The 72089-nt window shown below is 33.8% G+C and overlaps 6 protein-coding genes and 1 pseudogene across 14 annotated transcripts; 4 read left to right on the top strand and 3 right to left on the bottom strand.

Annotated features, from left to right (window-relative positions):
• Positions 1-9359: 9359 nt before the first annotated feature.
• Positions 9360-10896, top strand: LOC107938073 (protein JINGUBANG). Its single transcript, XM_016871122.2, has one exon. The coding sequence runs from the start codon at positions 9423-9425 to the stop codon at positions 10647-10649; it is 1227 nt and encodes a 408-aa protein (XP_016726611.2). The 5' UTR covers positions 9360-9422; the 3' UTR covers positions 10650-10896.
• A 4994-nt stretch (positions 10897-15890) lies between these two features.
• Positions 15891-22375, bottom strand: LOC107938066 (ribosomal RNA small subunit methyltransferase G). Of its 5 annotated transcripts, none has more exons than XM_041091552.1 (8): positions 21967-22344; positions 21692-21881; positions 21458-21567; positions 21141-21219; positions 20966-21033; positions 20474-20540; positions 18500-18586; positions 15891-16322 (listed from the first exon to the last, which is right to left on the bottom strand). In XM_041091552.1, the coding sequence occupies exons 1-8, from the start codon at positions 22207-22209 to the stop codon at positions 16312-16314; spliced, it is 855 nt and encodes a 284-aa protein (XP_040947486.1). In that variant the 5' UTR covers positions 22210-22344; the 3' UTR covers positions 15891-16311. The 5 variants fall into 5 exon arrangements, with proteins under 5 accessions (XP_040947486.1, XP_016726596.1, XP_016726595.1 ...); XM_016871107.2 differs by having other exon boundaries at positions 15895-16322; positions 21692-21884; positions 21967-22290; XM_016871106.2 differs by lacking the exon at positions 15891-16322 and having other exon boundaries at positions 18099-18586; positions 21967-22375.
• A 935-nt stretch (positions 22376-23310) lies between these two features.
• Positions 23311-26252, bottom strand: LOC107938072 (formin-like protein 4; annotated as a pseudogene).
• An 11311-nt stretch (positions 26253-37563) lies between these two features.
• LOC107938085 (L-type lectin-domain containing receptor kinase VIII.2) lies at positions 37564-40188 on the bottom strand. The gene has a single exon (XM_016871135.2). It carries the CDS (start codon positions 39839-39841, stop codon positions 37769-37771), a length of 2073 nt encoding a protein of 690 aa, XP_016726624.1. The 5' UTR covers positions 39842-40188; the 3' UTR covers positions 37564-37768.
• Positions 40189-48367: 8179 nt separating this feature from the next.
• Positions 48368-52542, top strand: LOC107938074 (WAT1-related protein At1g43650). The gene is made up of 7 exons (XM_016871123.2): positions 48368-49114; positions 49211-49273; positions 51247-51363; positions 51444-51678; positions 51773-51931; positions 52008-52159; positions 52255-52542. The coding sequence occupies exons 1-7, from the start codon at positions 48906-48908 to the stop codon at positions 52409-52411; spliced, it is 1092 nt and encodes a 363-aa protein (XP_016726612.1). The 5' UTR covers positions 48368-48905; the 3' UTR covers positions 52412-52542.
• A 5267-nt stretch (positions 52543-57809) lies between these two features.
• On the top strand, positions 57810-61710 carry LOC107938068 (uncharacterized calcium-binding protein At1g02270). 5 transcript variants are annotated; one of them, XM_016871113.2, is made up of 10 exons: positions 57810-58275; positions 58362-58466; positions 58570-58675; positions 59292-59512; positions 59612-59670; positions 59768-59876; positions 59999-60124; positions 60252-60362; positions 60446-60571; positions 60783-61710. In XM_016871113.2, the coding sequence occupies exons 1-10, from the start codon at positions 58144-58146 to the stop codon at positions 61032-61034; spliced, it is 1347 nt and encodes a 448-aa protein (XP_016726602.2). In that variant the 5' UTR covers positions 57810-58143; the 3' UTR covers positions 61035-61710. The 5 variants fall into 5 exon arrangements, 4 of the variants coding, with proteins under 4 accessions (XP_016726602.2, XP_016726599.2, XP_016726601.2 ...); XR_005912297.1 differs by having other exon boundaries at positions 57817-58275; positions 59594-59670; positions 60496-60571; positions 60783-60831; XM_016871110.2 differs by having other exon boundaries at positions 57817-58275; positions 59594-59670.
• A 2672-nt stretch (positions 61711-64382) lies between these two features.
• On the top strand, positions 64383-67522 carry LOC107938088 (IAA-amino acid hydrolase ILR1-like 3). Its single transcript, XM_016871142.2, is given in 6 exon segments — positions 64383-64938; positions 65040-65165; positions 65595-65625; positions 65628-65908; positions 66120-66248; positions 67047-67522. Coding segments are annotated over 6 exon segments (1284 nt in total). The 5' UTR covers positions 64383-64611; the 3' UTR covers positions 67437-67522.
• The last annotated feature ends 4567 nt before the right edge of the window (positions 67523-72089 follow it).

Genomic DNA, 72089 nt, shown 5'->3' with positions numbered 1-72089 from the left:
CAACAAAAATACCCACAAATTAAATAGATTTGTAAACTGAAAAGAGAGAAAACACATGAAGTGAATGAGAAGAAAAAATGAAGAGAGGGTTGATGGATAGAAAGAAAAGGCGGGCGATAGCTAGCACGAAAGCTAGCACCGGTGCTAGACAAAACAAAAAGACAAAGTATATCTAATAAGGGAGATTAGTTAAAAAATAATAATATCTAAAGACAAGTTTAAAATACATAATTAAAGCTTTTAAATTTATTTTAATTTGTTTGTAAGAATAGAATGGGTTTCCACATTAAACCGAATACATTCAGTCTCTCCTTACATATTGAAAGCCCATCGCATCCTACTGAAGCCAATGTTTTAATGTGTCAAATGGGACATCAAAATAACAAGTATCTAACTCATCGGGTGCAGAAGACTTGGCTAGGTAATCTGCTATGTAATTCACCTCTCTCAAAACATGCAACACTCACACTTGTCAATCCCTTCCACAAAGCTCCCAAATGTGTCGCACCATTGAAGCTGAGCAAGAGACAGCATCTAGCTATTTATCAGCTGTACTGCCTATTTATTCTCACTTTCCACCTCCACTTTCTTAAACCCTTTGCGCTATGCAAGTTCCAAGCCATGAAAACTGCCCAAAGCTCTGCATTAAGGATCCCTCCCATTCGTGTATCTTTCCGAAAGCCACTATCCATAGACCCTCTTCATCTCGTATTACCCCACCGATTAACGACCAGTCGTATTGCCCCATCAACGTTAACCTTTACCCATCCAGGTGGGGGAGCACACCAATGTACCAACAGAGGTGAGAGAGTAAAGCCCATTTGCGCCATAAGGCGGCTTGTTTAATACTAGATCCCCTGCTCAAACAACTAGCGATGATAGCCTCTGTGCTGAATTGGATTCCTGAAATAAACAAAGTTCATGTTCTTCAAATGTTGGAAGTCTGCTGTTTGGGGTACTTTTTTGGCAAATTTGGAAGAACAGGAACTTTGTTTTATTTCAGGAATACAATTTCAGCGTATCATCACCAGTTGCTTGCGTTGGGCATCTAGTACCAAACATGCTACCTTATGGTGCAACACGGGCTTTACAAGCTCACCTTTGATGGTACAATGGTGTTCTCCCTAACCTGGATGGGTAAAGGTTGACGTTGATGCATGGTGCATGCAATCCATGCAGGAAACGGCTAGTTGTCAATCGGTGGGTAATACGACTTGAAGAGCTTCAATGTATAGTAGGCTTTTGGTAAGCTAAGGTATTGATACGAGTATGGGGCCAATATTCAGCCCAACAACATGTTTGGTTTAACTTTCTATGAAACATATTTGACGAGTTCAAAAGATCTTGTGAATTGTGAACTATTTTTTTTTATGAGAATCAATTTTTTTTTGATTGAGATGTTTTTGATCAATGAAAGACTACGACGAATATTAATTTAAGTTTAAATTATGGTTGAGTATATTTTAAAGCTTAATTTTGATTATATATGAGTTTAATATTTTCAATTGTTTAAAAGTTTCTTATTTCTCAGTTAAATAGAAAGTTTAGCTCTAGGTATGATGTTTAATTATTTTATTATTCAATAAAGTGTCTCTTATTCAAGATCCGATTATCTCCCACTTCAAATCTCTTAAATATTTATTTATTGTTCTTGATTTTTTTTTTAGTTTTGCTTGCTATCGAAATACCCTTTCTCACTTGGCTTCTTCTTTTGTTCAAGGTTACTTTCTTGTCAATTAGGGTTCAACTTGCTTTGATTCGGTTTTTCCTAACCTCAAACAGCTTGAATCTCGATATTATCTGTTGCACCCCTGCTATTCTTATCAAGTATGGGAGGCATCCTTAAGTTAGAGCTTTGGGCAGTTTTCACTGGCTTGTAACTTGCATGGCGCAAAGGGTTTACGAAGTGGAGGTGGAGAGTGATTAATAGTAAGGATGCTGTTTCTTGCTCAGCTTCAGTGGTGCAACACATTTGGGAGCTTTGTGGAAGTGCAAGTGTCGCATGTTTTGAGAGGCGAATTACATGGCAGATTAGCTAGCCAAGTCTTGCGCATCCAATGAGTTAGATACTTGTTATTTTGTTGTCCCATTTGACAAATTAAGGGTGAGTTTGGATGGGCGGTGCGTTTACCTACGGTTAGCGTAAAAATAGCAGTGGCGGTGAGATTAGACACTGTAGCGATACTGTAGCGTGAGACAAAAAGTAAATTAAATGCATCGCACCGCACCCGATCGCCCATCCAAACCCACCCTAAAACATTGGCTTCGGTAGGATGCGGTGGACTTTCAATATGTAAGGAGAGATTGAATGTAGAAACCCACTCTTTTCTAATTAAAAATAAATAAATAAAAACTATTAACAAAATAGATTTTTCAAACAATAAAAACAATATAAAAAATTAACATTTTATAAAATTTAAACATATCAGCACGCTGAAACTCACATCCTCCTACATTGACAACAATACCAACCGAGTTAATACAATTCATAAAATTTACAACCCCTCTAATTAACTCTTAGTAAAACCCCCAACTACCGATCAAAATTATTAATGTTACTTTGGAAGATGTTATGAGTGAGAAGTGAGTCGGATATATATAATCTATTGCTTTCAAACTTTTATAATGTTGTACTAGAAAGGAACCCTTGATATTATATTCCAATACACCATTTCTTCCCCTTTTTAGCTTTTTCCCTCTTCTTTTCCTTATTGCTTTGATGGATAGAATTTGGTGTTTGTGAGAGCACTAACAAGGAAATGAGGAAAAAGTAATGATCATTGAGATTATTTATTTTATTTTGCTTAATATGTATATGTATGCATGCATGCCTCACAGAATTTTTATGTGACATGTACAAATCTTGTATACAGAATATTTGCATGAAATAAAAGCGTGTAAACAAATTAATGAGGATTTCTGTTGATGTCTGTAGTTTTTTTTTGTATGAATGCTGCAGAGACACGTGATTACATTTGTTTTGAGTGCAGTTTTTCAAGGAAAGTGCGACAGTCGATTTTGCAGAGGAAAGGCTGGGAGAACTTGGAGATAAGAGTTAGCTTGAGTGATATTGAAATTTAAAGGAAAGTGCTTGCTTGTTACTTACTTAAGTTTACTTAGAATGCATATCTGTATGTGATATAGAGACAAAATAACAAGAGGTTGTGTTTTACTTTGTACTTCTTGAGGTATCATTGGTTAATTTGTTGTATAACTTACTGTACAATATTTTTTTTGTTCTTTTGTAACAGTTTAACTACTTTTTTGGATTAATGGATTTCATAATTCGTAAAAAATAAAATGTAATCGATCTCTCAATGATAGTCCCACGTATAAAGCATGAGAATGCTCATAAAGCTACCAAAATGGGCGATGAGTCATATAGCATGCAAGTTGATGAAGAAATAAAAGATTCCAATATATTGCATTTTATCCATTGTTTTGGTGTAATAAGATGGAGGAAAATTTATTTAGTATATTAATAGTAATATAATTGTAACAACATCAATATTAAACTAGTTCACTGTTCAGTAGTAAAAGATTATTGAATAAGTAGAATTGAAGTATTACTCTATCAAATATCACTTGTCTTTAATGAAAGGAAAAACCTACTAGGGGCTGAAGTGTTCTGCAGAATTAGTAGCAAGCAAAGAGTGTGTTTGCTGCTGCCCAGTCGACCGCTGCTAGCTGTTCTCAAACAAAAATGGGGGTTGCTGGCTGTTCCCAAACAGAATGGATGCATGGTCGCCCCTCCTATGGGCTATTACAAATGTAATGTCGATGCCGCAGGTCTGGAACAATATGGGGCTGCTGGTTTTGTAGCGGTAATTCAAGATAGTAATGGCCATGTTGTGAAATGCTTTTCCGGTATTGAAGAAGCCTTGTTGAACCGTTGTATAGTGTCACGGGCTGCAAATAAAAACCCATGATTAATGCACAAAAAATATCCTATGAATATAACACCCCTATATCCGGTTCGATTTAAGGAACTTGATATAGGAATATTACATATTTTTTTTCTTACTACTTGGAACACACTTGATCTTCCTAAGTACATGCCTTTCTATTTAAAATTTTGAAACATATCCTCTTGGCACTTGGAGATGATGAGATGGATGCTCACAACCTCAGTTACAACTCTTCAAAATCACTGTACCTAATCTGCGCACGGAAAACAAAATCGTACTCTGAGTAAAACTCAGTGGTATTTTTATAATCCGAATAGTTAAAAGACACGATAATATAATAAGCACAATTAAATTATAAGGACATATTAATGTCTAGTATCATGACTATCATTTTTTTTATTAAACAATATCTTATTCGCACAATTGCTATATAAATGGTTATTCACATATCAAACTATATTTATTCGTACAATGGCATGCAATAGTCAATTCATGAATACATCATTATATACCATACTCAATTTTCATCACTTGCTATATAATAGCTTTCTATAATTTGTTCACATATCATTTAAACAATGACACTATCCATTCCACATTCAATTCATGAGTATTTAACTTATGTATGCCATGTATTTACAACATATGTCACATTCTATTTTCAATTCACTATATCAATTTCATTTCTCATACCATGCCATTTAAATATCAATTATAAAACTTATTATATGTTTACTCCTATTAACATGACTCGAACTCGGACGGATACATGGATCCAACCAAAACACACCAGTTTGGCACCCAGTGCCTCATCGGTTAATTTGAAGTAATAATTTGACACCCAGTGTCTCATCGGCTAAACCGAAGTAAATTGACACCCAGTGCCTCATCGAATTAATCCTAAGTAATAAATTGACACCCAGTGTCTCATTGACTCAAAGTCGAAAAAAGCCCTAAACTCTTCCAATCTTATGGCATGCCATCTATATCCGATTCAGCCCGATACAGTTAATAGGGTTCCAATTCACTTTTCAAATACAACCAATATTCATTTCAATTCAAATAATCAATATATTCAATATATATATACCAATTCAATCAATATAAATTCAATAAATTCATCACATATTAAATCAATCCATTTCAATTGCAAAACACAATAATTCTCACCTCAACACTTACCATATACATTAAATTAAAAATACAACAATTAATAACTAGTTTCGGATTATAGAAATACAAACCGAAAATTCTGAGCTATTCGACGTCGACTTTATCTTTTCCCTTTTTAGTCGATGATTCCGGTACGACGTTAGCTACGGAATTAAAACAATTAAAATTCATCAATACAACACAGCACAATTCAATTTCATATTTAATATTTCAATTTTTACTCAAATATTGCCTAAATTTCAATTTAGTCCCTAAACCGAGACTAACTTTTATTCTTCACATTTAGTTCTTTATTTTTATGCAAATTCTACTTTAGACTAAATTCAACTCCCTGTTTTCACATAAATCCCTAAATTTCAAAATTTTCACAATTTAGTCCCTATTACTCAAAACTTATAATTTATTCCACAATTTAATCCCTTTCTCAATTCTAACTTAAAAATCTATCAATTTAATCCCTAATACTCAAATTATTCAACATAGACAACATCTAAAGATCCAATAATTTCTAAAATTTCAGCATAGGTTAAGTAGTATTTAATACTAGCATTTCAAAAACATAAAAATTACAAGAAAATGGATTAAATTGACTAACCAATTGAGATTTGAACCCCTGAAACCCTAACTTTTCTCCTTCTTTCTTTCTCTTTTTCTTTCTTTTTTTCCCCTGTTTCGTTCTATTCTCTGTTTCTTTTTCAATTCCTTTTTCTTTTCTTTTATTTGTTTTGTTTTAATTATAATAATATACTAATATATATTTACTTAATTAATAAGCAATACATATTTTATTATTAAATACATATGTTTATTATTATTACACATGTATTTACCAACACCATCCACTTGTCAATTTATGGCTTAATTGCTTATTTGGTCCCTTCACTTTTCTTCTAATCTATAATTCAACTTTCTCCCTATATGCAATCTAGTCCTTACACCTAATTACTCTTAATTTAAACAAATTCACCTAATCAAAACCTAATTAACCACACAACTAACTTCGTAAATATTTTTAATAAATATTTACGAATTCGTTTTACGAAAACAGAGACCCAAAAGTACACTTTCCAATACTCGTGACTATCGAGTCGTTACAATGAAGGTCAATTGATTAAATGACGCTCATTTGATTCATTTAAACTGACCCGATTCATGGAACATGTGGAGAAGCTCAACTACTTGAAGTCCTGGTGTCCTAGTGAAGTAGTTATGGAAAATTAGGATTTCCATGGTAAATATGAAAACTTATATTAGAATATGTGTAATCTTAGAAGATTTGATTTTGTAATATTAGAGAATTGTGTAAATCCCCTAAGCATCTCAATTGTAGATTGACTTTAATCTCGACCGTCGATGTAAAGTAAACTGCACCGTTGGATCTGAGGGGAGCTTAATTGTAAATAGAGGTCTTCCTCCTCATTTGTATTCATCCTATTATATCACATTCAAAAAGCATTTATTCAAACAATTGGTGTGCTATTGCTTTCTTTTGGCTTTTCTGTTCTTCCGTTGCTTCTTTGTCTTTGAGTTGCTTTCGCTTTATTTTCAGTGTCTTAGAGAATTTCTATTGTGAATTTTTACTTTTTGAGAGCTAGGTTGACTTAGATAGATTTGAATAAAGAAATCGCTTAAGGTCACACGGATTGTGAGACTAAAGTTCTCTCTTGGTTAAAATCGCTACGACTTGATAATATTAGTTTAGAGTTAGATTGTTTGATGGTAGCTAATGTGCTTTTGCGAGGATCAAATGATGCTTCTGAGCTAGGAATAGTGATCTATGATTGTTTGTTATTGAAGGTGCAATTTTACAGCTTGTCCTTTTGTTGGACTTGTCAATCTGCCAACAAGGGTGCTTATTCATTAGCTAAAGTAGCTTTGTTACATGCAAACCACATGGAGTGGGATGTGTTTTCTTTCTCATCACTTTCAGATAGTTCACACAATGTTTGCATGATAAGGCATGAAGGGATATCAAACGGTAGGATTGGGTGCAAGGGGTAAGCCTATTGGCTCGGATTTAGTGATCTGTTTACCCCTCTTGCTTTATATGTTTTACATTTAGTTTTACCTTAATGGATGATTTCTTTCCTTAAAAAAACTTACCATCTCAACGAATGCAATAAATTTCCCCCAAGTTATGAAAAATCATATTAATTGGTGTAATGATAAGTGGATAGTTTATATGTTATTATGCCCATTTCACATATTACATTTAACTTGTTTTTATGAGAATTTCTTAGTGTTTTAGGATTTTTTACATTTTAGCATTACATTTATGTTTTTTTTTTGGTAGATTTGAAGACATTCAACATATCATTTGCTTTATCTCCTTCCAACAATTTACCATAAACAACAGGTAACTCAGAAGAAAAAATAAGCAATGGGCAAATTAGCAAAGATAAACATGTTCTTTTCATTTGATTTTTATTAATACTTAACTATCCAAGCTTAGCATGTCATGCCCATGTGATAGATTTCCTAATTGCTTAATTTATTTCATGTTGTCATTATTGAGATTTGATGAAATTGAAGCTTGATAGTAATGGATTTTTGAAGGATATGATTAGTATATGTTAGGACCATATTTGAAGCTAGTGGAAAGTGTTGGACTAAGGTAAAAATTGAGTTTAGACCTATAGTTAAATTTATGATATTAAGGACCAAATTGTATAAAATGAAATTTAGAAAATTATGCTATAGGTTGAAAGTACGAGGTCCTTATTGGATGAATTCAAAGTCGAATTTAGATTCGATTGGTAAGATCAAAAGGTACAAAGTTTTCAAATATTGGGGGTTTGAGGGACTAAAATGAATAAATTGTATTTCATGAACTATTGATGTGTTTCCATGGATTTTTTTTTTGTGAAATTAACACTATTTTCGTAATTGATCTTATCATACATGGCTAAAGACGACGCTGAGATGTTGAGGGTTAAAGGGAAGACAAAGACCGTAGTCGAGTAACCCTAATTCAGTATGTGCTAAATTAATATGTTCTTATCCTATGCTTAACTTTTTGTTTAGTTATTGACTCAAAGTTATCATAAGTGAAAGTATGATTTATCTCGTATGTTTGTTGGTGATCTTATAGTAGTATGAAAGCTAATGACAATTCAAGGTGTGATAAGTGAACAAGGTAAGTAACTATGTTGTTGCTATGTTAGAATTGAAATGGTTAAATAAATGATGTAAAGTTATGATAGGAACTACTGTGATGCTACTTAAGCTAGATGACTTGGAAAGTAATTGTTATCATGAAAGAATGGACGTTAAATAAGAATAACATCATGAAACATATCAAATTACTTGAAATATGAAATCGAGTAGTGGCCCGACCCATGGTTATACAATTAAAATTCTCCTATTTCTCACTATAAATATATGACACTGATAGAGTTATTAACTTAAACTTTTTATACAGAAATTTCATATATGATTATTTTTTAAGAATAAATTATATGTTAATAATTTTAGAAAATAATAAATTGTTTTTATTCAGTATTTAATGAAAAGGTCGTTGGGTTAGAAAAGGTAATTAACAAAATCCAGTAAACAAGGCTGTTTCAAGAAAATGATAGAAAGAAAATGAGTCAAAAGTGATAGTGCAAGACAGACTCAAAACGAACCAACAATCAGTTGTCTTCCATTAGCAGGAACAACCTAGAACATATGGTTCATGATTTTTATTATTTTATTATTGCTTTTTTCTTTTTTCTTGACTAAGCGCCAAACAAACCATGAGGTCAATAGGATGATGAAACAAACATTTTTACCTACCTACCTATTATCACTTCCTACCTCTAAAACTATTCTATCTATACCTTATCCATTAAACAAACAAGACTCTAATCATGTTTATTTTTTTTGGAATTTTTCGTGTTTATTTTATAGTTTATGTTCGAGGCTTGTGATTATTTTTCCTAACAATGTCGTCTCTAAAATTTAAATTTGAGTCCTCTCTTTGAGTAAGTTATTTCATATCTGGTAAAACAATAGTACCACCAACCAGACAGTATATTTAGCAGACATTTAATCTGTAGTATCAGTGTATGCAAGTGATTAAGACCTCAAACTAAACTTCAGTATTGATGACTGCAGATTAACGTGTAAGAAATCGGCTTTTGATGATCCATCTCTACACTAAAACAGAAAGCATCCGTCATGGCAATAGTGGTGGGTACAACTTGCGTGCCTCATAAATGTTTTGATAGCTTGGTTACCAAAGGTTCAAATTTCAGCTTGTTCTACCCAACAGAACTTTCTGAATAGTGAATACTATACAAATTTCCCTTCCATATATATATATATATATATATTAGTTACTTCAGTTTCTTCCACCATATGCTTTTTCTTCTTTTCTGTATATCTTATATAAGAAATATGTCAGACCATCAATTTTGTTGTTCAAGTTATGAATCTCAGCGAAGCCTCCCATCAGTTCCTTGCATCACTTCCCAACTTCACCTGCAACACTACTATCTTTCCAACATCCAACACCACTGCCTCACCACTCTAAAAGGCCACACCTCCTATGTCTCCTCTCTCGCCTTCGACGGAAAGTTCCTTTACACAGGCTCTTCTGATAAGGAAATTCGATTATGGAAGTGCAACGATCTCAACTCTGATTTTGAATTTGAAAATTTAACCAATAACATAGTGGTTATGGGAAAGGGTGCTGTGAAGTCCTTGGTAGTATTAGCTGATAAACTCTTCAGTGCTCACCAAGATCACAAGATACGGGTGTGGAAAATCAATAATGATGGCCCTGATAACCAAAACTACACTCGGCTGGCAACGTTGCCGACATTAAGTGACCGCGCCTCAAAGCTTCTCCAGCCCAAGAATCATGTTCAAATCCGAAGACACAAGACATGCACCTGGGTCCATCATGTAGATACAGTATCTGCACTGGCTTTATCCAGAGATGAGACCCTGCTTTATTCTGTTTCCTGGGACAGGACACTCAAAATCTGGAGAACCAGTGATTTCAAATGCTTGGAATCAGTAACAAATGCTCATGACGATGCAATAAACGCAGTGGCATTATCCGATGACGGTGATGTTTACACAGGATCAACTGACAAGAAAATCAAGGTGTGGAGGAAAATCCCAGGAGACAAGAACCATTCTCTTGTTACTACACTAGAAAAGCATAATTCGGGGATCAATGCTTTAGCTATAAGTCTTGATGGGTCTACTTTGTACTCCGGTGCCAGTGACAGGTCCATAGTTGTCTGGGAGAAGGACGATGGTGGCGATGGCATGGCAGTGGCTGGTGCCCTTAGGGGGCATACAAAGTCTATATTGTGTTTGGCTGTAGTGTCGGACTTAGTTTGCAGTGGTTCAGCAGATAAAACAATCAGAATCTGGAGGAGAGGGGTGGACGGAAATTACTCGTGTTTGGCAGTCTTGGAAGGGCATGAAGGCCCCGTTAAGTGCTTAGCTGGAGCGGTTGATCGTTCCAGCCGTTGCGATACATCCTATGTTATTTATAGCGGAAGCTTGGACTGTGACATCAAGGTGTGGCAGATTATTGCTCCCCTTCCCTATGGAGATCTTGAATCTTGATTTTTCTTTGTTATAATGTTCTTCTCCTGGCCATTTTTTTGTACCAGCAAGCTTAGTGTTTGCAATTTAGTTCTATGGCTAGTCTTGCAGTAGAATTCCATTAGTGAGCTAAAGATCAGTGAAGAGATTTCAACCTATGAGACGAGGTATTAAAAGCTGAAGCTGCATGCCGTAGCATTGAATCCAATTCATTGGTTCATATAACATCTTAAGAGATAGTATCAGTAATGAGATTTGAATCTTGACATACGTAGTCCCTTTCTCTATCCCCTGCCACCTCTTTAATACTGAAGAAAGAAGAAAAATAAAAACGTGGGAATTCTATATTTCCTAACAAAAAATTTACCTGCAACCATTGATTTCATATACAAAGGGCAAAACAAGCAGAAGGTACAATGAAACAAAATCTCCTGTTCTTCGGTTTAGTTGTCAAGAAGCTGCCTGTTGCATCCAAGTTGTTTCCTCATTTTCTCACCCCGAACAAATTTCTTGCAATAATTATTGTAAGTAATTAATAATAATATTCAAATCAATATAGTGGAAGTGCTGAGGGTGAAATGAGGAAGAATGAGGGAGGTAGCGGTTCATGGTGGTGATGCGTCGGTTCACGGTGGTGATGCGTTGATGGTTGCTTGAGAGTGAGGTGAAAGTAATAGCATAACGAGAGGAACTTGAAGAAGAAGAATTGTCCTTGAGGCCAAGGATACCTATAGCGGAGGTTGATTGCTCTCCTTGCACTTAGGCCTAAACACGTTTCATGTTGGTTTTGTCGAGGTCAACACTTTAGGGGACATGACAGTCTTCCTAACTAGGCGGTGACGGGATTGAAGGATTTAGCAATCTAGCTACGATTAGACTGAGTGGACTTGATGAAGTTCCACATGTACTTCATGCGATGGAGAGGCTCAACACTTGTCTTTGGTGAGGTAGGTTGGAGACATTCCACATATTTACCATGCATGTGTTGGTGAGAGTCAAAGTTGGCAAAGTGTTGCCCATATATGATAAGTACTTAATTGTTACACCTTTTGAACCCTTTTCACTTTAGTTATAAGCTATTTTTGTGTTTTTGTGTTTAGGATGAAATATAGTTGAAATAGCTATTTGACTTAGATTTATAGCATTTCGATTCTTTGTTATATAGGAATGTTTTGGATGTAGGGAAATCTTGGATTGGCTTTGGTGGAACAAAAAAAATTTGATGGAGCATGCTAGTGGTGACATCGAGACATTGTCCTCACAATGTTGAGATATGGTTGGCTTTTGGCAAGAATGGAGATAAAACTTTGAATGCAACATTAAAATGACAGGTCTCAACATTGAGACGTTATAAAAGGGGAGCAGCCATGTAGCCAAAATTTGAAGCCAACGTTGTCACATTAGGCCTTGGATGTCACGATGTCGACTATTATAACTATCACCATGGAAATGTTGGGCTCTAGTGTCCTTAGTGTAGTTTTTCATCGTAATGTACTTGTAACTTTTCGAACATATTGGTTTAATAACATTCCATCATTCACATTGGTATCGTTTGTATTTCTCCTCAATAGTTTTTACACACAAAGCAAAATGAACAAGCAAATATTGTTTCATAGATTATTTAATGTTTAACTAATATAAAGTTGTATTATGTGATTGGATCATAATGCGAGAAGACAACTTATATTCGTAGGTAATCTAAATGGCCCGTAGTCTAATGAATTGAAATTGAGAGACTCAATTCAGGGACTATTATGACATCTATCAAGTTCGAATGGGAGATACCTTATCTTTGGTATTGGAGTGGATGACTTCCAAAAGATAAAAACAGATGTGTGATTATCTTGACTAATAATACATTGGGTAAGACCCAAGTAGAATAAATCCTAGATCTTTTTATCGATTTATTCATTTGTAACGTTCACAGTATGCCTCAATCCTGAGTAAGTGGTAGACTCTGTGTGTGTGACTCGTATACTTCGGTGTATTGAAAACTTGATTTCAATTTATAATAAAGTTGAAAGCTAGTATATTGGATATACGACTTCTGCATGATAGATGGAAAAGGGTAATAACATCCTTTCATTGGATTACATGATAGATGGAAAAGTAATGATGCCACATGTCAATTGTTCAAGATGAATGATTTAATTATTACATGTTAGTGATTGACTTTTTCATAAACGATGTAATGATTACCATGAGATAACATAGGATCATATTAGGTGAATAGATTTAACATGAAGAATTAAGAATATCCTATGAGGGTAATACACATATGACAATATCATTCGACGAGGACTTGATAAGTAGCTTTTGTAGCATATAATGGGGAAATCTAAGTCATGGTACTTTAGTGGAATGACTCCATGGCTAAACAATGTTGTAATTAATAGACCAAAAGTTAAAACTTTATCCAAATTATTTGAGTCATAATTATAAATATCCAATCAATCCGTTTGCTAACTCCGTACAACCTTGATGGCTTGCATTTGAAACAATGGGATAAAAATATGAAAATAACAAATTAGAGAAATAGACCGCATTTATCACTATCGTAATGAATGTGTTTTCTCGCAATAAGCAAGAGATGACTTAGAGATTAAATTAATTTCTTTGAATTATTATTTAATTTATTGTAATTAAATAATTGAAATTCGAAGTAAAAATTAAATTAATTAGTCAACATAGTTTTGTTCAACAAGATAATTAAATTTGGTTAATGACTATTCTTGGCTTCGACACCACTCAATATCAAACTAATCTTCATCGGTGCTTTTTCTGGTTCATCATCCTCTTTGATGGCAGAAAACACGGATCATTTTGGATAGTCCCTGACCATATGCAGACATTCACAAAAGAAGAATTTCACTAGCCCTTCTTCTTCTCCCACGGCTTGTCGAGCTTAGCTTTGTGAACAGTTTGGGTCTTACCATTGTTATTCTTTGTCGGTTTGTCTTTGTCTCCCCCACCATTTCCCTTTGGTTTGAGTTTGGGCTTGGAAGACTCAGATTTTTCTGACTTCTTAGCACCTAGCTTAAGAAGTGACGATCATGGCTTTGGTAAGTTACTTGACCTCACAACGTTTTGATTCATACTTAACCAATAGCTTCAACCCATCCATGAAAAAGAAGAATGTCTCCTTCTCACTTATATCAGTGATTTGGAACATCAATTTAGTGAACTCCTTCACATACTCCCTAATTGTGCCTTGTTGTGAGAAATGACACAACTTAGCCTGAGCCTCCTTGTAAAACTACTCCTTGAACTCTTTCTAAAACTCCTCCCAAGTCCCAATTCTGGTCGCATTTCTTTTTTCATTTGTGTACCTATGACGCCACCATAAAAGAGCAACATCAGTAAAATACATATAAGCATTATTTACCTTAGCATTATTGTCCTTGATGCCTATGAGATGAAAGAATTGCTTCATTTTCCACAAGTTGTCCACATCTCTCGCGAACCTTACCCTTTTAAACTTTTCTAGTTTGGGGACATCAATCTTATGGCTCAATGTCGCACCTAACACCCCTTCACCTACAAGAAGTTGTTCGACAGAATTGTTATTCTAGAAAATAGATTTAGTACTTAGAGAACAAACTCTCCCTATTTTCGGGAAGAGTAACAATATCTTAGAGTTGTATATCTAGCCTTACCGGTGCCATCTATTTATAGGGCAATGAAGTAAAACCTTTGTTGAATTGTAGAAGTTTATTTCAAATATAAAAATGAATTCCTAGTCAAGCTAGAAGTATAGGGGGCAGGAACCCTAATTAATTATACTAGGATTTGTCATCCCTTTCTTAAACATGAGGGGCTTTTGGGTTTCTCCTATATTGAGTCCAATTATAATTACTTATTGGACTTTTAACCCAATACTTTATAATTCGATCCAACCTGATAATTGTTTTCTATTTCCCAAAATAAACATCTCAAATTAATCTCTCAATTAAATATTTTTCTCAACCCAATTCTAATTTCATTAAAATCATGGAGACTTTTCTGTAAAAGAATCTATGAGAAAATATATTTAATATTTCTACATTCAATAGGTCCACTATGACCAAATGATTTGTTCTCATTTTTTAACTTCATTTAATTCAAAAATCGAGAAAATCACATTCATTTCCAAATGTTTCTCATTTCTCTATTAATTCAGATTCATTTCCAAATGTTTCTCATTTCTCCATTTTCACCATTTTTATCCATTTCTGTTCATTTGATTCAACATGTAATTCATTTCTGGTTTCAACGAGCTAGCAGAGGGACTGTTTGGGCATATGTGATTAGGGCTCAAATGATTTATAATTAAGTTCCAACTTTTTGCCTATTAATTGTAAACTCATTTTGTACGAAGTCATTGCACTATAGTGTATCCAATGACATACCATTACTAAAGCAACTCAACCAGTGCTCGTCCAATGACCTTGTCATAAGTGTGTTACCCTCATAGGATATCCTTAATCTCTTTGGGATAAATTCATTCTCCCAATATGATCCTATTTTATCTCATGGTAACCATGACATCTTCTTTCATGAAAAGTCAATTACTATCAAATAGTAATCAAGTCATTCATCTCCAAGACGAACGACCTATGGTCACATTTACTTTTCATCAACCATGTAATGCCAATGAGAGGATATCATTTACCCATGTCTTAGGTTACGAATTCCACTGTTGTGAATGACGTTACATACTGCAGAAGTTGTATACCCAACGCACCAACTTTTGATTCCTTATCTATTTGAACACAGGCTTTTAATTACATCAATGTATATTTGTCACACACATACATAGTCCATCATCCACTCAGGATTTAGGTATGCCACACTATGAATGTGCATAGTCCATCATCCACTCAGGATTTAGGTATGCCACACTATGAATGTCACAAGTGAATAAATCCATAAATAGATTTAGGATCTATTGTTCTTGGGTCCTGTCCAATGTATTGTCAATCTAGTCAATCACATTTATGTCTCTATCTTCTGGAAGTCATTCATTCTGATGCTCAAGACAAGGCATCTCCCCAATTGGACTTGATAGATAACATATTAGTCTTTCAATTGGTTTGCTCATTTTTTATTAGACTAAGGGCATGTTTAGGTTCGTCTACTAATATAAGCTATTTTTTTCGTATTACGATTTGATCACGTAATACCGCTTAGTATTAGTTTAAACATTAGATAACCAGTGAGCTAATATTTGCTTCTATTTTACTTTGCATGCAAAAATCACATGAGGACAATTATACAAAGTATATTAACGTAATCCATGAATTGTTTTATTAACCAATCTATTAAAAAAATTACAAGTTTACAAACGAATAAACTACACTCAAGGTACCAAATCCAACATATCCAATTGTACAATTTTTTTTGAAACAACCAACTGTACAAATTGAGTTACATCAATGGTTGACATTAGTGTCTATCTACAATATGAGAGTCCTAAGGAATTTAAACTCTATACATTCTCATCCTTTAGGATTTAAAATAATTATCCTGGTAAAAATACAAGTTACTAGAGTGTTTACATTTTAATTAGGATCCAAATAGACGGGCCTTGAGTCTCTTCCCAGTAAATGGACGGTCCTGTCAGGTTGAATGACCCCCAATGAACAAGATAGATCATCAAAGTGTGCCTTGATTGTGAGCTCCTTTACACGGCTAGCACATGCCACTAGGAGCCACCTACACAAATACAAAAATCCATTACTATCGTAATCTCGCAATGGTGCGAGTCAGTGATCCTCAGGGTAAGCTAGGCTTCAAGATCAAAATAAACCTATGCGCAAGAAACAATAGCTCGTTAAGTATAAAGCTTAGTAAGCCTCATGGAATATTATCTAGCTACTCTTGTTAATGAAACATGAATTAAGATCAATTTTTATGATTAAGATATATTAAATCAACTTAATATTTTCAACGTTAAGTGATAAATACGTATTTTTATTAATAATTCTTTCTTGAAAATTTTAAATCAAATAAATATTTATGAATGAAAATTTTCAACTAATAATGCTAAAGAGTCAAAAAGGTCTTAGTAACAAATTTAAAAAAATTGATTAAAGCCCTTTGAAATTTGGAAATTATTAAAAATCATAAAATTTAAAAACAAATTTATTAAAAAAATGTTATAAAATTATAAAAATTTTATTTAAAAAAAATTACCAACCCAATAAAAGAGCAGGGGTCAAATTTATTTTTAAAATCTTATAACCATTAGATTTTAATAGGTCGGTATTGTTATTTTTTAATAAAAAATTTATAAATTTTAAAATAATTTTTAAATTTTAAAAGGGTTTAATAGATTCTTTTAACCTTATTAGTTTAAAAAATAATAATTTACTCCCAATAAATTAATAGAGGTCAAATTGAATAAATGTGTAAAAGGTTATTATTCTACCTTATATATAAACATACTTTATAATCACTCTCTCTTGCAATTTGGTTTATTTAACAATTAAGTAAGGCTCAATTTAATCAAATCATTTTTAGTTTTATTACAATTTATCTCTTTCCTATAAACCTTTCACTTTCTAATTGATTTATTACCATTTAAAAAATAATTTAGAGAATAAAAAATAATTTCAATCAAATATAAAAAATAAAACATTTTTCATATCAATCAAATCATCCTTTACTCTTTTTTTTTTTTGAAATATTGTTAAGTTATTAATTAACATAAAAAAGATCATAAAAAATATTATGTCAAAGTTTAAAAAATTGCTAAACCCTAACTTATAAATTATTATGCTTTAATTTCTTAATCATATTATTAATAAAATATTAAAAAATAAGAAATAAATTAAAATATACAACCAACTTTTGCATAGATAGATAAATCTATTTACACCATGTACAAATCAAAGGTTATTTGGATACAATAAAGGTATGTTTTGAGGATGATTGAATATTCTCACCATGTCTTATGTTCAAAAATCCTACTATACAAGTGGCTGAGAAATTAGGTAAATGTCACTATTCTCATCTCTCCATTATCTAACCTAATTTCTTCCCACCAATTGCTGTTTTCAAAACCCACCCTCTTTATTATATATAAATATATTACTATAAAAGCAGCTTTGGATCATCTATACAGGTAAATAGGTATACTATTTGTCTAATGCTTCCTTCAATAAAAAATATTTGTATTATATTCCACTATTATAGTCTATATTATCCAAACTATTCATTTCATTAATGACTTACGTATTCATCATATATATAAAAATTGAAAATACAAATAGAAATCTACAAATATTCATCACCAAATTCAACATAAACAATTCTTGAAGAATTTGTTTCATGATCTGATGATATCTATGAGCCATATCAAGTGCTTAACGGGACTGATTCTTTTGACATACATTAGATGGATGAAGATGAGAAACATTATTAGCTTGTAAATAGCAGCAAGCCATCAAGATTTCCTTTGCCAAATCAACTTCATATTGACATGATTAATTAACCAATAATCAACAACTTAGGGCCAATTCTGTATCATAAACATACACAGACACTGCATATGCAGCTATTAGATGCTATACTTGATAATGTTTGATACAATACGATCGCACGACACAAACATAACATAGAAAGAACAACTACAAAAGCAATACGAAACACGACACTGACACAAAAGCTAAATATATTGAGAGAAAAACTACACAAGTCATTAGTCTCTCCAGACTGCAGAGGATAAAGTCTTAAGCCTATTGTGAAGCCATGACCAAGTTGGTCACTAAAAGAAAGAATAATTTAAGAAAAGAAGTCATATACATTTGGAGGTGCAGGAAGCCTAACAAACTAAAGAAGACAGCAGAACTGACACCCTAATTATTAGAGTGGTTCTTTTGTTGGTGTACCTGGATCACGTGGATATTTTCTTGGTGTGGGGCGATTTTTTAAGCAAATGATAGCAGTTCTCTGTCCATGTGGGCTGTGTGATTCCACTACATGAAATTGGCCAAGAAACATAGAAAAGGTTAACATCACTTCATAAAGGCATGCTATAAATGCAAGGTTTGTTTTGAAAATTGAACTAAATAATTAAATGAATGAAAAGAGAAAATGATTATAAAGTTAAATAGATCTTATTATCTAAACAAAAATGAAAGATCTTATTAAAAGGACATCCAAAATGAGAAATGTCATTTTGGGAACCAGGAAAAAGGAATAGGAATTACAAAGATAACATTTCTGTCATGGGGAAATCCAAATTTTGCAAACAATGACCAAACCTTTCTACCCTTTCTTTATAAGAATAGCTTTTATACTTCACTTAACTTTCTAGAACTATGGAAAAGCCTGATCTTTGTGTCCAAGGCCAATCTGTAAAATTCAATTGGAAATTTAGCTGACCATTTGGTGCTTGCTATTACATTCACTAGGCATGTGCATGTGTAGACAGGCATGTAAGTCTGCCTATGCATATGTACAATTTGATCTCACCAGACAGTCCTTACAAAGCCCAAATCCCTTCACTCTTCCAGCACAGTAATCTGTATCATTTTCGTTTTAACATAAATAACCATCCTCACAGGTCCCTCAGATCCAATCTGCTTACTCCTCCGGAAACCTTTGATACGGATGCCTAAAATTTTGCATCTCCTAAAATTGAATTAACTTCATAGAAATATGAAGTTAGCCACCTATGTGCACATTAGATGATCACCCACAATAGTATCATTTTCTTCAAAGTCTCACCAAGGTTTCTTCATATTTTACAAAAGGAAAAGTAAACAACAAAAAGAAATGGGTTTTATTGCCTTTTTACTTGAATCACAATAGCGAGGTCCATTACTCTATTTATCAATCAGAGATAAAGATCTTGACCTGAATGTAAGGAATGACTTGGGTCCTGCAATAGATCTAGTAAAAGCGCAAAATGTACATGGATTTTGCATTGAAAGAGAGTAATGAAACCAGAAGTATTAACTTACTTTGCTTACTGACGAAAACAATGAGGCTCGATGGACTATGCAAAGCAATAATGCCATAGTTACAGGCAATTGAGCTGCTTATTTTCATCAAATATGCACTACATGCTACCTATGTTACTCAGACTCTTCATTTTCCTTAAGACAAATAATCATCCTCATAGGTCCCTCAGATCCCCTCTGCTTACTCCTTCAAAATCTTTCGATACAAATGCCCAAAATTTTACATCTCCTAAAAATGAATAAACTTCATTGAAGTATGAAGTTAACCACACATGTTCACATCCGATTACCACCGAAAACAGAATCATTTTCTTCAGTCTTGGCAAGGTTTCACCATATTTTATACAAGGAAAAGTAGACAACAAAAAGAAATGGGGTTTATTACTTTTTATTTGAATAACAATAACAATAGCAGGGCCCATCACTCTATTTATCCATCAGAGATAAAGATCTAGACCAGAACACAATGAATGACTTTGTCCTGCACTAATCTAGTAAAAGTGCATGATGTGCATGTATTTTAAATTGGAAGAGAGTAATGAACCCAGAAGTATTTAACTTACTTTACTTACTGGTGAAACCTATGGGGGTCAATGGAACCATGCAAGGCAATGATGCAATAGTTATAAGACAAACAACGACCTGCTTACTTTTATCTATTATGCATAACATGCCACCTGTTACTCAAACTCTTCATTTTCCTTAACATATTTGGATATGGCAGTTTACAAGTATGATCATCCAAGTATATGAAAAAACTTTAAAACATTAATTCTCTGTGGCGGACACATATCATATCCTACACGCTCACAAGCTGAAATAACATAGTATACCACTGACAAAGCTAAAACTGAAATGTGACATTTTTTTTGGGGTAGGATATATGATAAAAGATACCTGAGCAGAGTTGCAATACCGAAGCACCCATCAATTTGGTTGCTCTCTCTGCACTTTTAACTTCATCCTGTTACATTTCAGAAAATACAAAAGACAAATTAATAACCAGAGACATATAATTAAGAGAAATTCAATATACAAGACAACGACAGGTTCGTTAAAAATGAATTTCCTTCACAAAATTTTACTTCTAGTTGACTGGAGAAATGATCATGTACAAGGTTTTAGAGAAAGAATCACCAAGCCAACATGGGATAAGTATATAAGATAAAAGATAAACTGGTGCCTAAAAACAGCTCATAATGAAATGTTAGAACTTTAAAATTTGGGTCAAATCAGAAAATGGATGAAAATTGTTTGGGATTTCTATAAAAGCAATGCGTACCTATTTCTTATCCTAACAACCAAAATAGTATCTAAAGTAAGGGTTTAATGCTGAGAACAATTACTCCATCGTCTAAGTCATTTCCAAGGTGAAATCTAAATACATACTTGAGGATTATGACCTTTTGCAGCTACAAACAAGCCACCAACACGAACAAGAGGAAGGCAGTATTCAGCTGAAAAACAAAAGAAACCAAAAGAACCCGTATAAGCAGTACTAGAGCTTGCAGTCTAGGATAAACAAAAATAATTTCAATATAAGAAGTTAGCATATGATAATCACCCAAAACTTTCATCTCTGCAACTGCCCTGGCCACTGCAACATCAAATCTCTCCCTAAAGTTGGAATCCTGCCCCAATTTCTGTCCTATAACAATGGTTGAACTATGCATATTAGCCATGCTTAGTGCACTCAAATAATTACAAAACCCATATAAGGAGTGTTGAGCAATGCGCTGAAACAATTACGGCATGCATATTACCCATGCTTAGTGCCCCAAATGCATAAAGCTGAGTAATGCACTCAAATTCAAGCCCTTTTACAATGATCTTCAATCTCAAATCATTACTGAACCCATAGAAGGAATACAGAAACAATACCTCTGCTCTTTCTCTCACAACCTGAACATTGGACAAACCGATAAGATTCACTGCATGTTCCAAGAAAAGACATCGCTTGTTCATAGATTCAACCAATGTTACTTCCCAACCTACATATTTTAGCGTAATATTTATATACAAAAAAAATGGAATCAACATGCAAATTTACTAAATATTAGAAACGAATTCAAAGACTAAAATACGTGAACATGTAAAGTGAAGTAAGAAGTCAACCTGGACAAGCAACAGCTAAAACCAAGCCAGGAAGCCCCGCACCACTTCCAACATCAACAATCCTAAGGTTGTCAAATGAATTGTTACAGCTTGAGATATAAGAGTTTTGTATAGGAGGGATAATTGCTAGGGAATCTTCAATGTGCCTTTCCATTACTTCATTAACTTCATTGACAGCGGTGAGATTCATCTTCAGCAAAGAAATAACAAACACCCATCAAAGGAAAAAGAAACACACAAATTTCAAAGTTTCGACAGTTTTTTCATACTATTACCTGGTTCCATTGAAGTAAAGCGTCTACGTAGAGATGAATCTGGTCCTTTTGGCGGGAGTTTAAGGTTTCAAAATAGGAAGAGCTGCGTGTTACGCAGGTAGTGGTGGTGGTTAGAGATTTAAAGTTGAGTCTTTGAGGAGGAAGTGAGGTTTTAGGTTTGGAAAATGGAAGGTGTTTGACGAAAGTTCCCAGAGACATAGATGATGGGAAGTTAACGTTGAGGATTTTGCAACGATAAAACATCTTTTAGCGCTCGCTCGTCCCCTTCAGAACAGTCTACATTCACTATCTAGGACTCGCCTTTGGCTTTGTAAGCACTAAGCAAGAATTTATCCCACCTGGAAATGACTGGATTTTTTAATAAATTGATACTTTTTCTGGACAATTTTTTTTTTGGCTTAACTCAGATATTATTCTTTTTTCTTATTTTTTTACTTATGGTAATTAAATTATTTTTTTAAGCTGATACTTCTTTTAATTAATGCATTAATCAAACTATTAAATCTATTTAAAAAAATTTAGTCCACAAATTAATATTTAAATAATATTTTTTTCTCAAATGGGTATATAAACTTTCTTTTTATTACAAATGAGTAATCAAATTTTTTTATGACATTTCTCTTACAGGTAATTTTTATACACCTCACTTCACTAGAGACCTTGTTAAATGGTCATATCTCATTCACCACGTGTAAGACTCATCGACTTGTCACCAAGTAGACTATAAAAACTTGATAAGATGACAAATGACTTAAGAAATATCTATCAACATAAGCATCAAAATTTTTTTATGATTTATCTCTTGAACACTACGAAGAAAACACTTATTTGGGAGTATATATATATACATATGGCTCCCCTCGCTAGAAGAAGGGGATTCTCACTTCACCATTAGAGTCTAAGCACTTCCTTTTGTCCTTTTGTCCTTTTGTGAACCTTTCATCATTAACCAAATTTCATCTCTCCCCTCCTTTGCCCTACTCATTACATCAACAGCTTGGTTAATAACTCAACAATTAGTTTAGTAGTATGGGGTAGAACAGTTCTTGGTTACTTGTACTACGAGGATGTGGCAGTGGCATAAGCCCAAATTAGACCTGAAACAAGAAGCAGGAGACATAGATCCGAACTTGATTGCTTGGATTCAAGCCACCGCTGTTCTTACCAGCAATCTAGACGACCATTAGGGGGAAATAAATAAAAAAGACGTGTAGATTTTGACAAGGCATTAAAATAGTTTCTGGCATTGAATTAAAGCAATTGATTGAAAAAAAAACTATATTCAACCACCAATAAATAACCCCAGCTGCTTGTCGAGACATTATAATGGGTGTCTTAATAAAATTGATGCAAAATTGATGCCTGCATTCATTCATTGATTTAAATCGTCAATGTAGTTCAATTTCTTTAAAAGGTGTTGGAGTAAATAATGTGGTTGAGTGGTTGAAGGTATTGGCTCAGTGATAATTCACTGTGTAGTTGCAAAGATTGCATTTGTACCTTGAGAATTCACTGTTTCGAAGGTGAAGTATATCTCATGGTTTTGTACCTTGAGAAAGGGAACCTCAGGTTGTAGTCACAATTCAATCTTATTGTGCTTTTGCCCGTGGTTGGTGCTGTATGTTACCTCATCTTTACTAACAAGTCATAGCTTAATATAAACGGATGCATTTGGAATATATGAACTGGATTTGAAAATAAGTTCACTGAATCTCCAATTGAACTTTTTATTTGTCTTCACCTAATTCAGCCTAATGAAATGAAGGGCAGATTGTACAAGCTGATAAACTTCCAAAGATTACCTCACAATGAAAGCCTATTTCCAGACTTTTGACTTCTAATTTCACTTCCTTTTCATTAATCAAATTGAGAGAGCTGAAGCAAACTCTTTGTAGAAATCATCATCAGATTCACTAGAAGGTTGTTCTAGACATCTTCGATGATATGAATTGTGAACGAAAATTTATTAAGGGGGTTCCTCCTAGGGGGTGTTAGTGGTGGCAATGATCCTGGACTGTGTATCCCATTTGTATGCCGCAGTTTCTTGTAATGTCTGCACGTACTCGATCAACCATCTCGAGAAAAACTTTAACAATAACAAAGAGTTGAAGCGGATTCGCTCCTCTCACTTTGGAAGATCCCGCTTGGTAATATTCTGTTGTCTTCTTCACGAGTTCCATGACCCTTACTTGTTCCTCTTGGACTACCTTCAGGTCATCCTCACATTTCTCTAAGAACCCTTCCATTTCCATTACAAAATCAGTTTCTTCACTGTTACCACAGAATGCTAGAAGTTGCTTGCTTTCTGCAACACGGCTTGTCAGGTTGGAGCACAGATTGATGAAACTCTCGTATTCTATGGTAGTTGCTGTCTTTACATTGGAAAATTCGGACCCTAAGGCTGCTAGTGCTGGTAAACCTAGCATCAAATATTCTCGGTCTTCCTCTTCTGGCATCAGCTTTTCAGAATTCACTTCACCATTAGTGCAGAAAATCCTGTTGGTCCCACGTCGCCTACCCTCGGACCGAGCAATTTGTTCGACCACAAAGTGTAGAAGCGTTGTCTTTCCATAGGTGCTTTTGACATCACAGAGTTTTTGAAGGGCGCTAAGGTTGAAACCCAGTGCATTTCCTCTTGCTGTTCCTGCATTCATCTTGTTACCGGCTTTCAAGATAGCCTCCAGGAGATTTAAGAATAGTCCTCTGTTTCTTAGCTCCTTGCAGGCCAACTCAAGTGTTTGTAGGGATTCCTTGAGTTTCAGAAATTCCAATTCATAATTTGATCTGAAAAGCATCACGTTGATACGTATAAAAGTTGAAGGAACAGCTTTCAGGACATGATAAAGAAATGATTCAGCATCTGGAAGTCCCATAGGGTTGCCACTGAAATGGAGGATTTTAGCTTCTTCTTCTCGGGTTGGAGCAATCTTGGTTAGTTTCTCCAGGGTCTCAGCACTCAGTCCCTGACCTTCACGGAGGGCACCAATAATTTCCGTACGAGATATCCCAAGAGATTTCAACACTATTGCACTGTTCTGCGACTTCCGAGGCTCAAGAATGAAAACCTGAGCTTCTGGGGTGTTGCCAGAACTACCTGGAGTAGACGATATGTTATTACTGTCTGGCGATTTGTGGTTGGCAGTAGTGTATCCGAACAAAGTTTCTATTATCTCATCATCAAATCTGAACGTAGAATAACAGTCAGTAAGAAGACAATGAATGAATAAGCATGAATATGTTTTAAGACTATATAGTTAGTCACCTTAGAGATCCATCTTTGATCTGATTCCAAACCATGGAATGGTCAGAATCAGCTATAACCTTATCCCAGTGCAGAGGCCGCAGCTTCAACTGGCCAAAGCCAGCCCCTCTCCGCCTCTCCGGCGATGTGCTTGGCCTATTCCTGCTCGCCGTGCCTCTTGGTGCTGCTGGGGGTTTTAGTAATGGAGCAGAGAGGTCTGCTGCTGGCGGTGCAGGTGGCATTATCGATGGAGGGGGAGGATTTGGAGTTGTCTGCTTCATTGAAACCATTGCAGGCGATAGTTCTGATGGTGGTGGTGTTGAAACCGGAGGCAGAATCACAGAAGATGGCTCATCGAAGAACTCAAAATCCTCTCTAGATTCTGAGTCTTTTGATCTTTCAACTGTAGTATCCATCGTTTTTTCATCTTCGTCTTCTTCGTAGGCATAGCTAGGATTAAACATGACCTTTGGGAATTCATTCTTTAGTCGTCGATTATCAAGTTTTGTCATACAAAGAACTTCTCTACCGTTTTCTTCAACCGCCAATCCTTTCGCTTTTCCACCATACTTCTTGAACTCATCCGGAATCACCACAGCTTCTCGACGAAAGCTTGATTCATACTTACCCCTCGGCCACCATCGCCCTCTTCTAATCCTTCTGAAAAAGAAGAAGAAGAAGAATACAATGAAAGCAATAACTAGAGTAGTTGCAGCAGTTGCAACAATGGCCTTCACAACTTTCGCTTTTGAAGATGCTGATGATAGTAGAGCCTGCGGCATTTCCATGGGAGAAGGTGAAGGTTCAGAGAAAGCAATAGCATAAGCGGAGGAAAACAAGAAGAAGAATAGAGTACATGGCCATGCCTGAACCATGATATCTCGAGGGAAAACTATAGATAGAGCTGCTAAAGTAGTAGTAAGGAAGTGAACTTTTCTTTTCTGGCAATGTGATGCGAGTAATTCCAGTCCTGCTAACTGGTATTCTTTTGCTTACAATTTAAATGAAGGTAGTTGCTTGCTTGACGATTTATTTTTACTCTCCATTGTCTCTTCCTTCTAAATGCTTACGATCCCCCCCCCCCGCTCCTTTTCAAAATTGCAGTTTGTTCCTTAAAAGTATGGGTAAACTACAAAAATGCTTCCCCAACTTTTAGAAGTTGTCATTTTGTACACCAAATTTTTTTCTCATTTTAAGCATGCCTATTACCATTTGATTTCACCTCTCCAAAAAAATTTCTTAATAAAATAAAAAGGTTTTTCTTCTTCTCAAACAAAAATGTCCTTTCCAACTTGCTGCCATCGATGTCTACTTTGGCAACTAGGCACTAAGGGTGAGCAAAACTCGATTCGACTCGAAAAAATCGAAAAAAAATTTGAATTTCGAGTTAAACGAATCGAGTTATTCGAATCAACTAGAATTTTTTTTTTCAAATTTCGAGTTCGAATCGAGTTGAATTTTCGAATTCGAATAACTCGAATAATTCGAATAATTCGAATATCAAACTATAATATTTTACATTTTTACCCCAAACTCTCAAACTTTTTTACTTTTCCCCTCAAAACTTTTACTCCTTCCCACTTTCCCCAAAAACTTTTACTCCCCTCCCCTCCCCTCCCAACCCCCCAATCTACCCAAAATTCATTTCTCACCAAAATTTTACTCTCCCATTTATTTTTTCTCAAAATTTTACTCCCAAAAACCCTCAAAACCTTTTATTTTCCCCCAAAATTTTTACTCCCTCCCACTTTTCCCCTAAAACTTTTATTCCCTTTCCATCTCACCTCCCATCTATCCCAAACCCTCCCCCCTCCAATTTTTTTTAATATTTTCCCTCCAAAATTTTACTCCCCCTTATTTACTTTCCCTCAAACTTTTATTCCCCAAAACTTTTTATTTTTCTCCTAAACTTTTACTTCTCACCTTTTACTCTCAAATAAAAAATAAAAAATATCCAAAAAAAATCACTAAACATAAATAGTAATAATTTTATTTATATCTACTATTTATATTATTAAATTAAATTTCACATTTTATATTTTTTATATTATTGAATTGTTTAGTCATATTGAATATTTATATTAAAATTGAATTATTAATTATGCCATAAAATATTCGTGTTAAAATTTTATATTGGTATCGATTTCACATTTTATTTTTAAAATAACTTTTATTAAAAAATCATATTTTTACATTTAATATATTTTTTAATTCTAAAATACATAGTGACAAGAATCTGAAGATAATTGAAACAACTAAGCAAGCAAAGAAGCTAACCAATATATAAAAAAATTAATAAATAAATTATGAAGTGATGAAAGTTAATAAAAATTTTGATTAAGGTGAACAAATTTTATTACGATGGGTGACAATGGTTATAAGGACCCAAAATTATTTTTTAAAATTTAACTTGAACAAATATATTCTATTCGATTCGAATTTCATCTCACGACTCGATTCGAGAAAACTTCAAATAAAGTTAGGATGATAAAATGAGATTCGAAAACTCGATTAACTCGAAAATTTTCGATTCGATTCGATCGAATGCTCACCCCTACCAGGCACACCAAAACTCTCCTCACTTCTTGTCTTAAATCTCATGTTAGTTTTGTGTGAATAGGCCATAAACTCTTCAAATCTCACCTTGAAATTAGGAGGTAATGTTTTTCGATCTCCTTCTCCTACCGTTCAATTGCCACAGTTCCAAAGTATATTGTCCTTCTCGGTCTTGGCATTGAACCCACCATATGGATTTGGAAGAAAACCATTGGAGGCTCCAATTCTATTAGACGAGTCTCCTTTTAATGGTTTCTTTACTTTTTATAATTTTTCTCCTTTGATTTTTCCTCTTCTTTCTACTCTTTTCTGGCTTATTCTATTCTCTTTTTTCTTTCAACCTATTTTTATTTTCATTGATTAACAGGGATTTGGGTTGGAGAGGCTTTGGGTATGGTTGTTGAAAAGGAAAAAAATGGTGTTTATGGTGGTGGTTATGAGATTTTGATAGTGGAGGAGAGATCGTAATGATATGAAGGGTATGATGAGGAATGGTGGTGATGGTGGTATGTGTTGGGAAAAATTCGGTTAAAAAACGGTTTTCTTGTATAGAGAAAAAAATAAAAATTTGAAAATTAAGTCAGTTTGTGATATTTATAGCATTAAACTCTTCCAAAAAAGTACATGTACTTTGTGCGAGATAGATTCTTGACATTCTCGACTTTCAACTAAACGATCTTCTCCGCTATTATCGTACCACAAATCACTTCGAGTGTGGGCTCGAACAATTACGAATCAAAAACAGAATCAAAATTAATTTTCTTACTTTTAGTAGGGAAGTAAATCTCTCTCTCTTATAAAAACTAGTAGAATTGTTATTATTAGAAAATAGAATTTATACTTAAAAAAATAAATTTACACTATTTTATGGCATAATAATAATATCTCAAAGTTGTGTTTTATTTGTCTTGTTAGCCTTACTAGCGTCATCTATTTATATAGAGAGATAAAAGAACCCTAATTGAATTAGCAGATGATAAGTGGTAAAAATAACATGTTTTAATCTCATTCTTAATGTGTTTTTGGATGATTATTCGATATAAAATGGTGAATTTTATGCTCCTAGTCCTTTAAAATCATGTTTCTATACTTACAAGAGCATTTGGGAGCAAAAAAAAGTGAAAAACGAGAGAAATTTAGAAAATCGGAGCAAGTTTCAAGAGCCACACGGATTGGGCCATTTCACACAGGCTAGACACATGGTTGTGTGAGCCACATGGGCTGTCACATTGCCATGTGCAAGACCGTGTCGATTTCACGAATCGCGCCCCAAACATGTGGGAAAATGTTTTTTTTTAGGTTATTCGGGCATTTTAAGACCTATATATGACAAAAATAAGAAGAGATGAGTAAGTCATCATAGAATGCTCAAGAAAACAATTCGAAAAATACCATTAAAGTTGAATCTGAAACAAATTTCATCAAGATTGAATATCTTCTTTTGATTTCTTTGAAGTATATTATGAGTTTCTTTATTTCTCGTGGTTATATTGTCTTTAAGATGTTTTTATTTGCGATTATGAACTAATTTTCTAAATACCTAGGGGAGATGAACCTTATGATGAATTCTGTCTTTTGATTTCTATTTTACACAATAAATACTTGAATCTTATTCTCAATTATGTGTGCTTAATTATTGGTTTAATATTTCCGAACTATTAATCCATGTTTGATGTGCTTAAATCAGAAGAGGAAAAGTCTCTATTTAAGAGTAGATTTAGCATAATTGAGTGAAGTTGCATGCAATCCTATAAATAGGATGACATAAATCTACCAGATTAGAGTCAAATCTAACAAGTAGATCCATAGATCGAGTTAATACGATAATAAAGGTTTTAATTAGAAAGAGATTTCAATTAATTAACCTAGAGTCAACTACTCTTACTCTCAAAAAAGATATTAGCATAATTTAAGGATTTCTACGAATCAAGATACTAAGTGAAGAAGTTGTTTAATTCAGTTTGATAATGACAGATGAAATCTATGTGGATTCTTTCCTAGGTATTGTTTCGCTTCTCTGTTGTTAATCGTTTGTTTTCCTAATTCGTTCTTTGTTGTGTTCTTTAGCTAATTAATTTAGTTAATTTTAGTTTTTAATCAATCACCCCAATTTATCGGTTAAATCATAGAAAGACGATAATTACTAGTACCTTTGATCCTCATGGGAACGATATCTTTGCTCACCATAACTATACTATTAATTGATAGGTGCACTTGCCTTTTTCGTATTTTTAGTTGTTTTACTATTGCATTAGTAGAATAAAAATAATATTTATTTAATAGAAAAATCAATCCCCTAGTTAAATTATGAGAGAATTTAACTAGGGTTAGCCGCCTCTTATACATATTATGAGAGCTTTAGGGTCTCTCTTGTATTGGGTCCAATTATACGTTCTTCCTAAACTTTTAACCCAATATTTTATAATTTAATCCAACGTGATGCATGTTTTTCTATTTTCAAAAAATATTATTAAAATAAATAAATAAATAAATAAATTTTCCAATTAAATAACTTTCTCAACTCAATTCTAATTTTGTTAAAGTCATGACGATTTTACCGTAAAAGAATCTATGAGAAAATATATTTAATTTCTATATTCAATAAATTCACAATGACAAATTAATTTAATTCTATTTTCGAACTTCAATTATTTACTTAAATAATAATTCGAAAAACTTAAACTAATTCTCAGGTCATTTCCATACTTAGTAAGAAACCATATTTTTTTCAAATGTAATTCATTTCTCTAATTTTATCATTTCTATTCAGTTTTGTTCATTTTATTCTAAATGCAATTCTTTTCTGATTTCAACGAGCTAGCAGAGGGACTGAATTGACATATGTGATTAGGGCTCAAATGGTTTATAATTAAGTTCCAACTTTTTACCTACTAATCATAAACTAATTTAATGACGAAGTCATTCCACTATAGTATCATGATTGAGCTTTCTATAATTACATATCATTACGAACGCTACTCGATCAATGCTCGTTCAATGACCTTGTCATAAATGTGTTACCCTCACAGGTCATCCTTAATCTCTTTAGGATAAATCCGTTCTCCAATATGATCTTATTTTATCTCATGATAACCATTACATTTTCTTTCATAAAAAGTAAATTACTATCAACTAGTAATTTTGTCATTTATCACAAAGACAAATGACCCGTGGCTACGTTTACTTTTCATCTATCGTGTAATGCCAATGAGAGGACATCATTTACTCATTTATTGGGCTATGAATTCCACTATTTTGAATGATTTTACATACTGTAGAAGTCGTATACCCAACACACCAACTTTCGGTTCCTTATCTATTTGAACTCGTACTTTTATTTACATCAAAGTATACGAGTCACACATACATAATCCATCATCCACTCAGGATTAAGGTATGTCACACTATGAACGTCATAAGTGAATAAATCGATAAATAAATTCAGAATCTATTCTACTTGGGTCATATCTGATATACTGTCAACCTAGTCAATCACATCTACGTTTCTATCTTCTAAGAGTCATCCTAACATTGTTTATGCATCTTTCATGACTCTTGCATTTGAAGCAATATGCTACTAAAATTCTAAATGTAAAAATAAACATATTGGCATGTAGATAAATACTTAGGATGAAGTTTGTATTTATAACTTCGATTTGTATTTGTATTTTTATTTGAGCTTTCTCCCTTATATATTTAATATAAATGTGTTCATGATTCGTACTTTGAGCTTAAATGAGTTTAGATTTTGTATTATACTAAATTGAAACTTGTTGTTATGATGTGGAAGTGTTTGGACATGATTTTGAATGTCTTTTGGGCTTTCTGAGCCCACTAAGACCATCACTTTATCCCAAAGGCTTCCAATCACCCGTATACAATTTCTAAATGAGCTGAAATTATTTTTAAAACATGGGTTTATTTTTCTAACCCCTCAAACATTTTCTAAATGTTGAAGTCATTTATAAAAGTTGACTTCAATACGATTTAAAGAATTTATTTTATTTTCTTAAGGTTTTTTTCCCAGTATTTTGAAGGGTTTTGTTTTGCGTACATTCTAGTAACATTTTCTATCCGTATCGATTATCGAGACGGAAAACAGGTATTACAGATTGCCTCAACGATCTTTCTTTCTTTTGTGACTAACTCCTATTTTCATCCCCAATAGTATTCAATACAACACATATTAAATCTTAAATAACTAGAAAATCATAAAATATTGCTAAAAGCTAAGAAAAATGCAAACAATGCAGGCTATCATATTTTAACCTTCAAACTTCTTTTTAAATAGAATTGGTAACAAAACTTGAAAACCATTAATTGAGTTGGTGCGTTTTGGTTACATGATTGATGTCATTAACTCTTTTACTAACATCCAATAAAATAGCACCATGTGTCTTCAAAAATTAAAAGAAAATGTATTTAATATAATTTTTTGAATTTCAAAATAATAATAATAATATAAAAAACTAGATTTCCTATTTAATGTGCATAATGAATCTAAGCAAATGAATGTCTAAATTCAAATGAATTTAAATGTCCATTTATTTAAATTAATTCTAGATGTGTATTTTTTGTAATTATAAAAAAATATTAATTTTTTATTTCATGTACATAATAAATCTAGACAAATAGATGTCCAGAGTTAGATGAATTGGATATTTGTAATTTGTCTGAGTTAACATGAATTTTTAGTAACTTTATTTTTAAAAAAATTAAAAAATAACATTAATTTTTTTTATTTCATATGCATGATGAATCTTAGCAAATGAAGGTCTAAATTCAGATGAACCTGGATGTCCATTAGTCTAAACTCATTCTAGATGTGTAATTTTTAATAATTTTTTTTAATTTTAAAAATACTAATATAAAAATCTAATATTTAAAAAAAATCTGAATAATTTTAGAAATATTTTAAAATTTGTGCTTTATCCTCCAAAAATATGATAGATTTACCATTAGATAATAGATAAATGAATAACAACAAATGTGTTGTTCTGGACAAAATCCCATCTTGTCATCTTAAATGAAATCAGGACCCTCTAAAGAGGATCAACAATGAGTTCATTCTAGACAAAAAAAAAAAAAATTTCTGAACCAGATGAATTTGTATCTCTATTTGTTTAAGTTCATTCTAGACATACAATTTTAATAATTTTATATTTTAAAAATTAAAAAAATATATATATATATATATATAAACTTGCCCTTTTATTTTACCTGCATAATGAACTGTTGAATATTGGCAATATCCCACATTAGGAAAAGATAGAAAGGGAGGGGGTTTGGTTTGTTATATATAGAACCCCTCCCCCTTTGGTTGTATCATCCCAAAATCTTCTCCTTTGTAATATTTCTAGAAGAAATATTAATTTGGTAGTGTCCGAGGACGTAAGCTAAATTGGCCGAACCTCGTTAAATCTCTGGTATTTTATTTCTTATTTGTTTGCTTATATTTAATAGCTTTATGTTGGTTATATTTATTTAGTTATTATTGCTATAAATATCTAAGTGAGTTCTGTCTAGTTGTTGGGTTTTAAGCGGGACCATTTGTGACCCCTCCAATTTAACTGGGAATTTTCTTAGTATAATTGTTGGCATAATAATTATCTAAATATTTCTGATAATATTGTTATTAATATTATCGTCGCTTCCGCAACAATTGGTATCCGAGCCAAGGTTTTGTAGTATGCTCTGTGTTTGCAGCTTAGTCTGATCTTACACATCAGAAACATTTCCTAAAGCTTGTGGGTATTCTGCATTTGGTGGCTATTAAGTAGAAGCTATGGCAAAAATGACAGAAGAAAAACCATCCATATCAACAACTTCCACTTCGTACATTTTGCCGAGGATTGGAACTGCAAATACGAGATTTGTAGTGGAAATTTTTGATGGAACAGGTCATTTCGGCATGTGGCAAAGTGAGCTTCTAGATGCCCTCTTTCAACAGGGTCTAGATATTGCCATTGAGGAAGAAAAACCAGAAGGGGTTGATGATAAAGAATGGAAGACCATCAACCGATTGGCATGTGGTACAATTCGATCATGTCTTTCCAGAGAGCAGAAGTATACATTCAGTAAAGAGACTTCTGCAAGTAAATTGTGGAAAGCATTGGAGGAGAAATTTCTGAAGAAGAACAGTCAAAATAAGTTACATATGAAGAAAAGACTGTTTCGTTTCAGTTATGTTCCTGGTACCACGATGAACGAGCACATTACCAATTTTAATCAGCTGGTGGCTGATTTGTTGAATTTGGATGTGACTTTTGAAGACGAAGACTTGGCGTTAATGTTGTTGGGATCGCTTCCTGAGGAGTTTGAGTACCTTGAAACTACTCTACTTCATGGAAAATCGGAAGTAACTTTCAATGAAGTAACTGCTGCATTGTATAGCTATGAACTACGCCGAAAGGATAAGTTGAAAGGTTCAGGTGAAGCAGCAGTGGAAGCATTGGTAACAAGAGGTCGTCAGCAAAGTCAGTCTAAGGGGAAGAGAAGAAAGTCCAAAGGTCGAGCTGTTGCCAAAGATGAATGTTCTTTTTGCAAAGAAAAAGGACATTGGAAGAAAGATTGTCCAAAATTGAAGAAAAAAGGGAAGACTCCGCAAGATGCAAATGTTGCAGAATGCAATAGTGAAGCAGAGTCAGACTTTTCTCTTAGTATGACATCTTCAACATTATATGCAGATGAGTGGATCATGGATTCTGGTTGCTCCTATCATATGTGTCCCATTCGGGAATGGTTCTTTGAATTTCAAAAACTAGATGAAGGGGTTGTTTACATGGGTAATGATAACACATGTAAAATAGCCGGGATAGGTTCAATTAAACTGAGGAGTCATGATGGATCTACTAAAATTTTGCGGGATGTACGATATGTCCCAAAGTTGAAGAAGAATCTCATCTCTTTGGGGTCGTTAGAATCTAAAGGCCTAGTTGTGACAATACGAGATGGAGTTCTTAAAGCAACTTCAGGAGCATTGGTGATGTTGAAAGGCATAAGAAAGAACAATCTGTATTACTACCAAGGTAGTACAGTGGTCGGGACAACAGCAGCAGCAATTACGAGTACCAAGAAGGACGCTGAGGCAACACAGCTGTGGCATATGCGTTTGGGCCATGCTGGTGAAAAATCCTTGCAAACTCTAGCCAAGCAAGGATTATTGAAAGGTACAAAGACTTGCAAACTTGAATTTTGCGAGCATTGTGTTCTGAGAAAACAACGAAGGGTGAAATTTGGCACTGGGATTCACAATACTAAAGGTATTCTGGATTATGTGCATTCTGATGTATGGGGACCGTCCAAGACTCCATCACTTGGAGGAAGACGTTATTTTGTCACCTTTATTGATGATTTTTCCAGACGAGTTTGGGTGTTTCCTATGAAGAACAAAGATGAGGTGCTTGAAGTTTTCCTTAAGTGGAAAACTAAAGTTGAAAATCAGACAGGAAGGAAGATTAAGGTTCTCCGATCAGACAACGGTGGAGAATATAAAAGCGATCCTTTCCTGAAGATATGCCAAGATTGTGGCATAGTAAGGCACTTCACCGTAGGTGGAACACCGCAACAGAATGGGGTGACAGAGCGTATGAATCGAACGCTTGTGGAGAAAGTTCGATGTATGTTATCTAATGCTGGATTAGATAGAAAGTTTTGGACTGAGGCTGTGACGTACGCTCAACATCTCATCAATCATTTGCCATCATCTGCTATAAATGGCAAGACTCCTTTGGAGAAATGGTATGGAAAACCTGCTACTGATTATGACACCTTGCGCATTTTTGGTTCTATTGCATATTATCATGTGAAAGAATCAAAGTTAGATCCAAGAGCAAAGAAGGCTCTATTCATGGGCTTCAATGCTGGTGTTAAGGGATATCGTTTGTGGTGTCTAGAGGCAAAGAAGACGATAATCAGTAGGGATGTTACCTTTCATGAATCTGCCATGTTGAATAAGGTAAATCCAGAAGGAGTGAGTAGTACTTCGCAGCAGGTGGAGTGTACTCCGCAGCAGGTGGAGTTTGAGCAGAGTGTGGTAATTCCAGCAAAAGGTACCACTAGTGATTCTTCATTGGCAGATGCAGAGTCAGATGAGGAAGAGGTTTCTACCCAAGAACCTCAACAGCAATCAGAGCCAATTGCAGTCAGAAGGCAGAGACGAGAAATTCAGAAACCTGCTCGTTTCACTGACACGGTAGCTTATGCACTTCCAGTTGTTGATAATATTCCATCCACTTACACCGAAGCCATTCAGAGTTTAGAGAATAATAGATGGTTAGGTGCAATGGAAGAGGAAATGCAATCTCTAGAGAAAAACAAGATGTGGAAGCTGGCACAACTACCAAAAGGGAAGAAGGCGATTGGTTGCAAAATTGAAGACACTATTGAAGTTTGTGTTATGAGAAGATGTTCGAAGATGTGGAATATCGCCAAGGTGGAGATTTGTTGAATATTGGCAATATCCCACATTAGGAAAAGATAGAAAGGGAGGGGGTTTGGTTTGTTATATATAGAACCCCTCCCCCTTTGGTTGTATCATCCCAAAATCTTCTCCTTTGTAATATTTCTAGAAGAAATATTAATTTGGTAGTGTCCGAGGACGTAAGCTAAATTGGCCGAACCTCGTTAAATCTCTGGTATTTTATTTCTTATTTGTTTGCTTATATTTAATAGCTTTATGTTGGTTATATTTATTTAGTTATTATTGCTATAAATATCTAAGTGAGTTCTGTCTAGTTGTTGGGTTTTAAGCGGGACCATTTGTGACCCCTCCAATTTAACTGGGAATTTTCTTAGTATAATTGTTGGCATAATAATTATCTAAATATTTCTGATAATATTGTTATTAATATTATCGTCGCTTCCGCAACATGAACGAATATCCAAATTTAGAAGAATTTGGACGTCCATTGTCTAAATTCATTATTGACTGATATTTTTAGAAAACTTCCAGATAGCTTAAAGAAATTTTGGGAATATCGTGCTTTTACCTCCAAACTTTGGTACCAATTCTATTTAAAAAGAAAGAAAAGCTATGATAGATCTACTATTAGATTATAGACAAATTTGGAGATTCTTCATTCGAAGCAGGATCGATCGAAGAAAGAAAAGTCTAGAATGTAGCTTGGATTGTCCATCTAATGTTCGCCAGATGATAATATGATTTCCTTTTATATCCTAAGACTGACTGCAGCTCCATAGAGTCCTGTACCTCTGTTGGAGGCAAACCCAAAGTTGAATATGCATATTTGTGCACGAGCAACATATTCAAGTATGTTACTACAACCTGCTCCAGCCTCAGAGTTGTATCGACTGCAGCAGGTTGGAATCGGAATGCTTTGGAAAAATCAGAAACCAGGGAAGTAACCTGAAAGATACATTGAATGGGGGTGTACAGCTTTTTTTGAAATACACGGGCGTTCCTAGATTTCTAGGTAGCTCAAAGGACGACCGCATGAGTAGTATATATAAATTGACTTTGCTCACACTTCCATTGTGTGGAACTGAGCCATTCCTGTAGACATGGGAGTTTACGTATGCGAAAACCTAGTGGACATCCAAATCACACCACTCTTGCCAAAGGACATGTTAGAAATAAATGATAGTGTTTCTTGTTCACTCTCACACATTGGGCAATCTGTGTTCACAACTATCGAGCGTCTTTGGAGTTCCACTGCAACTAGAAGGTTATTCGTACAATGTTTTCAGAGAAAAACTTAAAGGATAGCTGTTTAGGGGAGAAATCATCCGTACAGTTCGAAAGAAAAACAAAGAAAAATGTATACTAGGAGCATTAAAAATTGATAAGTGCAAAGTATGTGATTGCATTAGTTGGGACATTTTGTCGTCCATTTTTCACAAGATGGGCTTTACTGCCCAATGAAGGCAGCTAATTACGCAATGTTTGGAAAGGCTCTTAAAATACAATAGCTTGACTGACCGACATTTTTGTACATATACTAAACCGATCTTGAAAGTTTTATACAAGCAGGCAAACAGCTGGATTCACTTGAATGGGCCGCAAGAATAACCAGTGCAAAGACCTGTGGCACTGTTGTAAGGGAACAATGAGACGGGTCTACAAGCAGGCAGCTCAGGAATTTGTTTGTCCATGCTGAGAAACTCCACCACTTCTTCCATTTTAGGCCTACCCTTAGACTCATTTAACGTACAAAGCAGCCCAATGTCCAAAGCTCGAATGGCTTGCTCCAAGTTAACCAGTGACCCCATCCTCCCATCCACCACCTTCACCTTCTCATCCTTCACATGCATCCTCCACGCAAAATCTACCAAGTCCCTTTCCTCTTGCTCTACTTCAGGGTCTAACCTCCCCCGTCCCGAAACCACTTCCAACACAAAGATTCCAAATTCGAAAACATCAGTTGTCTGGCTAATTGCCGACTCAAACCTTCTAGAATCCGTTGCTGAAAGCACCATCCCGAAATCACCTAAAACAGCCCGGAAGCTTACATCAAGAAAAACGCTGCTTGTTTTCATGTTCTTGTGGGCGAGCTGCTTAGAATGAAGGAAGCTCAGTGCTTCTGCAACGTCGTTGATGACTTTGAAACGTCGTGTCCAGGGAAGAACCCCTGCGCCAAACAGCCATTTGTCGAGGCTTCCGTTGGCGTAAAAGTCGTACACAATCATCATTTCGCGGTTATCATTACACCACCCCCTTATGGGAACCAAATTCGGGTGACGAACTCGACTCATGGCACCGATTTCTTTGAGAAGCCGTCGTCTATCCAAGCCTTGCTGTGAGTTAAGAAACTGAGCAGACAGCCTTTTGATAGCCACTTGACAGCCATTCGAAAGCTTCCCTCTGTAATAAATACCTCTGGCATCGCTACCTAGCATTTCTGTCTCGCTAAAAGCCCGAGTTGCTGATGAGATCTCAGTAAACGTGAAGCGGCGGGGCTTGTTTGGAGGCCTGGGACGTTGCGTTTTCTCCGGAATCGCTGTAAGTTTTGAATTGTCATTTCTTCCCCTGCGACTACAGAAAATGAAACCGATCATGGTAGCCAAAGCTAGTACAGCCACGGCAATGAAAATAAAAAAACTGCTGGACGGTTCTTTATTAGATCTCTTTTGGGTAGTTTGACTTTGAGCGGCCTCAGATTTACGGAGGGTGATTTTGCTCTCACAGGTTTCCTCCGAAGGGAAACGAAGAAAAGCTTGGCTCGTTGCGCTGAAGTTCCAGGAGAGTACGTTATGAATTTGCGTCTTGTTGCCTGTAGATGCTGAGAATCCAATGAACATGTACTCATTCAGATGAGGAGAGAGATCCAGAGAACCAGAGAAGACAGGTTTTGAAGGGTGGCCATCTGATCCGAGGTGGATGTCCATCCATCTACGAGGACCATCATATGTAATCCAAGCTCGGTGAACTGAACCGTCATTAAGGAACACCCCAAAATCTGATGCATCAATAGCCTTGGTGGAAACAATGCTAGCAAGATTAATGCCAACATGATTGTCATTCGGATCTTCAAATTCCGGATTCTGACGCGTATCGAATTCAATACCTACGGCTTTGTAATCTTCCTGGCAAGCATCGTTGAGCATACCTAGCCATGGTCCAGGTCTTCCCACGGTGAACTCATCCGGGACTATGATAAATGTGAGACCGCTGCCACCATGACTAGGCCCATCCCCATCGACGCTTGCGTTAGAAGAATTGCTGAATTGAAAAGAAAAGGTGGTTTGAAAAGATGCCGGGGTGTGGGTGTATGGATCAAGCAGCCGGACCGGAGAGGAGTAAATGGCTCTCCCTGCTTGATGTCTCAGATCAAAAGCCTCAGATTCATCTGGAATTTGGATAACACTTTTTTCCATTGAAAACTTGGCACTCCCAAGAAGCTTCACATCTGATAGAACACTAGGATCATCAAGGCTGAAATGTGTGAAGGAGATATGCTTGGTCACGTTTATCACCGGTCCACTTGTTGCAGCTGATGAATTCACGAGAACCAAGAACCGTATCAAAGCTAGAAGATAAAATGACGATGACCACCAAACAAAATAGTGCCGAGAAAACCCAACAGCGAACCCAGATGAACAACAATCTCTTTTGGCCATTTTCTCTAGCAATTCGATGAAGATAAGTTTCTGCTATGGCGATATCCCAAACCAGAGAGTTATTGTTTTGTTTTTGGTTTGGTTTGGTTTGGGTGGGGGACTAAAAGATATGCTCCAAGCAAAGACATAGTTAAAACTTATACGGATGTGGCTATACAATCTCCTCTCGTAACAGTCAAGCATTTCATTACAAAACATGACAAAACACACTCAAACCCAAATACTTTTATTTAGTATTGGACCGATTATAGGGGTCATATCAATTTTACTAAGTTTTTCAGTAATTTCTTTTAACTCTTGTCTTATTTTAGCTAATCTCAATATCGATATTTTTTTTATAAACTGTCATTTCAAGTATTGCTCCCGTTGAACTTTTTATGATAGGATACGAATCAAATAATAAATATTCCTTTTTAGTTTAAGATAATTACAAATACCGTAAATAAGGATTATGTTGTCATGCCAAATTTCCAATCCACAAATCCGATAAGGGCCACATACAAACAGGACTGTCGAGTTTTATATTTGCATTATTTCATGGTGGGCCTAATGATGCTGTGATTGCAGGTTTTTCTGTCATCTTCCTTGGTCCCCCTTACTCTATTATTGCTCTATTTTTGTTAGAGACCACAAGTTAACTGCTGATTTACCAAATTCTAGTAACACTTGTTTAGAATCCTCACCAAAACAATCTTAATAATTATATATCGTGAATAACAATCTCATGAACCTTGGACGGACAGTCCAAATCAAAGCAAAGTTCATCAAACCTAGCTAAGCCTAGTCGACCTAGTCTATCGGCCGCATGATTGCCCACATATTGGAAAGAAATAAAATCAAACAAATAAATAAAAGAATGGGCTTCATGGCTCAATAATGTCAAATCCAAATTAGTAGAGTTAAGTTTAGAAACAAGAATATATGAATCACTCTCTAAAATTACATGGCGGAATTCACAAGTGTGAGTAAAGTAGAGACCAAATAAGATGGCATGGGCATCCGCCCAAGTGGGATTTTTTGCGCTTAGCAATGGTTGTGCAAAGCCCGTCGCACGAGATCTTCCGAACTCAAATAATTGCCCCAAGCTTCATGAGGCTGCCAATGAACAATCCGTGGTGCACTTGACAATATAGGGCGATGAAGAAAGTTATGGACCCTAAAGTCCTTTTGCAAGCCACGCACATAGTCAATAACAATGTGTGGAGAGAACCTTTACCCCTTTATGACCTCATTATTCTGCACACTCCACAAATCCACACTAGAACTAATAGACTCGTACGTAAAATCTTCCTTGTCAAGCAAACTCGAGCCAATCAATGAAACTAACTACAACGACAAACAACAAAGAATCATTAATATTATCTAAAATAAGGGTGTCAAGAGATGCCTAGTAGTCACGATGGCATTTATAGCAGTCTCCAACGGGTCTCCACATCTCCGACACCTAAAATCCGTAGACATAGGTATAAAGGCAATCCGTGCTACTGAAGGAAGCAAATCATGGCCAAGGCGCCATGCTGAAAGTTTAATTCTCGATAGAGTCTCGAGCTTCCAACTATGATGCAAAAAAATCGATATGGTCTAGAGCTCAAAGACCTAAATAAGAGCCACAAATATCCAGACTTAGTGGTATAGCTTCCCATAAGAAGAGTGCCCCCACAAAACAGTGTTACCTGGCCTGCGCAAGTAAAGAGAAATAGTCAAAATACAGTCCATCTCTTATGGACTAAATGCCATGTGCAAGGTTTCCGAATTCCAATCTCCCCTACCCTCAGTCGTAAGTTCGCACACCTTTGCGTCTCATGAAAATGAGCCGTTTAAGCTCCAAAGTTGCAGCATTAAAGCCTACATTTCCCCGTCGATCATGCCATACACAAACTGATGAATCGTCCTCAATTTTCTAATAATAGTTCTGAGCTAAAAGCCTAACTGCCGCCAATAGATTAGACCAGATAAAATAAATTTTGTCCACGTCTTGCCTTTATCACTTTACCCTCAAGAAAATATTTCACACTCATGACTTGGAAGCACAAAGAGTCTCCATTATGAGCTACCTCCAAACCTGTTTACCAAGTATGGTAATATTAAAGAGTCGAATATGTCTAAAACCCAAGCCTCTCACGCACCCTTAGGCTTGCACAACATATCCCAAGCTATCATGGCCTAACCGCGGTCTTCGCTTCTCCCCGCCCATCGGAATCTATGCATATCACTCAAAATTCTATCAATGGTAGAAAGAAATTAACTCTCATAGTATATGTCGGTAAAGACTTAATATAGATTTTATGAAAATCTCTTTATCCTAATAAAAAAAGTTGTCTTTTATATCAACTTTGAATTCGTTTATGCATCATGTCAACTACACTCTGAAAAGCATTAGTCTTGTTCTTCCTAATTACCAAAGGCAATCCCAAATAGACACCCGAGATAACAAGCCTATGCTCCTACCGAGTGTTTGGACTAAAGCAAAGTGAAGATTTGTCAAAATTTACCTTTTCTCCGTATGAGTTTACATAAATAGCCAAAATGTCCTTCATTGTCACAGCCTTTGAAAGCTATCATCGATAAAGAATAAGCATTAATTATAAAAAATGGCTTAATGCTCATTTTCACCCTCCAATTATATTTTAATATTTTAATTAATAAAAAAACAAATAGATTATTATGGAAACTTGTAGAGTTTCATCATTTCTTTCATTGAGAGAAAACTTTGTTTTTTTTTTTCATTTTAGTCCTTTTACTCCATAACCAGCCAAATCAAGTCCGAGTTCTTCAATTTTTCCACAGATTTTTAGTGGAAACAAATTTTTTTTATAAAAAAGCTTAATTCCTTGTTAAGGCAATTATTGCATACATTAAGGGAGAGAGAAAGGTGAAGTTAGGGTTTTCTGTAAGAATACAAGATAAGAATGATAAGATTTTATCATTTATCTCATGTTTGTTTCAACAAAAGTGTATGGAAATAATATTTGATCATTGTTTTGATATTGAATTTTGTATATTTTTCTTTATATGAAAATGAAAACAAAGTGAAGATGGATGAATCTCAAATTGATGACAAAGGAAAAGAGATAGCTAAGGAGTAAGAAGAAAAAAATTCATTCCAAGCATTTGGTTGTAAGTACTTCAAGAATTTTACTTTACCTAATAAAACCTAAGTGAAAACTTGTTAAATTGATTATGGTAATACTTATGTGATTAATCTATATAAGAAAATGTTGATAATTGTTATGAAATTTATTTAAAAGTAAAGGCAATGGTAGGAGAATTTAAATAACAAAGTAATTACAGCTTATGTGTTAGCTTTGATGTCCAAGCTTTTGATATAACAACATTTAAGATAAGTTTTTTATTTATATTTCCTAAGTCATTTAATGAAAATAATTATAGAAAGTTTTACTATATTAATAAAAAATTATTCATACATACGTTATTTAAAAAATATTAAACTATGCTTTTAATCCATGTACTTTTCATACATTGGGAATTTAGTTTAAACTTTTAATTTTAGGGATTTAATTTTTTTTCTTTTTTTCTCTAAGCCACTTGTTTCTTATTTTTTGTTTTGCTCAGCGGTGGTGCCAGCCTTTGGGCTGGCTGTCGCCCACCTTTTTCCTCTTCTATCAACCATTTCTTTCTTTCTTCTTCTTATTCACTACACATGTCTTCTCTCTTTTCAATTTGCAGATCTATTTTGTGGGTATCTTTGTTGTCTTCACAAGCTGTAATGGACAAATGACGGTCCTGTCATTCGCTAAAACTCCACTGGTCACCAGTAGTTTTTCTTGAAAAGTGGGTGACTCTTTGTCAACTTCTTAATCTGTTTCTGTTTTGAGAGTATTTTAAAATAATAAATGATTTCACATGTCATTTGGATCCGTGTTGTCTTAAGTTTTATATTTTTTTGTTTGTTTTTCCATTGTTTAATAAGTCTTCAGTTTTAGAAGTTTTTGCCTGCTCTTGTAGCACATTTTTTAGTCTTGCTTATGCATGTAATATTAGTTTTACAAGTGATTTTAGGGATGATTTTGTTGTCATCCTCTCTAGTTTGGTGAATGCTCGATTCTTTTGTCAGTTTTTGCTCACCGCTGTGGAACATCCGGCGTTGATTTCTTTAAGTGCTTGCAATCATTCCAAATATATTGTGCTTGAGTTGTGACAAAGTCAATTGTCAACGTGTCATAATGTTCTATTGATGCTAAGGCTAAAACCTTTGTTGTGTTAATGGAGCTTATCTTCACCATCTACGACGAACGTTTGTTATTTTTTTCTTTGAATTGTATGGTTCCATTCATTAAATGAAATAATGAATTTACCTTTCAGAATTTTTTTAGAAATTTAATCTCTATACTTTCTTTATTTAAAGATTTAGATCCAATTAATTATTTTGTTAACTATGTTGATGTTTATTTTGTGAATTTTTAAGTTCTCGATTAAATATTGGAAAGAGGTTATAATTATTAATAATCTAAGCTGTTATAATCCAGGTGTATTAAAAAAAAGAAGAAATAATCAAAAGGAATTTAGCAGATATATTATTTTATTTAAATATTCAAATCATGATGATTTAATACTAAATTTTTTAAGATTAAATAAATTTAAATTAGTTAAATAATATTATTTTTAAATTTATTATTGTTTGAGAAAATTCATTAATAATTTTAAATAAAAATATTATAAAATTAATATATAAAATTCACTCGTCCCCAGAAAAAAAAATTATATGAAACTATTATTCCACTTGATAAATCATATTTTTTCCCTACACGAATACAAACTAGCTATAAAGTATTGTACGTAAGCATAAAAGGCAGATTAGAGTGGGAAACGCACGTTCGGTGCTTCAATAGTCCTAACATAGCAATTTATTTTTCTGCCTACCACCGAGCCAAGACAAACTAAATGCAAATGGGACCAAATCTTGGAGAAGGGTCGGTGAGAAGAGTACAAAATGACAGACAATTTTACCAGAGATACAAAGTGGCATTGTATGATGCATGTTATCATATTCATCATTTCATCCATATCCATGATCCACCAGCCTTGAATGATTTGCAGATAGAAAGCCACATGTTCAACTACAAAACGCATTTTTATTCATTTGAATCCAAGAATTGGTAAATATTGCATGTATATATGTACATGGAAGAACAGCGGAAGGCTAAGCATTTGAAAGACATGCAAATTTACCATTTCACCGAGAGGCAAGAGTCACCTTGATTGCAGCTTTTAAATTAAGATGCAAAGCTTCAGTAAACTATAGCCGAGATAGAAGAGCCAATTGCTACGCCTGGCTCCTCACAAGCAGTCCTCTACTGAAGACTTTGGCTCCTTAGATGTGCCCTTTTCTTGTCTCTGCAGAACTACATATCTGATATTCTTTTACTGAAGCCAATACTCCTCTGCTCTCTTCAGTTTCCTTGCGAATGAATTAACAGGCTCTTTTCTGAAAGGGACAATGTTTCGTGGTTTGTTTATAAAGAACGAATATCAGCTTCTTTCTTTTTTAAGGGCTTTTTTCTGACTCAGTTTGGGGGCAATCAAGATGACAGAACTTCTAACAGCTTACTTGATTTATCTCGATGCTCTAAGAAACAAAAAAACAGTAGTAACTGGAAAGATCATCGACTGAACTAGAATACAGTGCAATCGATGCTACCGTACCTGATAGTGCTTGGATTCAATCATTATTACAAGGGTAAGGTCACGAATTTTTCGCTATTACATCGGGTACTATTCTGAGAATTGTGTTTAGTGAATTTAAAGGAAATTCGAAAACGGGTCAGATAAATTAGATTCATAAGGAACCAATTATTAATATTGAAGATGAAAATCAATTTAGAAAATGTGGGAAATAGACAAAATAGTAATTTTTGTAAAGTTAGAGGATTAAAAGTGAAGCTTAAACAAAATGAAAATGTGAATTATTATTCAATATTTTGCATGGGGATGACTTCCAATATGTATTGTAAATTTAATCATGAACCCAATTATCAACCACCAGGAACTACCCTCTGTTTAGATGTCAGACAATAAGAATTCAACAAGTCCATAATAAATTGATGAGGTGGCAAATGAAACCCTTCCTCCATCAAATATAGCGACAGGTAAAATCTCGGTCTTAAGTAAGAATTTGAAATGACAAAATGGCGTCAGAAAAAACAAAAGAACAATTTATAGTAATTCTTCATAGATTCAAGAAAATAACCAATAGTATTTGGCTAGCTGTAGAATGTCGTATACTCCTCATCATGACCGCTATTCCCTAAAAAACCATTGCATTTACGACAAATGTTTTAAAAATCTTATGCTACTTCACCTTTCCTGGCAAGACAAACCTTTGAGCAAACTTCAGAGTATGTCTCGTGAAAAGTCACTTTATAACCTTCCACTCAATTGGGGTGCTATTGTTATATCCCTCCGCTAAGTGGACATATGTCAGCACTAGAAGCATCATTGAACCACGTTGACATCCTCTAAAATAACATTCTGACAGGCCTCTCGACCTCAATATCTCTAAGTATAACCATCCGTTTTTGCTTAATGGAGTCATCCACTCCATGTTTGCAACAAGGTGTCTATTTAAACTTAACTACCTCGTACTGATAAAGTCTCATGATACGCATCTATGATTATCCATAACGCATTCAACGAACATAAATATATATCCTGACATGTCATACCCGCGGACAAGGGGACCTCTCCTATAAATACCCTGAGAAACGATGAGCAAAGGATTGAACCTTTTAACACCCTATGGTTATTATGAACACTCATCTTCATGATCAGCTTGTCCCATTGTCCTTATTTTGGCTCTCGACCTCTTTAAGCAAATCGACCTCCATTGCACTACTTTAGTCTTCTTCTTACTCCCTCTTATCTACCTCCCTTTTTACATCTTGTATCAATAAACTTACTTTTAAAAATATAATTCACTTTTAATTTTTTAAAAGAATAAAAGGATATGCCACTACATCAATATCATATTTTTTAAAAGAATTTCAAATTACTATTATATGTGTTTTAACATTAGATCAATTCTTTTTAATAATATGTTAACCCTAATTAATGTTGATTAATTAAATAAAATTAAAAAATAATAATAGTAACACTAGGTTTATGTCTTTTTTGTTCAACTAGATTTATATGATTTTTGGTATGGTAGTTTAGAATTTAAAACTTTAAGGTTTACTATTTTAGAGAAAGAGTTAGTTCAAGATTTAGGGTATAAAGGGTCTAGTGTTTTAGGGTTTAAAATTTAGGATTTTAGAATTTTGTAAAAATATTTTTTTAGAGTTAAAAATAGTAAGAAGTGTTGAGTTTGATGTTTCTATATATATTGATGTATTATATCATTCATGAAATCTAAAGAAATATCATGTGGCATTATTATTGATACCTCAAAAGTGATTTGTTAGGATATTTTAATCGAAATTAAACACTTATTTAAATTTTGTAAGAAAACCCTAATTTATATATATATAGGGGTGTAGTTAGAGGGATTGGCAAGGTCCCAACTCCTCTTAAAATGGAAAATTTTTATTTAAGTCCTTTAAAATTTTTAAAAATTTAAATTAACAAAGGTAAAATTGCACTTTACCCCCTAAAAATGATAAAAAATTAATTTAAAATGATGAAATTATAATTTTACTATCGTAAAAATTACAGTTTAATTTCGACCCCTAAAATAATTTTCTACCTTCGCCCTGCTCAACAATAATTTATTAATTAATTGGCTCTATAATGTTGGCGTTTCATGTGGATATGAATAATTTATTATTAACTATCCAAAACTGCTTTAAACAAGTTTTAAAAATATTAAAATCAGATTATTAAAACACATGCACTGTCATCCCTCATTGATTTCTAGCCAAAGGACTCATCATTTCTCAATTATTCAGATTTAACATTCCTCATACCTAAACTTTGTTGTACCAAAAAAAGATAATAAATCCTAAGAAGGCTTTTCTATAAAAGGATATTCCTCGTACCATTTTATACAATCCAAGTATCTGAGTTCAAAACCCTAAAAATTTTGCTTAACCAACACTCATATTTAGGTGTGGAGTTCACATGATTTATATCTCTCCAGGATTTAAATACATGGCAGCACGATAAAATACTTTTTCAAGCACCCATCATTGAATTCATTTTATTCAAAAATTTTCTCAGACTAGATACCTCACTTTTGTTACCTAACCTTCCTCATGTTCTCGGCTAAGAACTTGGACCGCTCGCTCCTTTTTGAAGGTGGCCTTGTCGACCCACTCCCATGACAAGGTTACTCGCTCAACAAACTACCTCATCAAACACTCGCTTTTTAGATGCAAACTCTTATCTAAGTGTGACCACACCTCTAACAAGTGACCCCCACTAGTGAATAACAACCTTGTATTGTATGGGATCACTACATCCACACCCTACGTACGCTAAGTCATTACGTTCGCTCTAATGGCCTTCTATGTTACACTACAATATAAGATGATCTCTCCTATAAATACTTTCCTAAAAATGAAGAAAGGATTAAACTTTTAAGCTCCGAATATACTGTGAGCAATCATTCTTTCAATAACCAGCTTATCCTCATGTTCATTTCCGACTGTAAACTTTTTTAGATGAATCCAACTTCTTTAACTCCATCACATACTCCTTTGTCCCTCCTTACTTTCTCCTTACCTCTTCCCTTATTGTATCAACATGACCAAATACTTTCGGTTATGTTATATTGGAAAAGTCCACGTAAAAAGCATTGGTGAAACAAAAGTCTATTCATGAATAGCCAATGACTGACTCAGATTATATATAATATATATGGCATGCATGGCATCTGTAGCTGTAAGAAACTAGCTCTTTGGATTTTCAATATCCCTTGCATTCATTTGTCTTCTCTTCAACCACTTCTTTCAGCTCTTTTGTTCTTATTGGGAATCGGCCAGAAAAAAAAAATTACAAAATTCAAACAAAAACAAATTGGTGACAGCCGTTTCGGGTCTTCCTCTTTTCAATTAATTTTAGCCATTTCTTTTCTGCTTCACTCGATTGTGAAAGAGGAAAAAGCTTTACGATGGCGGTAACGGGAAGAATGAAGAAATGGTCGGGGTGGTCACAGTCACAGATGTTAGCCGCCATGTTGGCGGTGCAGCTGTTTGCAACCGGTCAGCAATTGCTTTCCAAAGTCGTACTGAGTCAAGGATCTTTTATATTCGCACTCATGGCTTACCGGCATTTGGTTGCTGCTCTTTGTGTTGCTCCTTTAGCTTTCTTCCTCGAAAGGTTTTTGTCTTTCTTTTCATATATAATATAATTTGATAGTAAGAGTGATAAGTTAATGTTCCAAATATTGAGATGTGTGTGTGGCGAATTGTGCAGAGAAAATTCAAAGAAGATGGAGTGGTCGACTTGGTTGTGGCTATTCATCAACGCCTTAACAGGGTAAGTCACTTGAGTTTCCTGGTTTGGGTTTGGTTTGGATCTAAGCATTGCGTGGAAACTACTAACTTTTTTTTACCTTTATTATTTTGCACGTTTGGCTGATTAATGATTTATCATTTTATCATCAAAAGCCTCACGTGGCAATCAAGATTTTTTTCATATTTTACAAAAAAAAATTTAGCACTTAAATTTGAGATTTAATCTATAACATAATTTGGTCCTATATTTTTATAATGTTATTAATTAGTCCAAATAGTTAATAACGTTAATTTTTCGATTAAAACATTACGTGGTTATATATAATTTGAATACGCCACAAGTTTTAAAAGACTGACACGTAGCTTCACATTTCTCTAGGATTGCATCGTTTTTTTTTCTTTGGCATTATAAAACAATGGTCAAATTTCAATTTTGGCCTCTAGACTATGTTGAAAATTGACATTTAATTTATATATATACCTTAATTTTCGACATAATTGGATCCCTCTACTTCTATAGTAAAATTAATTGGTCTAAATGGTTAATATTGTTAACTATTTTAATCAAAATGATGGCATCAATTTTTCACAAGAAAACTATTCCAACAGAAAAAAATATATATATTTTATCATGACGATTTCGAACGGGTGTTTTTAGAGGAAAATTTTAATCAATGTTTTCAACGTTATTTTTATTGTTATATGACTATCAAGTAATAGAAGTAGATGAACTAAATTCGAAAAGTATAATATTATATTCCTGAAAATAAAAATAGAGGGACTAAATTCCAAATATTCAAAGTATATAGGTATGTAGAGCATATTTTAATATTCAAATTTTTTACTCTATAATTTGACATAAACAGATAAGGCAAGAACCATACTAGTTATAACAATAAAAGAAAAGCTTCCAAATAATGTTTAATGATAAAAGTACCATGGAAGTCTTGTATTAAGAGTCAGATTAAATTTTGTTTCCTCTAGCAAATCAGTCCTTTTACATTTGTTGAATGAGAAAATTAGTCCTTTTTTGTTAAAAAATTTATCCATTTGTACTATTAAAAACTAGACTAGCTAATGAAATAACTAAATAGTGATACATGACTTATCACGTGTATCTCATACTGACCTATAGGGACCAGTTTTTATCCTTATCCTAGGTTAAAACTTAAACTAATTTACTTTTTCAATGAAATTCTAAATTTTAACAAGCAAAATTTATTAAATACTGATGTTTAATTAAGCTAAGCTTGGTTAATTTATCAATTGTATATCCATATTGGAAAAAAATTTTCAATTTATTTTATTAAAAAGTAAAGTGTTATTTTTAAAAAATATATAAAATGAGTTAGCAATTTATCAATTAATATGATCAATATTTTCGAGATACATAAAAAGAACAATTTTATTAAGACAATGGATTTAAGTTTTTATTTTGGTTGTTGATTAAGTCTTAATTTGATTGGCATGAGTATTATTGTTAATATAGAAGGACGTGAGTTTGAATGTACTAAAGTGCATTATCTTATAAATTTTGGTATCAAAGAGATTATTAAAAAAAAGTTTTGTTTTTAGTTTGGTGATGCACATTTTACATTCCACTTTTTTGAGACGTAATGTTAATAGTTGATTAGACGCATAACGAAGGACAAAGGTTGATCTGCTTTTGTTTTATTTCTACGTTTTGCCCATCGCTTTCTATTTGTTTGGTGTTCTCCACTTTGGAATGATGTGTGAACCACGAGGAAGCTTAGGTATCTTTCCAGTTAGGCATAATAACTTCTTGGTCCTTCAACTTTATAGAGAATATTATTTTAGTTCTTTATTTAATTTTTTTGCCTATTTTAACTTTTCAACATGTACTTTTTATCAAGTCACCCCAAAATAAATGAAAAAAGTTAACATTTATTAGCTTTGCTGACATGACGAAATAAAAAAGCTTAAAATTAACAAAAGCATGTATTAATTGGATGAGGCACATGACGATTCATGCAGGATAACAGCCGCCATGGGACTCTTCTATTGTGGACTTCGAGATACTACAGCCACATATTCTTCAAACTTCCTCAACATAATTCCCATTGTCACTTTTGTTTTCTCCATCATTTTCCGGTAACTTTGATAGTTGATGTTGCATTATGTTGTAATATAATTTAAAAAGGAAGCCAATGAAATGTTGATTTATATTGTAGAATTGAGAAGCTTGGATTAGGCAGCAAAGGTGGCAAAATCAAGACTGCGGGTGCAATTTTGTGCGTGGGAGGAGCACTGGCAGCTAGTCTGTATAAAGGAAAAGTGTTTCATCTCGCTGATGCTCACCATTTTCACAGACCTGCAGTCATGGAGGTTTCTAAGTCTCAATGGACTCGTGGAACTTTCATGCTTGTCGGTAGTTGCGTCTGCTACGCTAGTTGGTATATATTGCAGGTTTGATACAATCATCTAATTATTAATTAATTAATTAACCTCTCTTCTCTTTGTTTGATCATAATGGTTGGGTTTGGTTGTCTCAAACAAACAGGTGAAGTTGCTCAAAGTTTTCCCATGGAAATACAGGGCAACGCTGCTAACATGCATCATTGCGTCCATACAATCAGCAGTAATAGGGCTATGCTTAAACAGGAGCAAGGCAGCCTGGAGATTGGAGTGGAATTTGCAGCTGATTACAATAGTTTACTCGGTAATGTTACTGACACAATTGCATCTCCCTTGAAAGACCAAGATTTGAATTAGCAAGGATCTTGAATTTTATGCAGGGTGCATTGAGTACGGCAGCAACATTCTGCTTACTTACATGGTCGATAGCTAAGCGAGGCCCGACTTATGCCCCAATGTTCAATCCTCTGGCCCTAGTTTTCGTTGCCATATCAGAAGCTTTAGTGCTTGGTGAACAGATAAGGCTCGGAATGTATGCTCTATTTTCCTTCTACCAATTTCTTTGCGAACATAAAAAGGTTTTAAAAATCAATAATAGACTTTACTGACTCATTCATATGACTTCAGAGTGCTTGGAACGGTTCTGATAATAGTTGGGTTATACTCATTTCTGTGGGGGAAAAGGAAGGAACTGAAGTGCTTGCCTTTGTCAAACGAGGGAGTTGATGAAATGGCCACAGCAGTCCCTGAATCTGTCGAGTTGAAGAGCTTGGCACCTGTTTAAAGCGTTTACGCCGTGGAAGGAGAAGCTCCACAAAATCCAGTAGGAACTCATTTTTGTTAGGGTCTGTCTATTTACTTGGAAATTACTGTAAGTTGGAAAATAAATTCAATGCTTCTCCAAAGTTCTCTGTTTCCGCTAGAAAATCATCGTATACATGTGGAAATTGAAAATTACATTTCAGAACAGATGTTAGTTAAGAAATACTATAAGAAAATAATAAAACATAATTTGAAATTAATTAAAAATAGAATATGAAATATTTATAATATTAAAATTAAAATAGATTAGATTATGAGTAAACAAAACTTAAATACATAAATACATCAGATTAAAATACCAAATGCACTACAATTATTTATGTTGCTATTGTCATCAATCTTGAATTAATGTCGAGTTGATTTATGCCATCAACTTAATTAACAACATTATTAATATATACAACTGATGAAGCTAATAAATTATAGATATTAAAATAAAAATATAAGATACCCATAATTTAAACTTACAATTAAACATGACTAACATTTAATGCATTCGCCCCGCTTAAAGGAAATGGCCCACTTGCCATTTAAGGCCAAGGCTTAATTACCACTTAGGTCCCCCTTTAATTATTCTTTCATTTCATGCTTCTCCAACAATTTAATCCTTGTACTATTTATATAATAATTTAATCAATTTAATTATTAATTAATTTTACTTAATTAGTTACTAAGTAATTTTTATTTCTAATATAATTGTTCATATTTTTATTTTCTAATTTCGTACTCGTATTGTAAGTACTTAATAGAAAATCTTTGAACGGTTTGATTTAATAAATTCGGATCTTGGAATTAACTTCTTCGACACAGGCTAAAATCGAGTTATTACAACCATGAGATAAAATAACAACATATCGGGAGAACGAATTTATTCCAAAGAGATTAAGGATGAAGGTAACACACTTATGACAAGGTCATTGGACGAGCACTTATTAAGTAGCTTTCGTAATGATATATAATAAAGGAGAGCTCAGTCACGATACTTTAGTGAAATGACTTCGTGACTAAATAATATTGTAATTAATAGGTGAAAACTGAAACTTAATTATAAATTATTTGAGCATTAATTATATATTTCTATTGTTCCCTCCGCCAACTCGGGATAACGAGAAACGAATTGCATGTAGAACCAATAGATAGAATTAAGTCGAAACGATGAAGTAAGATAAATAGATCGCATGTGTCACTATTCGCAATGAATGCTTTTCTTGCTAAGTACAAATATGACTTGATAATTAATTTAAGGTTCTTCGAACTATTATTTAATTAATTATAATAAATAATTGAAATTCGAAGATGAAATTGAACTAATTAATCATTATGAGATTTATTGAACAAGGAAATTAAATATATTTCCTTATAGATTCTATTATAGTAAAGTTGTTATTACTTTAACAGAATTGGAATTAAGTTGAGAAAATTATTTAATTGATAAATTAATTTTTTTAATTAAGTAATTATAATAATTAGTTAAATAATATTTATTTTGGGAAATAGAAAATAAATATTTGGTTGAATTAAATTATAAAGTGTTAGGTTAAAAGTTCAAGAAGCACATATAATTAAACTTAATACATGAAAGGCCCAATTAGCCCTCATATAGTATGAGGGGCGGCAACCTAGTAGAGAATACACGCAACATTCATACAACTCAATTAGCCCTCCTTCAAAGCCGTCATCATAGCTTCGAGAACATCATCCTTTTCTGTTAGCTTCTGCGCAATGGAATTGAGAGCCCCTTACATCTCTTCCACGTTAGCGTTAAAAGCATCCAACACCTATACCTTGAGCTAATCTCTCCCCGAGTCTCAATCCAAAGTTTGCCCCTCAGCTACATGATGGCTTTCCTTCATATTACCCACATAACCCTCGAGTTTCGCAACCTTACCTTCCAAAGCCAATAGCATATCCCTCAATCTACTCGCTTTCTTGGCCCCATGGGTTTACATTGGGACATTTTGATTTCCAACTTCATTTTCCATCTCAATTCGGCACCTTCGAACATTGGCTCTAATACCAACTATCACAGGGCTAGAACTTTAGTTTAGCAAACTGCGTAGCCTTAGGCAAAAACTTTGCTTCCAATCTACCTAAGTCAACCTAACTCTTGAAAAGATGAGAATTCACAAAGAAATTCTCAAAGACACCGAAACTTTGCAGAAGCTAACACTCAAGCAAAAAAGTGACAAACAATTAGAAAATGTCACAAGAAAGCAATGCACAAAAGATGTTTAAGTAAATTCTCTCATTATGTTTGATTACTTTGAATAAAATACAACTGAGTAAGATGGGATAATTACAAATGAGGGGGAAAACCTCTATTTATAGTTGTCCAACGATACATTTTAAATTACATCGACTGCTAGATTAATGCCTATCTACAAGATAAGAGTTCTAAGTGATATAAACACTATACAATCTTATCCCTTAGGACTACAAATATTCACTATGATAACTCTAATTTACTGGAATGTTTCACTAGGTCACTAAAGCTTCAAGTAGAAAGGTTTTTCCATATATTCCACAAATTAGGCTAATTCAGGTGAGTTAAATAAGCTCCATTTAATCAATTGACCTCTATGGATTGTTTTGTGTGCATTCATCGCGAGTTTGGATCTGTGACTCGTGACATATATGTATGTACATGACTAGTAATTTAATTTAACCAAACAAATTTAATTACTATTGTTTTGGTTAGGACTAAAATTTCAAATTTTGAAAAGTACTAGAACTAAAATTGACCAAATCATAAATGACAGGGACTAAAATTAATCAAATTAAAATGTAATGATTAAATCTACAACTTTCGCAAAATTACAATGACTAGTAGTAGAAGCAAAACTATAAAAATTGTAATGGAGCAACAATAGGATATCAAACTACGAAAAGATGCTAAAGACTGGGAGAGGATGGCAACAATCACAAATGTCTTTTTCCTAGCCTTAACATGGTTTTTGCTTCCCGTCTTAATTGAATAAAACTAATGGCTTCCCATGTTTCGCGTTGGGTTAATTGTTCTTTAACCAAATTATAGAATAAAATTTGAATGTTAAAATATACTTCAAGTCTTTGTACTCTTCGTGCATTTATAATTTAACGTTCATATTTTTACTTTTAAGAATTTAGTCTATCTACTTTTCGAATTTAAAAATTCAATTCCAATTGTTGATATCATTAAATTTTTCTGCTAACTTTGTTGGGATGACATTTAAATTTTTTTTAAATACTCACATAGTAGCCATGTAACAAAAAAAAACATTGCAATGGATGTGAATTTAATAAATAATTTTAATCAAAATAGAACATTTGAGCTAATCAATGGCATTGTAAAAGTTGAGGTATGAAATTATGTCAATAAGTTGAAATATAAAGATTAAATCTTAAATTTGAGCGTAGTATAGAAACCAAAATTGAAACTTGACCATTATATAGTCTATAGAAAAAAAATACGATGTCATGCCACTTTGCCACATTCATACTCTTTTTTTGCCAAGACGTTTATAAATAGTTGAAAAAAAAAATCACCTTTAACCTTTCAACTACAAATAGCTTTTTTTTTTTACTAAGACACTTGTAAAAGTAAAATAATAAGATAACTGTCAGATATAAGTATGTAAATTATTTAGACTAATTAATGCCATTGTAAAAGTAAAGGACCAAATTATGTAAAATTAAAATATAAATATTAAATATCAAATGAAAGTATAATAGAGAAATCAAAACTACAATTTTACCATTATCTTATAATGAATCAAAAAGGAGAAAAATCATGTCATTAGTTGGTCCAAATAATCAACATTATTAATAGTTTTGGTAACTGATGTAGATTTTTTTTAAAAAAGAGTTGTTCCAAATCATCAGGTAAAATAATTTTTTTTGTTAGAATATTATAAATTAATACATTGTTAACTTACACTCTAGCCTCAAAAATTTTTAAAAATTTCGAGTCTTTTAAAAAATAATATAATCATAAATTATTATATGATAAAATTATATTTTAATCTCTCAAAAATTTATAATTCAATTATTCTCTTTAAAAAAGGTTTGGATTCTCAAAATTTAACATGATTTCGGAAAAATTAAATCATATATAAGAATTAAAAATTATTTTTTTTAGAATTTTCTCCTAAACCCTAATTTTAAAAATGATTTTAAGTGATTCGAACTTGCTTTTTGTTTTCTAATTGTCTATGATTTGTCTCTCGTGTGTATATAAGTGCAGGAAATCAATGTTTTGATGTATAAAACACAAGTAGTTGAAAAGGTAAGTTGTCTACTACACATGAATGGTAGTGGGTGGCACCCAAGTTCACAGATTTTGGTCGGTCTGGTTTCCAATGCCAACTTGTGCAAGTTGTGGGTCATCTTGCTTATAATTCATATTCCTTAGGTTTCAAGGTAGTGGAGACTGAATCGCGTCTCCTTTCGGCTTCATATTCCCAAAAATTCCGCCTTTCATTTTTTTTCCTTTTCTCAATTCCTCATCTTTTTGCTTTTAAAGTTAATTATACCTTTGGAAACAAGTTTCAACGCGGAAAAAAATAACGAGGAGATGATGGTGCAAAAGAGGTCGATTCATTTATATAAGTAGAAAGCCAAAAAACAGATAAGAGGATAGGAAAAAAGTTATGGGGGATAGGATGGCTAATTGCAGAAATAAGTGCTCGCGGATTGCTTAAAGGAAGAAGCAACCCTTTCTCATTGTTTGGAAGAGTATTTATAGAAGATGTCTTCTTGTTTACTAGTGTGACATGACAAATTATTATAGAAGAGGTTGTCATCATAGAGTACGTGAGAGATGTGCATAATGGGGTTCATTTTGTTATTCCTTCATGTAATACGAGGTTGTTACATTCAAGTAGGCCTCAGTGGTCCCTAAATAGAGTGTTCATACTTGGAAAAGTGTTCCCACTAGAAAAATGGGTCTAGATGAAAGGAGGATGTCTCATCAATCAGTGAACAATTCAGCAACGAATGGTTGATCCAGGAGGTTGAGCAATTGAAGACGGCTCGACGGATGGAGAGTAAAGGTCTACTCTCATATGTCGAATTGGAGCTTTCTGAAGGTGCCACATGTCTAGTTCATGTGGTGGTATAACAATTTTAATGATTCAACCATCATATTTTATATTCATTCATATAGATTATACATGTTAAATTTGATGTACTATAACCATTTGTGTTATGTAAAAAAACTTTCGACCGTTCAATAAATTTAATGATACAAAATTGTAAATTTCTAAAAAAAAATTCCGAAATTCGAAAAAGTAGAATAAGATATAAAGGATAAGAACATAATGACAGTTATATCAATAAAATAAAACAAAAAATGAAAAAAGATAGTATAAATATAAGGAGAGGAGTAAGTGGTGAAATAAACGAATTCTATAACAAGAAGAAGGTAAATATGAGGTTGGGCTTTGTTTTAGTTGAAAGCAGAGCAACCAAAGACCATCGTCCGGGTGGTGGTCGTGGTGGTGCTTTCACTTTCTCTCTTTCATGAATGGGAAACCGCCGCTATTTGTTTCTTTCAAAACCATTCCCTTAACCCAAAATAAATCCTCACGTCCGTTCAACTTTCAGGAAGGACTCTGTTTTTGTTTTTGATTTTGTTTTAATTATTAATTCATTATTATCATTTTTCGTTGGATTTTGTTGTAAAAATCGAAAACGAGAAAGGATAGGAGAACAAAGATGAAGGGAAGAGTGTCAAGGATTGGAAGCTATGCGATTGCATCTTCCTTGAAGGATCATCCTCACCAACCCTGCATTACCTGCACCACTTTTAACATCCTCGCTCCCATTTACAAACGCCTTTCTCATAAGGTTTTCTTATATATATATATATGTTATTGCATTGGATTACTCTTTTTCATATTTTGTTTTGTTTTGCATATATTGAATGGATTCAGGACCAGAATTGCCGTGAAAGCGATTATAGGGCATATTGGTTGGCCAGGAACCAACGAATATTGGATTCTTTATTATACGAGAGATCTTCCATTATTTGTCTGCAGGTATCTCTTCTCATTCCGATATTATTGATTGTTGTTATTATTATGAATCTGCAACAGCCTTTTTTTTTTCCCTTTTTCATTATTCTAATTTACATTGCCGTAGGAATTCTGGGTTGGAAATGAAGAGCTTGTAAATATGTATGAGAAGAGGCTTGGTGATGCTGGTTATCTTAAATTCAAGCTTGGACGTACCAACAACCGTGGTGATGGTAACTATTATTATTTATTTATCTAATTCAGTATATGAATATTACGAATAGTCTCTCAATATGCAGCCGCTTTTTAGTGCTTAACCAGTAGGCCATAACTAAGTCAGCAACCGCATAAGTCTTGATTAGGATAGCTGATGCCGACAATCATATAGTATCACTTTTCCACTTGTTGAGGGAGGCTGCCTTGGACGTTTTAACGGAAAAGTATTTTCTCATTCGGAGTTTTGTCTCCTGTATTTCGAGGAGAGCCCGAAGGAATTCACAGAGTTTAAGAAATGCTTCGGTTGATGTAGATATGACCTGCTAAAGAAAGGCTTTTGAGCCTTGGTTGATGGTTCGATCCTGCAAGCACAACTTGCATAATTAATATTTCGTACAATACTTGCACTTCTCCCAACTAAGGCACTATTTGAAGTCTCATGAATTGGGTTTTGAGGTTTAGGCCTTTCTACTTTCTATTTGCCCTTTTTCGAAATGGTTTATAGACATTGGGGTTCATGCATTTTGAAGGAAATGATAAAATGGTTACCTAAAGGTTAAGCAATGAAGTGGTCTATTTTTCTTCCATTCTAGATTCCTTCTAACTAGACCTTATTTCTGTTGGAGATAACAGGTCTGTTAACTGCGGTGCATAAGGACTACTTTAGGGTTATTAATTATAGGGAATTGCATTTCAATGATTGTGGAGACCGGGTTGCACAATTGCTTCATGTTGAGTTGGTTACCCCTGCTTCACAATGCCGAAACAACGATCCTTGCCAAGAAATTCTTATTGTCAATACCCATTTGCTTTTTCCTCATGATTCAAGTTTGTGTATAGTGCGATTGCATCAGGTAATACACCCTTTCTTACTTAACCTCAACTTTTTCATCAATACGTTTTCTTATCCTTGTTATATACTAATTCTTTGACAGGTCTACAAAATCTTGCAGTATGTCGAATCTTATCAGAAGGAATATAATCTTAATCCTTTACCAATTATGCTTTGCGGGTGAATATATGCTTCATTTCTTTTAGTTTGGACCAAATACTAATATCTTGCCCTTGTAGAGCCACACTAATTTTTTTCCCTTCTCATTTTCCTACAGAGACTGGAATGGGAGCAAACGCGGGCACGTTTACAAGTTCCTTAGGTCCCAAGGCTTTGTATCATCATATGATACTGCTCACCAGTACACCGATGCAGATGCACACAAGGTAAATATCTTTACGCTCCCACTAGGAGTACTATAGGAGGACATTGATATTTCACTTGACCTTTTGCTAAAACTTTTAATTAAATGTCTAGTAATTTTCTGATACCTGTGTTTTAAGAACAGTGGGTTAGTCACCTCAATCATCGGGGAAACATATGCGGTGTGGATTTTATATGGCTTCTCAATCCCAATAGTTATCGCAAACTTCTGAAAACAAGTTGGACTGAAGCAGTATTTGGCATGTTCAAGGTCAGGAGCTTAACATTGTCGTTCTACTTCTTCGTTCCCCTTGGTTTTCATTTTCTTTCTCTGCCCTGTCAGAATGTGTTTTTACTCCTTTGGAACATTTTTATCTGACGGAAAAGTTCTATTTCAGAATCAACTAAGGAAAGCTTCATTGACAGAAGATGATGCGTTTGCTTTTCTTAAGGCTGACAATGATGGTGATTACATTACCTACTCAGGTTTCTGTGAAGCTCTTCGACAGGTATTAGAACTTCCCTCCAATTGGGATCTCTTTTTTTTTCTTTTGTCATCTTGTTTCTTAGTAGGAGAACATAACTACTACAGTGTTCTGTCTTTCTACAGTTCAATATAATCGGTCATCGCTATGGACTAAGTGTTGAAGAGACAAATGACTTGTGGGTTCAAGCAGACATTGACGGAAACGGTGTTGTTGACTACAAAGAATTTCAGGTAACTCTTATGTAACGTTTTCTCTGGTGTTGCAAGAAGCACTATGCCGTTGTTGTGTATATGGTCTATAGACAACGCATAAATAATGTACAAAGCATTGAAAACAGACATTGTTAACTCAAATTCTTACGAATTCCATTGGGCAGACTTATCACACACACACACACACACACACACATAATGCTAATGCTGCGGAATAATGATTTTGCAGCTGCGAATCTGGAAACCTACATGGTCAGAGCCAAGAGATGGAGACATCAAAGAAGGCCAAGAAAGGGGCCATAAGGTGACAGAAAAATATGGTAGGAAGAAGCAAGCTACTGGTTTTAGTGTGAAGAATGCAGTTTTATTTCCTCCAGAAGTGGAAAAGGGAAGGTGGCCTGAAAATTATTTTCTCTCTGATCACGCCCGACTTACAGTGGTGTTCTCACCGATAACAATGCCTTGTTCCCAGCTAGCATAATGACAAAATCTGAGATGCAAGGAAACTTAGATGGCAAATTTTGTATGGGGCATTGAAATGAAGAGAAGTTGAAGGATCTAGAGTAGACTGTGCTCTATGCATGTTAACCATAGGAGTGCCCCAGGGAGAGCCTGAAAATGTTTTATGGTGCAACCCTTGTCCCATGGTTCTTGTAATACTGTTTGGTCAACATCAAGCTGAAGAACCTCAACTCTCTCATACTATCAAGCAGGGGACCCCCACTCCAACGCCAATGATCGCAGGAACATGAAATTTAAGGGCATCACTCCATCGAAGTGGCATTTCGTCAGTGATTGGGCGGATAATGGAACTGGTTCCCCTTATTTGCTGGTTAAACAGGGGAAATGGGAAGGAAAGAAGAAGCGGAAGGTATACATGTATATATTTATATATATTTCATTACATATAGGCAGGTTACAGGTAGTAATCAGTCTTTGGGTAGCATGGTGAGTCCATCTTAGAATAGAGCAGTGGCCCACTGAAATTGTGCATTAATGTAAAGTACTAGACTAGCATTTGAAGCATCAGAATGTATAGAGGGAAACCCCCATGTTAGTAGGTAAGGTGAAGGAAACATTGATCCAATAGTGAATCACTTTGCAGACAGATTATATATAAACTCCACCCAGTAAACATAGTAAAAATTTATATTTAAGCATCGTTTCAGAGGTTTTTTCCATTATGAAATTTTAATTTCTATATAAAGCTACTTTTTTACTTATTTCTAATAACCTTTTACATGAATAGAGTTGACAAAAAAAAGTAAATATAAGTTATTTTCTAATGAATGATATTGTCATATATTTTTTTGCCACCATCTATCTTTTTAATTTTAGAAAAAATATTCATTATTTTATAAACTGCACATATTAATATTTAGTAAATTTATGTATAAATATTTTTTTCACAATCTTTGAGTTTTTAATCATAAAAGCACCCCCTTAATTTCTTGTTCAGCACTATAACAACATATATACATATGAATTTTATTTGGAAATTTTAAAGAATTTTTGAAAACCGTGTTAAAATTTTAATTTAAACTGTTTGAATAAATTGAAAATGTTTTATACATTAAAAACTTTTTAAATTAAGTATATTGAAATTTTAAAAAAAGTAATAAATAAAAATAATGTTACAAATTTTAATATTTTTTAATTTTAAAAAGGCATTTTAACTTTGTTAAATATTTAGAGTAAAAATTTCATAATTGAAACAATGGAGGTTATTCCATTCCAAAAAAGCATATAGAAAGTGAAGTGAACCCTTAGTTTCACCTCTCCTAATTTCCTCTTTTCTAAAGTTCTTATATGTTGGTTGCAAGAATCCTCCTTTTTTGTTCTCAGTAATCACTGATTAATATTTAGTAAATTTATGTATAAATATTTTTTTCAATTTATTCAAACAGTTTAAATTAAAATTTTAACACGGTTTTCAAAAATTCTTTAAAATTTCCAAATAAAATTCATATGTATATATGTTGTTATAGTGCTGAACAAGAAATTAAGGTGGTGCTATGGAGGTTGAGAGTCGGAACAAGGATAATGGGATAGGCTAACTCAGAGGATAATTGTTCAGAGTAATTTTAGGGTGCTGAAATCTGATCTTTTCTTCACTAATCAAAGTATTTACAGGAGAGATCTCCTGGTCCATTAGCATGACATGGTATATTGCTATGAAGAAAATTATCCTCATCCAATGCGCGAAAGATGCATACCATGAGGCTCATTATGTTATTCTTTCAATTAATACAACGTTGTTACGCTTAGATAGGTTCACACTTAAAAAACGGATGGCTGATCCTTTTTGAGAAAGGCAAATGGCCTTACCCCAAGGCTTTGAGAATAGATGGGCAAGGACACGGGATGTTGGTGTTCCCTTTGTCCAAGTAAATGGCTCTTTCTAGTGGGGTCAACAGAAAGGTCAACGTTTTTTTGATGTTGACACGTGTTCGAGTAGCAAAAGGGTATAACAATAGCCCCAAATTCGAACAAGAGGTTACAAAGCGGCTTTCCACAATATATTGAGGATCTAGTGGTAGGAAATAACTTACCCTACGAAGCACCGGAGTTGTTTTAGGGTAACTGTCATAAATGCAGAATTTTAGGGGAAAAGTGCTCGTAACATAGAGCATCTGACATTGCACAAGTGGTCAAATGCCATTGGTCATGGCTATTTCCCCAGAACGACGTGTTTAAGTCTGTCAAGGAGTTCTATAAATGTGTTGTCTCTATGAAGTTTCAAAGTTTTTCTTTTCTATTGTTTGGAGTTCCTATTTGGGAGTCAGAGTCTTCAGGTGTGCAACCAAATAATTAACAAAATTTTTGTTACTCCCTCATATATTTTATGTACTATTTTCTTTAATATGGTTTCGAAATCAAATTTTGATATAAAAGTATTATTTTTGAATGCTAAAAAATTTATTTATAGATTAAAAAATATTAAAAATTAAATAAAGAAAGAAAATTGTTAAGACAAACCAATATTTGGTACTACTTCAAAATTAAAAAAATATTATAATAAATACTAAAGTAACAAAAAAATACCTAATATAATAAATATCCTTCAAGGAAAATCCTAAGTAATTAAATACAAAACAACAATTAATTTTCAATAATTTTAAAATTATCTTTATATAAAACAAATTTTGTAGCATGCAAAAATAATATTTTTTTGAATATTAAATATTGGTTGGCCTCAATCAAATCCTAACATAATTTTTAGTATGCAAAAATAATATGAAACATACTTTAAAAAACATACCAAAAAATATGAAAGGTATTTGTTTAATTTTCAATGTTTTAAATTTATTAGTATTTAGTACTAAAATGTATTAGTGATATCAAAGATTACAAAATTAATACAAAAATATGAGGGATTACCAAATATATTTATTTTCATGTCTTAAAATTTATTAATATATAATAATTTTTATAAGTATACAAAAACATTTTTTTATACCAAAATTTTCAAGGACACACTAAAAATTACGAAAGACTACCAAATAATGGTTCACATTATAAAATTTTAATTATTTATTTTTTAAAAATTTTATAAGTATGTAAAAATATAAAATATTGATTTCTTGTGCTAAAATTTAATTTTGAAAAAGTGCCGAAAAAATTATGAGTAACTATCAAATAATGATTCGTGTTATAATTTTTTTTTTATTTATTTAAGTTTTAATTTTTAAATTTATTAATTCTAACGTGAAAACCAAAAATTCTAAATGCATACCAAATATGATTAAAGAATATAGAATGATTTTTGAGAGATTTTCAATAATTATAAAGAACACAAAAAAAAATGATAAGAAAAATTTTCAAAGCTACTGCAGTAATGTCCCCTAGCATTTGGCATGTCATGAGGTCAATGGTAGGTGAGACATTTTTTATTTCTTTTATACAATTATGGTTTGCACCCAGTGAGATGAACACCCCACAATTTGGGTTCAGACCTCATCAATTTTTCATTGCCTCCGCCTGCCTGTTGGCTACTTCAGTTGAATCAATCTGTTGCCAAATTGTATTGGCAACTCGTGGCTGCCATCGCTACCGAGATGGTTGCCCGTTTGCACACTCTGCTTGTCTCTCTTGCTTGCCTCTCTGCTATACATGGCAGAGTTGATCATGATTACAAAGATCAACTCCTTAGCTCAGCCCAGCAGGAAAAAGATTGGTTGGTTTCTATCAGGAGGCAGATCCACGAAAACCCAGAACTTCTCTTCCAAGAACACAACACTAGTGCTCTTATCCGCCAACACCTGGACCAACTTGGCATCCCTTATTCTTACCCCTTTGCCAAGACGGGTATTGTCGCCCAAATTGGCTCTGGTTCTAAACCCATCGTTGCTCTTCGTGCTGACATCGACGCTCTTCCTCTTCAGGTCATCCTAAATTTGACCATCCTTTTGTTCCTAATCTTTTATTTATGCAGCTGATCATCGGAGAGTCCGTGTTTCTGTTACCCTGAATTTGTTTTTTATAGGAGCTTGTGGATTGGGAACATAGGAGCAAAATAGATGGCAAAATGCACGCATGTGGGCACGATGCTCACACTACCATGCTTCTTGGTGCTGCCAAGTTGCTTAATCTACGCAAAGACAGGCTTAAGGTTAGCTCTGACTTGGATTTTTCTCAACTGATTGTATGAGCCTTTGACTTAGCTAAAAATGCATTTGTAGGCTTATTGCAAATTCTTTTGTTCCTGTATTTACAGTTTCTGCTTGTTTATACGATATTATACAGGTTTCGTTTGGAACAGTGCCATATATACAACCTCCATTTCATAAATATAGTTTAATTAGGAACTTGCAAGAGATAAAAAAGATGCTATTAGTAGTCATTTTTCTCGCAACATCATGTAGTAGCATTTGACACTCTTCCTAATATTGATTCCATAAAACCTCATGTACATATATATATATATATATACACACAAGCAAACATATATGACAAACTAACATGTGCGCATAGGTAAATGTTAAAGATTCACAAATTTCAAGTTGGCTCAAGTTACATTTTCCCTTATATGCCCCTGAAGGGAACTGTCAGATTACTTTTCCAACCTGCAGAGGAGGGGGTGCTGGTGCATCTCACATGATAAAGGAAGGAGCTTTAGGTGACGCTGAAGCAATATTTGGAATGCACATTGATTATAGCACATTGACAGGAAGCATAACACTGGTTTCAGGGCCAGTCCTAGCCGCTACATGCATCTTTGAAGCCAAAATAGAAGGAGTTGGTGGGCATGCTGCGGGACCTCATTCAACTGTAGATCCAATACTTGCTGCATCCTTTGCAATTTTGGCACTGCAACAGCTAATCTCTAGAGAAGCAGATCCTCTCCACAGTCAAGTATGTTCCCATTTTCTTATCTAGATATCCATTCTCAAATTAGTTGTGACTTACCCTAACTTGTTGAAGTATAGGAATATTCTATGCCTATTCTTCGGCAAATTTGACATCCATCATTTACTGATACACACAAACAATGCATATATTCTGGTTAAAGTATGCAAGGCATCCAATGCAACCTAATGCCCGATGTCTTTGTTTCCCCTGTAAGGTGTTGTCTGTTACTTTTATTAGAGGTGGATCCGCATTCAGTGTGATCCCATCATATGTCGAATTTGGGGGCACTTTGAGGAGTCTCACCACTGAGGGCTTGCATAAACTACAACAAAGGTTGAAAGAGGTACACAGCAATATTTTGTCTTTTTAGGTTTTAGCAATAACCATGAGAATCATGATTTTCCCATTGATAGTAAGAAAACTCCTAGCATGCGTTCTGCCCTTAGCTAAGTCTTACCTTTTTGAGCTAATTGTTTTACTAACATATAATATGTGTGTGCGTGTGGTTCTTTTCCCTTTTTAGAGTGGACAAACTATTGTAACCTTTCTGGTTTGTTCATCTTTGTTAAGACATGTATCTATCTTAAGACTTTGATTTAGGATTTTAATAGGCTGAAATTAAGGAAATTAGGAGATTACCTTTCCTTTTTATGTATAGTTTCACTTGTATATATTTTCTCTAAGTTTGAGGGTAAAGTATGAAAATATATTCTGATTTTCTCTCTTTTCTCCTTTTCTTTTCTTCCTCTCTTTTCCTTTCAGAGCAGTAGCCACTCTCTTTTTCTTCTCTTTCTTTCTTGTGAAATTAACAATCTTCTTTTCCTCCTTCCTTTCTGAGATGCTATTCTCATAAAATAATCTTGTCTGCTATGATTTCTCTGTTGGCCTGCTGTATTGGTGCTCTGGGAATTATCATATGATTTTTGCTATTTTTATGAGAGTATCTCATTGTTCTATGTTCTTTGCTGCATTGCTGATGGATCATTTTTCTACTATCATAGATCAGCTTCAGGTCATATTATATTCAACTTAGTCTTTTAAGATCTTGGCTTCCTCCAAATTGTTTTGTTCTTAAAACCTGAGTCAAAGATGTCCTTTATTTTCAGCTTAAGCATTTTTATGTACCGGTAACTTACTGTAGGTCATTAAAGGACAAGCAGCCGTACACCGATGCAAAGCTTTTATTGACATGAAAGAAAAAGATCACCCTGTCTATCCTGCTGTTGTAAATGATGATGGCTTGCATCAACATGTTCAGAAGGTTGGTAGCCTTTTGCTTGGTCCTGAGAATGTGAAGAGGGGCAAAAAGATAATGGCAGGAGAGGACTTCGCCTTCTATCAAGAAAAAATCCCTGGATTCATGCTAAGCATTGGAATTAGAAACGAGGAACTGGGTTCAATTCATCCTCCGCATTCCCCGTATTTCTTTCTCGATGAAGATGTCCTTGCGATCGGTGCAGCCTTACATACCGCTCTTGCTGAACTTTACCTTAATGAACACAAACATTCCATTTTAGATGAAGCATTGTAAGGGCTTCTACAGTAATAACAATTCCTATGTAAAGATATTTTTCTCGTGTTTTATATGATGAAAGGAAGTCCAACGTTCCCATTGCAGTAGCACATTTGCAGAAGGTTCTGTTTTGAATCCCTTTCCATTATGATGGTTGTCTATGCTATGGCATAAATTCAGAACTAAGTTCAGTAAAAGCAATGGATATCTGTTTGGAAAGAGGGGTGCTGAGAACGCGGGAATAGGATCGAGTCTTAAACTAAGTAAATAAAGAAAAAACACCTAAACCCTAATACCATAAAGATACTTTAATTAAAGATCTCTTAGTAAAATAATAAATAAAGACACACACCTAAACCTAAATATCATAAACATACTTTTAATTAAAAAACATATAAAATACTCATTAACAAAATCTCCTAATACATCTCTTAATAAAATAATAATAATCAAATCTAACACTACTCCCCTCTAGAAAAAGAGCTTGTCCGCAAGCTCCAGATTGAATAGCTCCTACACTTTGTTTTTTCTCATTATTGAAAGTTGGGATATTTTAGTTTCCATATGCTCCTCTTCATTCTACGTAACATTGTCAAGATCTTTCATCTCCAACCAAAATATTTTTTACATTGATAACAAAAAACCATTCTCTCTTTGTTTTGTCATCTCTACACGACTCAACCTTCTAACAAATCGAAGGTTTGTCTTGCGGTTATTGGAGTCTAATGTCGATGCCCATCCCCCTCCGAATTGACTTTTTTCTCTGCAATGGTTGTTACGGCAGAAGTTCCCCTTCAGTTTGAAAACGTATTTTGCCACAATGATTCATGCAAGCTGATAGACCTGGTTAATTGTTGTTTTTCTCAAAGTTCTTGCCAAGTTCATTGCTTGAATTAAATTCGAAGGTTTTTGCATCTCCACTTCTAATCGAATGGAACTTGACAACCTTGTGGTAAGTATGTCATTCAATTGATCTACCCACATAGATTCAGCCCGAGGTAACAACTCATGAAATCGACGTCGATACTCCTCTATCGTTCCTGCTTGTCTCAACTCGATCGTTTCTCCGAGGAGGTTTCTTGAAGTAAAGGAAACCTCTCTTGAACAACAAGAGTGGTCGAACCTTGATATGAAATTAAAACAATCCAAATAGATTAATAAAACTCAAGATCAAAGCAAAACAAATCAATAAGATGAGTAGAAGTAATCGATTAGAAGAAAGAAGAGAGATCTCATCAAATCGATGCATTCTTGATGGATTTTTTTTATAAGAAATGTACTTCTTGAAGAGTTCTTAAGCTAGAAATCAAACAAATAGCCGCTATTTGATAGAATAGAGAAAACTGAACTAGATTTGAAAAGAAAGAATGGAAAATTGCAAACAAATTGAGAAATATCATATTCTTGATGTTTAAAACAGAAATCTTTGGATCTTGGAACTTGAAAGTTCACAAGAATATGGAGTGTTAGAAAAAGATTAATATAAACTAAATATTCAAGAAAGATGGAAAAAGATTGAATGGAATCCTATAAAATCCTTTACAGGACACAATTGGCTCTAACCAATCCCTAGGAATGACAACCTAGTAAGTAAATTGGTGGTTGAAGAGTCCACAAGTTAAAATTTTATTAATACAAGGGGCAACATAGCTTTTACATAGGAAAAGGCTAGGGGAATCCTTATGAAACTATTATTACTTGCTAAATAGGTTGTAAGTCAAATCACTAAGTTTAAACATGAAAAAAATAACAAAGTATAGAAACTAAGGCAAATAAAAAAGGGAATTCGGTCGACTTATTGGCTAAGGCATGGACTGAATTTTTACAAAATAAAATAGCATTATTGGGCTAAATTAAACATGCCCATACATCCATATTAACAAATAATACCTGAACAAAATAACTAGGTGTAAATTACTCCAAATGAGCTGGATAACATGATTTAAGCTCGTGGGCTTGCTTGGGCTTCTTCAAGTGTGACGCCGATTGATGTTATCATTCTCCCATATGGGCTCGTGGTCACAATTTGAGTATTTAAGTAAATAGGCAAGCTTTGACCTTCCTAATTCGTCCTCAATCCTTATTGAACTCCAAAGTTTATCATTTTGAAGTTTCAACTTTTCTTCTTGATAAAATCTCTGTATGAATAAATTGAGTTTTGACTCCAACTGCATAGATTTGAATCTCGTGATTGGAATTGATATGTATCAATACCAATATGTTTTGGTGTACTGTTTCAGATTTATCGATATATTTTAAAAATATTTAATATATGTATATACAAATATAAATTTATTTGTAAAATATAAAACTATCAAGCTTTTGGGCTATAATCATGCATTTGCAAACACCGTACATATCAACCCTGGTATACAACATACTTGCATACAAATATAATATGTAGTCATTCAATCACTTGTTAATTTGAATTACATAAATTTTCCTACAATTAATGTGGTCTACGTATAGGGGGTCAAAGGGGTGTAGCCCCCTTACAAGGTTGACGAGCCGTAGTCCTAACAAAAATTAAGAAATTGCACTTTGATTTCTGTGGAAAAATCATTAACATTTGCCAATTTTTAACCAAAACATAAACATACCCCATATTGAAAATCAATGTAATTTCTTATTGGAAGAACATTTGTTCCATTGTTTTGTTACCATATAGTTAACTACTTACCGTGAATAACAAACTCCAATAAGCATCCAGTTTAACAATTAACAAATTAATTAGGTGAATCAATAAAACATATTATAACATGCGATTAACATTTAATCAAATACGAATCATGCTATAAATTAATCTAAATAGAAAACATATATAGCGTATATAACAAATCAGTCAAATCGAACCAAAAAACATGTATCTCATACAATCACATCATTCAATCGAAAGTAGCTTGAATTTGTATCATACAAGTGGCTCAGGTACCACAAATGGATTGCCGATACACCTCTTGGCACAACAGTAAAATATATTATGATGACTACAAGCTATGGATCCATGTTTGAAGAACAAACTAGGATTGAGAGAAGGTCAAAAATATACCTTACGCAATCTGAAAACAACACAACAATGAAAAATTCTCAACCTCTACGTTATCCACCTAGAAGAAAACGATCAAAAAAAAACTCTAAAACTTTTTCAAAAAGAATTGAATTTTGTTGCTAGTCAAAGTTTTAATTCAGGTTACTTTGAGTATGGGATTAGTCCTTCCTTTTATTCAAAACCGTTAACCACTAAGAGGGAAAATATAATATACATCTCTTAAAACGAGATTTTCTCCTTTGCTTAAGGTGATATCGATTTAATTTAAATCCTAACATCTTTTTTTTTATTTTCTTAATCGAATTTTCATTAAATACAATATTTAATAATTCAAAAAGGCATATTTATAATTTAATCCTTTTTATATATATGCGCATAAGCTAAATACATATATTATGATTTATTTTAATATTGTTAAATTAAATTAATTATTAGAATATTTTTAATCAATTTAACTTTTAAGACAGGTTAAACATAATCCTAACCTTCATTACATTCCGATTGTCGCTACCAAAGAGTGTGACCCTCTAGGATCTTGTAACGTTGGTAGTAATATTAAAACAATTCTAATGTTACAAACAGTGAGCGACATCTAGCAATGCATTACTGCTACCTAAGTCATAAGAAGATGTGGTTCGACATGGTCTTCTATGATAATATTATTACGTAGTATATCCCTTTGTCCTTTATATTTAATTGAACACAAATCATGGAATAGTCTTACCTTAAATCTCTTGTTTCTTAATTTCCGAGTAAACTAAGATAAACAAATAAGTATGATATCTCATATCATTTAATTTGAGTATGCTCATGCATTTCTAGTTTCATTAAATCAAGAGGGCTAATATATTTCTCCCACTATGTAGGAGAGAAAAATCTTATCTTGATCACTCACATTGCACTGCACAAATTGTGGCACACCCAACATTAGTCTTTATAGTACAACCATGTATGAAAGATGTTTAATTATGTCAAAGAATACGATTCACGATGTTAGAACAATGATGATCTCTACAGAAAACCTGGGTGCCTTAGGCAATGGGTTGAACAGAGTAGAAATGCCTTGTTGGTTTGAGCACGCACAACCACTTATACATGCCCATTGTTTTCATTTATGGGGCATGGGTTAAAACTCTACCAAGAGCGTAAGTTCACGTTCCCTTAATAAGTGGTTGTGCGTCACACACAACTTGATCCAATGAGGCACTCCCGTTCTGGTTGAACTTGTTCACCTCAAGCACTCGAGTTCTCTATAAAATTGGGCAACAAAACTTTAGCTCAACCCGAGGACAATACCGTCTCATTGAAGGGCCCATCGATTCCGAACAAACAACACTTCAGAAACTTCTCTGGAAGCAGTTGACCTCCCTTAAATGTATTGGTTTTCTTTTTCTTTAAAAAAATTCGATGGAATGTAGTGGTAGGTAACTATATTACATATCACTTCATATTTTTTAAATTAAAATATTTTGTATATATGTTTTAGTATCTATAAAAACTATTTGTTTAGATATTTTTGAAAATGCATTAGGGGATCACTTTGTGAAGACAGTTGAAAACATGGTTCTGGATAAAAGAAATAATATTAATGAATAAATAAATGAAGTGATTTGATTTTGTAA

The sequence above is a fragment of the Gossypium hirsutum genome, chromosome D04 (genome assembly GCF_007990345.1).
Source record: "Gossypium hirsutum isolate 1008001.06 chromosome D04, Gossypium_hirsutum_v2.1, whole genome shotgun sequence".
NCBI lineage: Eukaryota > Viridiplantae > Streptophyta > Magnoliopsida > Malvales > Malvaceae > Gossypium > Gossypium hirsutum.
The sequence above is the reverse complement of the archived record's forward strand: the minus strand, read 5'-3'. Positions and strand labels throughout refer to the sequence as shown.

Bases quoted from the DNA above. Each gene is read 5' to 3' on its own strand.
- LOC107938066 (XM_016871105.2), bottom strand. From the start codon at position 22,209: ATGTTTTATCGTTGCAAAATCCTCAACGTTAACTTCCCATCATCTATG. The intron at 21,034-21,140 runs GTGATTATCATA...TTTGTTTTTCAG, and splicing joins TGCAGAGATGAAAGTTTTGG to CTGAATACTGCCTTCCTCTT. The intron at 20,541-20,965 runs GTATGTATTTAG...GAAATGTAACAG, and splicing joins CAAAAGGTCATAATCCTCAA to GATGAAGTTAAAAGTGCAGA.
- LOC107938068 (XM_016871110.2), top strand. From the start codon at position 58,144: ATGAAGGGAAGAGTGTCAAGGATTGGAAGCTATGCGATTGCATCTTCC. The intron at 58,467-58,569 runs GTATCTCTTCTC...ACATTGCCGTAG, and splicing joins CTTCCATTATTTGTCTGCAG to GAATTCTGGGTTGGAAATGA. The intron at 58,676-59,291 runs GTAACTATTATT...TGGAGATAACAG, and splicing joins TACCAACAACCGTGGTGATG to GTCTGTTAACTGCGGTGCAT.
- LOC107938085 (XM_016871135.2), bottom strand. From the start codon at position 39,841: ATGGCCAAAAGAGATTGTTGTTCATCTGGGTTCGCTGTTGGGTTTTCT.
- LOC107938073 (XM_016871122.2), top strand. From the start codon at position 9,423: ATGCTTTTTCTTCTTTTCTGTATATCTTATATAAGAAATATGTCAGAC.
- LOC107938074 (XM_016871123.2), top strand. From the start codon at position 48,906: ATGGCGGTAACGGGAAGAATGAAGAAATGGTCGGGGTGGTCACAGTCA. The intron at 49,274-51,246 runs GTAAGTCACTTG...CGATTCATGCAG, and splicing joins TTCATCAACGCCTTAACAGG to GATAACAGCCGCCATGGGAC. The intron at 51,932-52,007 runs GTAATGTTACTG...AATTTTATGCAG, and splicing joins TGATTACAATAGTTTACTCG to GGTGCATTGAGTACGGCAGC.